At 40.7% G+C, this 72,089-nt stretch overlaps 3 protein-coding genes and 1 non-coding gene across 5 annotated transcripts; all 4 read right to left on the bottom strand.

Moving 5' to 3' along the window:
- Nucleotides 1-6,080: 6,080 nt before the first annotated feature.
- Nucleotides 6,081-7,798, bottom strand: LOC131223260 (EG45-like domain containing protein). Its single transcript, XM_058218604.1, has 3 exons — nt 7,636-7,798; nt 7,207-7,510; nt 6,081-6,476 (listed from the first exon to the last, which is right to left on the bottom strand). Exons 1-3 carry the CDS (start codon nt 7,742-7,744, stop codon nt 6,470-6,472), a joined length of 420 nt encoding a protein of 139 aa, XP_058074587.1. The 5' UTR covers nt 7,745-7,798; the 3' UTR covers nt 6,081-6,469.
- A 5,442-nt stretch (nt 7,799-13,240) lies between these two features.
- LOC131223259 (pentatricopeptide repeat-containing protein At1g09900-like) lies at nt 13,241-16,105 on the bottom strand. 2 transcript variants are annotated; one of them, XR_009160357.1, is made up of 2 exons: nt 13,696-16,105; nt 13,241-13,579 (listed from the first exon to the last, which is right to left on the bottom strand). XR_009160357.1 is itself a non-coding variant. In XM_058218603.1 (2 exons), the coding sequence occupies exons 1-2, from the start codon at nt 15,951-15,953 to the stop codon at nt 14,025-14,027; spliced, it is 1,479 nt and encodes a 492-aa protein (XP_058074586.1). In that variant the 5' UTR covers nt 15,954-16,103; the 3' UTR covers nt 13,241-14,024. The 2 variants fall into 2 exon arrangements, 1 of the variants encoding a protein (XP_058074586.1); XM_058218603.1 differs by having other exon boundaries at nt 13,241-15,438; nt 15,889-16,103.
- Nucleotides 16,106-18,427: 2,322 nt separating this feature from the next.
- LOC131223258 (uncharacterized) lies at nt 18,428-43,182 on the bottom strand. The gene is made up of 6 exons (XM_058218602.1): nt 43,022-43,182; nt 35,098-35,256; nt 33,919-34,086; nt 33,219-33,373; nt 19,575-19,744; nt 18,428-18,692 (listed from the first exon to the last, which is right to left on the bottom strand). Exons 1-6 carry the CDS (start codon nt 43,113-43,115, stop codon nt 18,638-18,640), a joined length of 801 nt encoding a protein of 266 aa, XP_058074585.1. The 5' UTR covers nt 43,116-43,182; the 3' UTR covers nt 18,428-18,637.
- Nucleotides 31,784-31,908, bottom strand: LOC131224578 (small nucleolar RNA Z247). The gene has a single exon (XR_009161051.1). It is a non-coding gene; the product is annotated as a small nucleolar RNA Z247 (small nucleolar RNA).
- Nucleotides 43,183-72,089: the final 28,907 nt, after the last annotated feature.

The raw sequence follows: 72,089 nt of genomic DNA, 5'->3' as shown, positions 1-72,089 counted from the left end.
ATCTAAGGACACCAGAATATCTCATGGATTACGAGTTGCCTTACGGGGTGGATCCATGAGATATTTTCCAGACACCAGGATATCTCATAGATCACGAGTTGCCTTATGGGATGAATCCATGAGATATTTTCCAGGCACGCCATCTACTCTAACAAATACCATTATTGCAAAATGATTATATGGTATTTTGACCATCTAATCCTAAGTTTGGATTCAAATTCTTCTTTTCGGGAAATCATTGTATTAAGTGAAACTTCTGTTTGATGGACTGTGCAATTATAACCAATGGATCAGATTTCACAACTCTAGTCACCTATATGCATATGCAACCCGATTGTTACGAGTAAAGGGCACATATAGATGGACAGTGTGAACAAAACATATTTTTCATTTTGGGCTTATAGATGATAGTGAATTTTAAAATCCACCATATGTCCCGACATATCTCCTCTTAGGATTGGATGAGACACTTGAATTAATTCAATCATTCCCATCTTTTCGAAATGCGGATAGAGTTTATATTGGACCAAATCCATACCACCTAATCCGACATGCCAAATAGGCCGGTGGAAAGTTTCTTTGCCACGTGAGAGGACATTTCAGTCAAGATATTGAACGTGCATGCATCCAAATTAACAAAAAGCCTTCAACAATAGTCTAAAATCTACCATTCAAATGAGAAAGGCATCATTCACCCACATGAGGGGTTTCAGGCTACTTAATTTATTCAAATTCTTTAATGTTATCTTATCGTAATTTAAGCAGGTTGTCCCATCGGATGGCGTATAATAATTAAAATTTAAAAAAAAAAGAAGGAAAACTTTGATACTCCGGCAATGCGTGATGGATGATACGCCAGCGCTGACGTGTAATGCATGCATCATGTAAGGAATATTTTATGGATCGCAGATTAGATGCATGGTAAACCAACACTTACTTAATCATATAACTATCATATTGGTGGACATCTACTGGATGGTTGAACCAATGTGATTTTAGGATTGTCAGTTAGTATTGAGGGCCCCACAATTTAAGCAATAACATCACAACCAGAGTATCAAATAACTCTCCTAGAAAAGGTTTGATGATCCGGTCCAACTTTTAAAACATTGGTTTTACTTGGTGTTTTAAAACTCGGACTAATATGGTCAAATTAAATTTATTTATTTTTGAAAATTAGTAAGAAAGAAAAATGACTCTCTTAAAAGCACACGGACACTCAAAGCCAACCATCCATCGATTGACCACATAATTGTCACATATTATTGACGTAAAAGACTTTCGATAGCTACAGGGAGCGACCAAAAAGATCTTAATGAGACTCAAAGACTCAAAGAATAAATGAAGCTGCTTGGCGGGCGGGGCATTTTTAGTCAAACCTTCGGCCTGAACTTTAATATATAGAATCCAAAAATATTACAAATAAATAAAAGATAAAACTCTAAAAAAAGAAAAAAAAAAAGTAAAAAGTAAAAACAAAGAAAGAAAGATAAGGAATAAAAAAAAAAAAAAAAAAAACAAAGGAAAAGAAAGAGAGAAAAAAAGAAGGCCCAGGACTCCAGCTAGGAATGGAGCTGGTTGGACTAGATTTGGACATAAGAAGGAAATGTGTCACCTATAAACCCCTCTTGAGAGACTACACCACCTGGCCTAGCTGATCCAATTGTTTCGATCAAGTATCTATCTGGGTTGGACAAGATCCGAATGATTGGCAAGATTTACAATACATTGGTTTAGTTGCTTATACCATAGTTTAAAAACCCAAAAACTCGACTTGATCAATGTTCATTCAGGTTGGGTCCACTCAAAGGCTCATTGACCCAACTCAACTCGGTAGTTAGTATCAATAAACTAAAAATAGTAAGACTAGGAAGTAATATTTAAATCAATTATCTTAGTATGTCTTATAAACGAAAAACCAAGCAACAGCTGATTGCATAGCTCTACAATTGGGCGTATTGCACCATTAGCAGAGGTCATGGGCTTAAAAGGACCCTTGACAAGGAAAGTGACTCATTCAGAGTCACACCGAGTTGCATTGAGTTGACTGAGTTAGTTGGTCGATTTGATGAGTCTTCTTAAGTCAGGGCCAAGGTACTCTAAGATTCAAGTTTACCATTGAATCAGCTCGAAATCTTGGCGATTTGAGTTGACTCAGCCGAGTTTAGGGACTAGCCAGTAAGTTTTAGGGGTCGTTTGGATGTTTGCAATTTTTTTAGTCGTAAACACATTACACCTGAAAAGAATTTTAAGTGTAATTAGCTTATATGCTATTCCACTTCGCTTTTAAGTGATAATCTATTTACAAGTAAATAGATTATATGTTTGGCTAGCTTGTAAAGTATTTACAATGAATAAAATAGTTTTTCATACTTTAGAGCTTAGGCAGAGCCGTCCAAAATTTGTAAATCATATAAAAAGACTTGATTATTTTAGGGTTTTAAGAGAGAATTAAAGCATGCACACACTAAATTGATTGAATGTCCTCCATCCATCACAGTAGCCCCCAAATGTAATATAGTAGTTTCCAATAATGGACGTCCCATTGTTCCTTCCTGTGGTCTATTTGATAATGGATGGCTGTTTTTTAGAGCCAGAGGAGAGCATCAAGGGAAATATATATTGGATAGATTGGATGTGCCATACACATTATGGTGGGCCCCACATATCATGAGTGTATATCAACCATTGTGTTCTAACATGTATAATACCTTTTTAGTTGTAAAGACTTTAACCGTAGCATGGAACATAGCTTTTTACCCAATTTCAAATTACAGCTAAAAGCTATGATATGTTTACAGCCAATGAAGCCTTTACAAGTAAATATGTACATCCAAATAACTCATGTAATTAGATTACCTGTAATCCCTTTATAACTCAGGACTTTTCAGGCATCCAAACAACCCCCTAGAAGTCGAACTGGTTATCTACCATCTGGACTAGTTAGAACAGAACCGCCCACAGGAATGGGTCAAGCCCCGAGTTTTAAATGCTTTGACAATGGTAGCTCACAAGATAATGTCTAGGTGGGTCTAACCACTGTGACATGGACACTATTAATTAAATCTTCAACGATTTGAATAGGTTTTGACAGACATGGTTTGGTTGGAAATGGTACATTTTTCATGGCTTTTAATGAGTTCATCAAACCTACCATTGAATTTTGATATTGTTCTAGCCCACTTGCAAACACCAGAGGAAAACACATTGATTTCAACGGCTGGATTTCTATGATGATTTACCACCATTTTGAAGATCGCGAGGACTCATCTCCTTATATATGGCACTCATTTGAAGTCATTCAGGCCATCAAGTTATGGGCCCCTTGTGGATAAAAAATCATCATCTAACCTCATCCCAACTAAGTGGGTAGGCTAGATGAATCTTTTTCTGCTATTCTACTCTATTAATGGCCATTGTGGATGAAATTGAACTTACTAAGAAATCCTAACCTTCCAATTGGTGCTGATAGAATGGATGGTCAAAAGTTGAATAGCATTCAAAGAGCAAATCAGATGGGTTTGGACAGTATGGATTGACGTAAAACCATGCCACGTGTACGGTTCAAGAGTCACCACCATTTTCAAGATGGTGGTGAGCTATTACAGGAGTCTTGGATTGATGAGAACCGGAGATATCTCTGTGCCGGGGGCTGTGTGGGGCAATAATGATATCCGTGACAAATCTACTCCGTCCATCTGTTTTGAAAGAGCACAGTAGAACAGGATTCTACAAATTAGGAAGATCCAAAATTCATGTGGGCCATAACACACAAAACATTGGGGATTGAATGCGTGGTGGTGATAGCAGTTTCTTATCAGGATGATATTTGTTCATACAGTTTCTCTGAGTGGTAATAATTCTATGAACGGTTTGGATGGCATATAAACATCATGGTCAGCTCCAGGAAAGTTTCAACAGTGGAAGTTGCTGTTCCCACTGTTTTATTGTTGTGGGCCACCTAAGTTTTGGATATGCCTGAGTTTTAGAATAATATTCTATCGTGGTCTTTCCAAACATATGGACAGAGTGGATTTACCAAGGACATCTCTTTTGACCGCAGACAGCCCCTTGCCCTCGAGCTACAGTAATGTTTTGTTTGACTAGCATAAGGGGACAAGGGAGACGGTCCCCAGATTCTTCGGTTCCCGAGGAGGGCAGATCCGTGACTATGGAGCCGAGCAAGATGGATGTACTTTATATCCACGCCGTCCACTCGTTTTTCCATCTCATTTAGTGCATATGCCAAAAAATGAAGCACCTCCAAATCTCAGGTGGACCACACTACAGGAAACAGTGGTGATTGAAGGCCTACCATTAAAAACTTTCTAGGGCCCTTATTAATGTTTATTTTCCATCCAACCTGTTGATAAATCCACACAGACCTGGATGAAGGGAAAACATAAATATCAACTTGATCCAAAAACTTTTGTGGCCCCCAGAAGTTCTTAATGGTGGAAGTTCAATAATCACTCCTTCCCATGGTGTGGTCCATATGAGATTTGTATCTGCTTTATTTTTGAGTTCATGTACTAAAATAAGCTAGAAAAATGGATGAACGGCATGGATATAAAATATATAGATCCAAGTGGGCTCCACATTCATAGATCCGGGATCCACCGGATCTGCGTCCATTCAAGAGAGAGGAACGACACCATCGCATCGTCACCATGGGAACATATGAGGGTGGTGCACATCTTTTTTACTCTTGCCTGTCACACGTGGCACCACCGCACAAGTGTGCATCATCCAAGCCGTTCTTCAAGTGGACCCGACCCTGATAGTCTAGAAAATCTGACCCATCTGATCATCAGATCCGGCCGATTGATCATCAGATGGGCCTAACATGGTGTAAATTTGGACCGTCGGTCAATTTCTCATAGCCGTCGATTTATTTTGTACAGGAATGGCTCCACCTGCTAATCAACCAGGCCAATTTTGTAAATAAAGCATCTACTCAGTGGGGTCCATCTGATGATCCGTTTGGATCCTTCACACGTGGGGCCGCACATACAATTTCACATGCATTCTTGTCACGTGCAACCAACAATAACAGCCAAACATCGCCATAGAAAATACTTCTCTAATAAAGTATTCCACATTCTAGAAGAAATTGAATTCAAAGATATATCTCAACGAGGAAAAATCTTCCCATACAACATTATACAAAAACTTTCACATGCAACGCTTTATCTACTGCCAACTTGTCACCTGTATAGAACATCCGATCCGTTGAAAAGGGGAGCCACACCATGGAGATAATCCGGATCGAAAATCAGAATAGTCCATTCATCAGGCAGACCACACCGTCTTAAGAAAGAAATCAATGGACAGCCGATGATCTGACCCTTCAACATCTTGTTCGGGATGATCAATCGGGAATGATCCAGTTCCGATTTGGAGCCTTTAATTATATTATTAATATTAGAATATAATAAATGTGCCATTAATCAAATAAGCTACTCCGTTGACTTAGAAAAGTCGCAAGTGATTTGATAAGATAGATTCACCCATCTCAGGGACGTGGATTGGGTACTACCCCCACCAGGTCGTAGCTAGATACAGATGAACCGTATAAATATTTGTGGGGCCCACCATGATGCATATGTTTTATATAAGCTTTTAATTATTTTGAAAAGAAATGAAGGCTCAATTAAGCTACGCTATGAAAATTAAGAACCTTTTCGATAACACCCAGATCCATGGCTCAAGTGGTAGATTGAGTAGAAGATACCTGGTTTTCACTGAGGTCTTGGCATCGATTCTCTAAAAGGGGTGGAAGATACCTGATTTCAACACTGAGGTCTTGGTATCAATTAACTGGTGCGGGTGGCTAACAGTGATTTGTGATCCGACAGTGGGTGTACTAGCAAGCTAACAGGGAAAAAATAAAAACTCTCCGAAAGCACATAAGTTTTCCATCGTACTCACCTTTGAAGTGTACTGCCAAGCTAAACCAAAAAATAAAAATAAAAAAATAAAACTGGCAATTAGCATTAGAAAATTTTCAATGATAGGAGTTCAATCCCCACTACTTACTATGGTGTGGTCCACTTTGAGTCTTGAAATAATCTATCAAAATGAATGGATAATATGGATAAAACATATACATTACAATGACCCCCACATATCCCCTAGAATGATGGTCCGTCTCTAGCTAGGTCCTGGTGGGGGCACTTCCAATTCTATCGTGTTCTTGATCCGAGGTACTCAAATGATGATAATGGGTCATTATCTTATAATCATAGAATCTACTTGATCATTAGATTATAAATTCATTCTATACGGGTCAAATAATGGTCACTCAAGCTTCAAGTGATCTTGATGGTGTGGACCACCTTTTGGACGGTTCCTATGTTATATACAATTAACATATTCGCAGAAAAGAAAGCTTGGGTTGTGAAAGTTTATTTATTGAAATGAAAAAAATCAAACAGTAGTACATCTTCCAACCAAATCCAAATAAAAGTCAAGCCCTGCAAAAGGATAGATAACATTTTGAGTATTACAAGGCAAATAAATTTAGAGAGAAAATCTAAACCGTAAATGTCTTTACCAAAGGGAGATATAAGAAATTATCTGGCTCATCCAGAATAAGCCCCTTTCTCCACATTCAATCTGGACCATTCATCAAGTTGGCTTGGATGATCCATTGATCCCACCGGTTGGTTTCAAGGCAGAAAATAAAACAGGCTAATGGGGGACATCCAGTATTGAGAAATGCAGAAAAGCAACGGCTACGATTGTCTGGAAGGTGGTTTTTGAATCATGGATCAACCATGATAGATCTCAGTAGATGGACGGTCCATGATTGATATATCCCCTACCATGTGTACTGTGGAGAGAGGGCCTTACTTGGTTCCATGGCAGGCCCTACTGTATATGCATCTCTACCAAAGGAAACAATGAAATCACCATATACATATAGAGGGGGAATGCTAATAAAACATGACTTATTGCTGGTGAGTTCCAATAGGGAAAAGGGCGACATGTGCATGATCTGGACCACCCATCTGGGGGGCCCCACAATCTGATGGCCATGCTAAAAAACTCAAGGGTGGGGATGTCCACTGCTGGATCTTATACACGTCTGCAACACTTCCTTGCAAGAACTCCCATACAACAAGTAATGTGCAATTGGCTATTCCTCTTCCTTTCATTTCTTTCCAAGAAAGCTAAGAAGAAGAAGGAAGAAGAGAAGATTACTGTTGAAATTCGATGTTGATCTCTGTAGGAGACCCGTTCGCGATCATCCCAAATGCATTGACAGACAGTACCATTGTTGTCCCAGACACCGAAGGGCGCGAACCCGAAGTAGCCGCTCGATCGACGATCCTGACCTGAATTGTCTGGCCCACAACACAAGCATTCCTTGGTGTGGCTGCACTAAGGCACCTTACTAAGTATTGCCTCCCACAAGACGCTCCATTGTCCCATATCCCTTCGCTTGCCGCTGCGAACAGATTGTTCGCCGGGAACTGACTCGCGTCGTTACCATAGCAAGCTGTAGCTGTAGCACAAATGAAAGGAAATACAAAAGAAAAACAGAAGGAAAAAATGGAAACAGATGAGAAGTAAGATGATATTGATGATTGTCTTTCTTTAATTTCTGTTTTTGTTTAATGTCTTACTTACGTAGGTAGGGAGGCTTGTAGAATGCAGCAGTGCCTACGTCTGCATGGGAGTTATGGAGGAGAGCTATGAAAAAGGAGAGCCATGAGAAGAGATGTTGAAGTTTGAACATGGCTTGTGGCCTTCTGCAATGAGAAGGAACGAAATTCTCTTTTTATTTAAGCGGTTCAAAACGGCGTGACTGAGTACGTTCTTTTTTTGGCTGAATGGTCAACAGGTAGACAGGCTCTGTTTTCTAATCAATGTATATTGGGGGAATACCAAGAACAAAGAGTCAAAAGTACTGAATCTAGATTCATATAGATGCCACGTGAAATCAGGAAAATGCGTATAATGGACCCCAAGATTCCATTAATGGAGCATGGGCCCCAAAAAGAATTAAAAAAAAAAAAAACAGGAGCCTTAATCCACTAGCAATGTGGATGGGTCGGGGCTGATCTCAGCCACAGATCATGACTATGGGTCTGCCATGTCCTGAAAATTGGCACTTGAGTACGGAGACTCTGATCTCGAGTTCCCGGGTGTGAATTTAGTGAAAATGTACATAGGCAAATTCTCATGTGCCCACGTAGTCTGGTTAACATTCACATATGATCAAAATTAGAGTAGCTTTAAAATCAACAATATGAAAAGTTAAACAGAGGTAACTAAACTCAAAAATATATGGCTAATATTTAAAATGTACATTTCTGAAAGTGGTGCTGCCCAAATGAAGATTATACAAGCCACAATATATATATCCAAAACAATTAAAGTGTAAAGTTTTTAGTTTTTGCCCAATTCTCCAAAACATAACGGTGATGGTGCAAGCCAATATAAGCCTATCCATCTGAGATCTCAAAGTACTTGCATCGATAATATTGCCTGGTTGGTGTTTTAAAATACCGTCATAGGTGAAAATGAGTAGCTAACTCAGTGGTTTCATTAGTTTTAAGTTACATATGTTATTGATTTAATCATCGCAGGTAATGATAAACAAGAAATCAAACACTTCACAAATACTCTTGTTAAATGCACGAATGAGATTATGAAATAATACATGTGTCTCACAATCCAACACTTTCTCACAAGCGACTTTAACACATATTTTACAAATGCCAACACTCCCTCATCACACGACTCCGACGCCAAATTGCAACATCCTATTATATTGCAATGCGATTGATGTGTATGATTAGTCGAGTAACTATTAATTTTAGTTCATACTATAGATAACGAAGCTAGGACACAACCATTATATCACGAGTCTCTAACTAGATTACAAAGCTTGATGCGGTCGTAGCAGCTCCTCACCCAAAGGAAGTGTGGAGTGGTCAGCAGGTAGACTACTCGAAATTACCTGTGTTTGGTTGTGATACTTACTCTCATGTACCGTCAGTTGAGAGAGATAAGCTGGACTAAAGGGCTAAAAAGTACGTCTTTGTCGGCTATAGTGGTTGTATGAAAGGATAAAGGCTCTATGACCGGTTCACACAGAAAATTATCCTTAATCGTAACATCAAATTGGACGAATTATCCTTGTTCCGTAAGGATGAACATAAGGAAGCATAAAAGTTGGTTATGAACATTCAATTAAACATAGATGAGACACAGGATGATACTGAGACGCAGACATATGTACAAGAGCAGGTGGAGCAGCCACCTGTGAAAAGAAATTCACCAAGACATCGCAGGTTACCGGCGGGATACATGGATGACTCAAATGTCGCATTTTTCCTCATTGCGGATGAGGAGCCGTCTACTCTTCAGGAGGCTGTTGATGAGCTCGATGTCAAAAAGTGAAAAACATCGATGGATGATGAGATGAACTCATTGTACAAGAACGTAATGTGGGAGCTGGTGGAGCTTCATGTCGGCTGAAAAAGCGATCGGGTGAAAGTGAATCTTTAAAAAAAAATATGATAGGTACAAGACAAGGTTGGTAGTAAAGGGACATGCTCAAAGAGAAAGTGTCGATTTCGCTGAGATATTCGCACATGTGGCAAAGCAAGTGTCTATTAGATTCGTGTTGGCGTTGGTTGCCCAATACGATCTAAAGCTAGAGCAAATAGATGTGAAGACTTCCCTCCTGGATGGGGAATTGGAATAACAGATTTACATGAAACAACCAAAAGGTTTTGAAACACATTGGGCAGATAACAGAGTTTGTAGGTTAAAGAGGTCGTTGTTTGGCCTGAAATAATCACTTAGGCAGTGGTATAAGAAATTTGATTATTTCATGGCGAGTCAAAAATTTACCTGGAGTGAGTATGATCATTGTGTCTATTACAAGACATTAAGTGATGAAAAATTCATTATATTGATATTGTATATTGATGACATGTTTATCGACAGTCATAACATATCTGAAATCAACATATTGAAGACTCAGTTATCAGGGACATTTAATATGAAAGATCCGGGGCTACAAAGAGGGTTCTCAGCTTTGACATATACAGAGATAAGAATAAGAGAATGCTATGCTTATCTTAGGCGGAATACATTGAGAAGGTATTGATAAAGTATGGGATGGACAAGGCAAAGCCGATCAATGTTTACCACGCGGCTCATTTTAAGCTTCCTTCTGAAAATGTCCTAAAATAGATGAACAAAAGTAAGTTATATCTCGTGTGCCTTATTCGAGTGCAGTTGATAACTTGATGTATACCATGGTCTGTACAAGATCGAATATTTCACATGCAGTGGGTGTTGTTAGCAGATATATGTCTAACCCCGACAAGCAACACTGGAAGCATTAAAATAGCTACTTCGATACATTTGATGTATGCAAGACTGTTTTATCAGTTAAGAAATCAGGGGACAAGTTAGTAGGCTATATGGATTTTGATTACATGGGCAATGTGAATAATAGAATGTTGACTTTTAGTTGCTCGTTTGTGCTAGCGGGTTGAGCGATCAGTTAAATGTTGAAGCTTTAGTTTGTGGTAGCTCTTTCCACAACTGAAGCTGTGTATATGATGGTGACAGAAATATTCAAAAAGGTGTTTAGTTGACGGGGATTGACCTAGGTTAAAAAAAATAGTCTCCACTATCAGGGAGTCAACTTGGTGTCAATGTGTCTTTGCTCTTAACCCGCATGGAAGTGTGATTTGCCATGGATACATGATCCGGGTTAGGACATTTGAAAACTTACATTGGTTGAATCGAGATCAAGTTACTACTCTGGAAGCCCATTGGCCCAGACCGGATGATCATAATAATCAAGACTTAATGCTGCATGATTAATCTTTAAACTTAATGATGCGTAAAGGTCGTAATCTAGACTAGTCAACTTTGGTTCTTTCTACGAGGCTACCACATGACTATTGAAAGTAGATGTAGTTGGGTACTTCTATCAGGAACTATTAATTCTTGCACAAGTCAACAAGGGATTCATGGGGTTTTTACCTAGGGACTAATATATAGCTAGATCTATTATACCAGAGACTCATCAAGTGGTTTTTCCGCTAGGCCTAACACTTAAGATGTTTTAATAAGTTTTTAAAGATTTTTAACCATTGAAGTTTTGTTTTAATCATTAAAATTATTTAGATCACACTCGATGATAATCTAATGGCCTGGATTTTACGATTCACTATTTCATTAGCATGGGATATACATCGTTAATAGATGAATAATGGAATGATTAGATCATGAGTATATGCATGAATAAGATAAATCGACGGACTAAAGAAGATCATATGGTGGCAGAGCACCATGCTAATTACACGCACCCCCACACACACCCACGCACCCACACCGTAGTGGGATTTCACCACCTATGGGCATCGAACCCAAGACCTTGTGTTGAAACTCAGAGTCTACCACTGAGGTAAATGCTAGATGCACATCTAAAACCCTAACTCCTCTACAAACATGATCCTATCCCATACGAGAGGTATGATAGAGAGAGCCCCAAACATCTCCGTGTGAAGAGGAAAAAGAAAAGACTATTAACATAGAAGTGGGAGAATAATCTCCACCCCACTCTCCTTCTCTTTTCTTTTTCATCCTATGCATGTGTGATCACGTGTGGCCCACTTATGCGGATGGTGTGCATCGACCTTGGCGCCAACTAAAGGTATCAATGTGGACGATGTCAACTCTATGCACTATGATGAATAGGTGAGAGACCTAGGTTGGAGGAACAACATTAGATCATAATTCTCTACAAAATGGCTATTTTTTATTTATTATTATTTTTTTTAAATATGGTTATGATATAAACCATTCAAGTTTAGATTTTACTGTACATTCCGCTAAGACCCACTTTGATGGACGGTTTTGGATTTTAGATCACAAAAAGAAAGTTTGATTCTCATCAGAGTAGTGTCAGGGGATCCCATATGATGATCATCATTGATGCATGAATTGGATAGATCATAGCCCTCTAAATGATGATCACACAACAAATTTCAGCTCGATCGGATTCCTAGATTAGAAGATCCAGCCCAATCAAGTTCCCACGTTCAACATTGATCAGATATCATAGTTATATGGACACGATCTAAGGATGATCAAAGTGGTATTCGCATGTTGTGAATATCTTTTATTGCTTTGATGTTTAATGGTGATGGATTATATGGACGGTGATGATAGTTTTTCATGTTATTGATGATTCTCATTGAAAAATCTGAGATGGGCCGTTGTTCATGAATGTTTTAATGTTATAATCATTCTATGTACTTTAGATCTCAATTGTCCTTTGGATGGCCTGGATTGACCAAGATGTCGATGTCATGGTGAGATTTACCGTTCCATGAGATCCATGGACATATATTCATAGAGCGAAGGGAAAAGGCAACAACGGAGGCTTTTTGGCATGGGGAATCTAATGGACGAAAAGTATCGTGCTCACGTGGCCCAAGGTGGGGCCCCCGTACGGTCCACCCAAAAAAGGACATTCCATAATTGATCAAGACCATTCGATGATGTGTTGTGCATGTTTGTTATCTAAACCGCGACCATAAGATGTGAGGCCCACCCTGGGGAGTGGGGTATTTATAGGCCTCCACATGTGCGAACCCTTGATCTTGGTGTCATGGAGCCCGCTTTCCATCTAATTCCAATCATCTAACTTGTCTTGTCAAAATTGTCATTGTGCAAGTGCGCGCGACCCCTATGCTTGTTTGCACGGTCCCGCATAACCAACATGGCTTGCGCAGGCCTGTGCAATCACTTATGAATTCCATCATTTTCTTCATCTTCTTCTGATCCTTCTGCCTTTAATTCCTCTTACCATTTTATTCTTTGATCCTTTATTTTATGCCTCAACAAAGAGTTTTAGCCCGACTGTACCATCGGACACGTTAGGAGAGGATAGAGTGGCTATACTCTCGTCAAACTCTTTTAAGTGTAGATACGAATTTTCAGATTCCAGCCCATGAAATTTTAAGAGTTGGATCACCCCGGACTTAATATCCATCTGTCCCGTATTTTCTGAAAAAATCATGCATGAGGGTGTACGCTTGATGTGGTTCGGCTCTCATGGTGACTGGACAACCTCAATCAGTATGTAGGGCCCCTGTATTGGGTCAAAACGGGACCTGCACACGTGATGTATCACATTAGTAACTTATGGAGGTCTAGGCCTAATCACAGCCCTCCATTAGAAATTTTGATTCGTTCATCTCGTCTCTCATCGAGACAATTAAAATGAATGGTCATTCATCCAGAACAGAGTTCGGAGTACAAAGATATTACACGATCAAGATCATCGCACCATACAAAGTCCAGGCTTTCCATAGTCAGTCACATACACTAGACAATGTTCGCCATAACAGTGAGCTTAAATCCATAAAAAGTCCCTCTTTAAGTCCTCGGAAATGCTCCCATCAACCACTTGTGTCTGGAGCAGATGGGCATTGGAACTACATTTGGTAGGCGTCTATTTTATCACCTTTCCATCTCCAACTCAACAGGTATCCCACCAGTTAATAGCACATGCCGTCTTCCTCAAACCGGGAAACTAGCAAACAGGCCAGGATCAGTTATCCAAAATTCTAAAACACCCAATGAGATGCTGAAAGAATTTCACATAAGGTGGTGGAAAAAGAAGTGTATAAATTCAATAGCCAAACTCACCTAGTTTCATTCATAATGCCAACCGTAAACCGTAAGTGCTTTTGCCAATTGAAAATAATCACCAAATAAACCCTGTGATCAAACCACAAGTAGAAATGCCCCAAACAGAAACATCAATGTATCAGAAACAGTTTAGAATTCCATGAAGTATAATTACTTATTGATAGAGTCTTTAGATGATTTTTTGACCAGTACAGCTTTAGCAAAATAAATTACCATTGGTTGAGGTGGAGTTTCTTCTCTAGCTGATGCCGAAACAAAACAATGTCTGCTCTGCAGTGTTATACGTCGCGCTACAAATTGTTACAAATTCAAGTCCAACAGAAATGTCATCTATTATCTGTAATTGGATGGAATTTCAAATATCTGCACTTCAAATCTGCAATCAAACCCCCCTTTCCCATCTTGTAAAGATCCTTCACTACTCTCATGTAAACAGGGAAGTTGGGCTTGAGTCCCTTCTCAATCATCTCCACAAGGATCTCTCTCGCTTCGACTACCCTCCCTGACTTCTGAAAAAGGCTCGCCAGCAAGGTGTAATTCATATTGCTTGAGTGCTTATCCTTGCCACACATTTCAACAACATATTTATGAGCATCCTGGATCTGCCCGGACCAAAAGTAGCCCTTAATGAAGGCTGAATGTGTTGTGATCCGAGGTTCAAGTCCTTCAGACATCATCTGATAGAGGAACTCGATTGCAGCATCCATCCTCCCGAGCCTACATGCATGAAATGCAATAACTTCAAAGGTTACAGAATCTGGAAGGTAACCCAAATTTTCCATTATTTCAAGCAATTCACAAGCTTCAGCAATCTTTTCTTTCTTGCACAGACTACCAAGCAAGTAATTATAGGATTTTGTATTCGGGTCGCACCCAAATCTCTTCATTTCATCGAACAGATCCCGGGCTTCTTGAAAATCACCACTCCGACACTTTGCTGCAATCAGGACATGGTAATAAGATCTCTTTCTTGCTGTCTCCTCCATCACAAAAATGGCAAGATTGAAGGAATTCAGAGCACAGAGCGTCTTAATCAAAGCATAGATTCCAGAATTATGACAAGACCCTTTGACCCTATTCAATATCTCCACGATTCTTTCAACAGAATTCCCAATTCGAACCTGATCATAACTAAACACCTTCAGGAACCCAAATGCCTTTTCTGTTAGACAATGCCGCTTCAATGACAGCTCCGTTAGAAGAACAAGCATCGATTCATAGTCTTCCAAAAGGCCAGTATTATTAATAACCTGATTGTAAATCTCCGAATTTGGGTTAAAATCTGAGCAGTTTTTCTGAACCCAGTTAAAGAAACACAGGGCTGAAACACCACGATCATTCAATAAATTAAGAATCTTGCTGACAGAAGTAACAGAAAGCCTTGGATTCATCTGATTCAGCTTCAGTTCCATATCATCTCCTCCTCTTTCAACCAACGCGATAATTTCCATAAATTCGTCTGAATTCACTTTCGGCAAGTGAGAATTATGGTTTTGCCTAGGGTTGCTTCTGCTGATACGAGAACTAGCATTCGGGTTTGTACTGGAAGAATAAGAGAATGAGAACGACGGATAATGAAAGCGAAGGGAATGAGGCAAATTAGGCATATTCCTGGGGTTCCAACTCGCGAAATGGGAATTAGGGTTACGTTTTCTACTAGAAATTACAGAACTTAGGCTTTCCAGAAACCACGATGAAGAAAGCAATGCCGAACGGACCGAAAATGGTCGAAAGGGGTTTCTGCCAACAACAACAAAATCAAGATTAGGGCTTCTGTTAACAATAAAAGAATTAGGGTTAGGTATTCTGTCAAGGACAAAAGGACTAGGAATCGGGTTCCCCTTACAAATGACAGAAGCTAGGGTCCCAGGAGACGACGGTGGAAGGTATATCGTGGAACTAAGGTTAGGGTTTCTGCTAGTAATGAAAGAATTAAGGTGAGGGTTTCTGCTAGTAACGAGAGGATCGGGTTCCGTATTTCTGTTAGCGACGAGAGGGTCGGGTTCCGTATTTCTGTTAGCGACGAGAGAATTGGGGTTAGGATTTCTGTCAACAACGATGAGAGAATTAGGGTTAGGGTTTGGAGGAGGGCTAGGGTTTTGGAAGGGTTTTAGGATTTGAAGGGAAGTAAATGGAAGTGAATGAAATGGGGAGAAATTACGGTTTGGAAGAGAAGAGGAGAAGATGTACCTGTTATTTATAAGGAGAGAGATGGGTTTTCCATTAGAGAAGATGGTCTGAGATTTCAATCCCATGCCTTACATCCCCATCAAACAAAGGAAGGGATTTTCAAATGAGGGAGAGAGAAAGGAGGGACGCCGATTGCTTCCACACCCGCCCTGGATAGGAACGGCCAAGGGCACTGTAGGGCTGTGATGTATGGGTTTTAACTTTTATGATATCTACACCATCCAAGCCCAAAAATGAGGTGGATTCAAGGCTGGGTGGTGCCCAATCCGCGTTCAGATTGTTGTCACGTGTAGAATTATAGGTGGGCCATCTTGGATGAGGCTGCCTTGCAAAGCTGAGAAGTAATAGGGTTGGGATGTGATGTGGGTAGGGATGGCCTACTGTGACCGTCCATCTATTGATCCGTTGTGTATGGACATGCCACAGAGCAACAGCCGCAATGATATCGGTTGATCTTAGCCATTGCTCAATGTCGACTGTTCTTTGCAATTTAGTGTCCATTTGTAGGGCACTGGTTGTATGGCTAAGATCGGATGATTGGTGTGGTTTTTGAACATTGGAATATCGAAGCGAGGCCCAGTAGTGGGGTGGACATGATCCCCAGTCCTCCGTATGCGAGAAATAGGGCTATCAATGGGCCGGGCCCAGTCTGGACTGTGGGCTGCATAGGCCATGATGGGCCAAAACAACAAGCCATAATGAATATGCACGGCTGGAGGTTGACACACGTGCCAAATTGGGAATTATGGCACATTTGGAAGATCAAAGGCATGGCTTGGTCCATAAATCTGGCCAACCCACTCATCATGTGTGCCCGTAAAGAAAAAAATAGACGGTTGTTAAGAAAACCACCACCTTGTACGGCCAAGGTACATGAATGGCCCAGATGATGAGCGGAGAACGAAGATTTTGGGAACACTGCGTTCATGTCAAGTCCGACACAATACATGGCTGGAAAGCTCTCAAAGCGTGCTGATTCAAACTCAAAAAAAAATAAAAATAAAATAAAATAAAAAATAAAAAATTTGTTGATACTTGATAACCAGGAGAAAACCTCAGAAAATAGGATACTTTTTGGGTGCGTTTGGTTGCACCATATATCATGAAAAAGCATACATTTAACACCTTTGCCTCATTGCATTTCTTTCCCACTCGCGTTGCATCACATCAGCCTCATCCAGAATAACACTCGCTTGGAGAACTCATTTGTTTTCTTTCATTCCCAAAAAACGACCTTACTCGAGGACGCGGATTGGATCCTGACAGGTTGAGCAGCGAGTCCGCTACTGAAGTGACGTCACCAAGTTCTGTGGGCCCCACTATGATGTATGTGTTGAATCCACACCGTCCATATATTTTGAGATATCATTTTAGGACATTAGCCAAAGACTGAGGTAGATAAAAATCTGTAGTAGACCCCACCACAGAAAACAATGGGGAGAGTGATTCCTACCGTTAAAACTGTCCTAAGGCCCACCACAATGTTTATTTGAAATCCAACCTGTTCAGAAGTTAAAAAAGACATGAAAGAAAGGAAAACACAAATATCAGCTTGATCTAAAACTTTTGTGGCCTTTAGAAGTTTTTAATGGTGGATCTTATGAACAAGTTGGATGACAAATAAACATCACTGCGGGCCTTAGAAAATTTTCAATGGTTGAAATCAATAGTTCCACTTTTTCCAGTGGTATGGCCCACTTAAGCATTGTATATGCATCAATTTTGGGTTGAACCCATAAAATGATCTGGAAAAACGAATGGACGGCGTGGATAAACCACATGCATTCGCGGTGGGCCCAACCGAGTTTACTCAGTACGATAAGAGCGTACTGAGTAACTCAGTACACAATCCGATTTCTGTATCCACACCGTCCATATATTTTGAGATATCATTTTAGGGCATTAGCCAAAGACTGAGGTAGATAAAAATCTGTAGTAGAACCCACCACAGAAAACAATGGGGAGAGTGATTCCTACCGTTAAAACTATCCTAAGGCCCACCATAATGTTTATTTGAAATCCAACCTGTTCAAAAGTTAAAAAACACATGAAAGAAAGGAAAACACAAATATCAGCTTGATCTAAAACTTTTGTGGCCTTTAGAAGTTTTTAACGACCCCATGGCGTGTTACAGTTGCCACCATTAGGTTTGTGTAATGGCCTTTACAGCATACCTTGCTGCAATCCAACAATGAACATCCATTTGTTTATCCTTCTGATGTTAAAACCAGCAGAAATTTATGATTTTTGAAGCTGATTCTTCTACTCAATTGTTGGCATCTACCACAGCTTCGAATCGGATGTTTCCTGACACCCAGATCCATAGCTCAACTGGCAGACTGAGTGGAGATACCTCGTTTCAACAGTTGAGGTCTTGGTATCGATCCCCAGCGGGGGTGGCTAACATGGAGTGTGTGTACACACATGGGTGTGTACTAACACGCTAACCCAAAAAGAAAAAAATAAATAAAAATCCGATGTTTCCCTGAAGTTCCCTGTAGTGTCTGATTTTTCCACAAATTCATCAAGCACCACAAGATTCTAACATGAACAAGAAATCAATAACACATACAAATAGATACAAGCAGGCTGAGGTTGTCTGCTACAAAGTTCAGAGCAATACCAGTGTAGAAGTTGTCTTTTGACATTATATGATACAAAGAATGTGTGTCCAAGTACAAACATATCTCAAACATGAAATGGAACCAAAAGAATCAAGCTCTCTCATACCCCAAGAATCAAGCTCATCTTACGAATATCCTTCTAGCATGATATATACAAAGCCGCTTTGGGTTGAGTTTCTCCTGTTGGCAATGATGACAATCACACTGTTAGGATCTTTGGCCATCTACAAATTGATGGTAGCACTTACACAAGCAGTTAACTGCTGCAGATGGTTGCCAAAGTTCAAAGGTGGCAGCTGCCCAGGATTCAAGATGCCACACACGTAGGGTGCGTTTGGATGCTAAACTGAACAGAATTGCAATTCATGCAACAAATTAAGTGGAAATGAGCACATGGAGGGCACATGGTTGCAAATGCAGTTTGGGGTTAGTCCCTCTCGTAACTCTCTGCTTTGGTTGTTTGGTCTTTCTATGAATTGAACTATTTCACAATTCAATTTGAAGGAGCATAAGCTTTCAAAAAAAATAAAAGACTGCATCCAATCACAACCCTGGAGTTGGCACCTTGCCTGACCATGCATAGGTCCCCTCTGGGCAGTCGAGTAGGTTGCCCAAGGGCACATTTGGGTGCGCATGGTTCCCAAATGCTTGCGGCGTCAACAAGAGGTTGAAATGAGAACTACTGAAATTTGTGCAAAAAATGGGCCCACAGTAGATTCTGTTTTTTGGGCTTCCCCATACAACATGTGCATTAAGGGTATTTGGGAAGCCCTGCAAACCAAAGTTTGGCTGTACATCCAATGTGAGGCGTTAGAGTTTTTCTTCTTCTTCTTCTTCTTCTTCCGGTGAATCGCGATGCTCTCATGTAGGAGACAAGATGGTCTTATTTTCCCATATGCAAATGGTAAAAGAATAATTGAGAAGAAAATAGGAATATAGCAATTCTCAGTGTTATGGCCCGCCGAAGCACATGAAAGGCTATACAGTCATTTGCTCACATTTGTTCCTTTCAGTGGACAACAAAGAGGCATGAAAAATATAAATATTTAGGGTAGGACTTACCTCTTGTAAAAAGTGTAACCTGCGAATGCAAGACCGCCGATTGCTACGACCCCAAGAAGAACAAGCAAAGTAACCCACCAAGCAGACATTCTACCATGTTTGCTTGCGTTTGGATTACTATAGTTGAAATCTTCACAGCTTCTCAAATTACAGGGTTCTTGACTGGTAGGCTGCCACACGAGCAGGTAGGACCATAATAACTCAAAGAATGAAAAGTGCCTTGTGTTTTTTAAGCATAGAGATGGGGGAAAAAAAATTTCCATAGCAGTGAATGCAGGTACCAAAAATAGCACTAGTTTGATGAAACATATTCTATTAATCATGTGAAATCCAAAGAATTTCAGATGAATGCAAAATTTTGCAGAAAAATAGCATATAAATTCAGGAAGAGAGGGTATTCATGCAAAATAGGTTATTGATACAACTTTCAGGACGTGTTTAGATGCACAAGTGAATTGCATTGCAAAATTCAACTCAATCAAGAGGAAATTGTCCGAGAATCCAAAACGACAAAGTAAACCTTTGAACTGCAATTACATTTTTGTCGAGTCCAACATGAAAGTAACATAACCACTTTGATGTAGGACAATTAACCACTTGCTCTAAAAGCTCTAACTGATAGAGAGTATGGCAAATTAATCCCTTTATCTCATAGCCTAGGCCCCAAATCCATGGGTTAGGTCCTTAGCCGAACCCTCTTCGTGGGCCCCCAAATCCATGGGTTCCGCCTCACACGGGCCCCGCGGACCACCCACCCCAAGTGTGCCCCTGCATCCCACAAGTCACCCCACTCAAGCCCGATGTGAAAATGCTCCCGCATTAATCACCCCTGGTGAGGAGTCTCGAACACAAGACCTCCTGCTCTGATACCAATTTGATGCAGGATAATTAACCACTTGCTCTAAAAGTGGTTAATTGTCCTGCATCACGCATCATTTCAGGAATTATAAAAGCCAACAAAACAGCTTACAGTTTGGATTCCTGGACTTCTGTTTGGTTCTTCTTATGCTGCTTGATGCTGATTATGATACTCATATTATTCAAAATCAGAGCATTTCACTCAGGTAAGAAGACAAGGGATACTCTTCCCCAAGCTTGAAACTCCATAGTTACTTGTGTTTTGAACTCCAGACTTGCCTATAATTTTTTTTACTAAAATTTAAAATAAAAAGTACGTGTTTCAATGGTAGCTCAATGGTATACGGGGCATGTTTCAACACTGAGGTCTCGGGTTTGAGCCCAACTCACCTAGAGTGAATGGTACCAACAAGGCCAACTTATGAATATTGTTGACAGATTATCTTAACATGATTTTTAAATAAGGTTATCTTTATCACCAGTCTCGACCAATGAAAAAGATGACAATTTTCATAAGTTTCTGATCATTATCATCATAGCCTTGCCCCAGCTACTTGGGGTCAGCTTTAAAAATAAAAACTAAAATTGCCAATTATTTCTAGGCTATATCTTTGGTAAATGAATAATAATAATAATAACTTTTACATCCCTTTTCATCAACTCAATCCAAGTCCTTTTAAGCTCTTCATTTCATCTTTCTAATGATAGAGATTGAATTGTTTGGAATTCTGGCTTCATAACCAAATCCGAGAGGTATATTGCATATATATACACTTAGGATATTGTAGGTTACAAGAAGGAAATAACAACCTAATAACAACCCTAACAAAAATTTGATTTAGATTTAAAATACAAAAGAGAGACTTTAGTTCAGGTTTGTTAAGGTTGTTGGAGAAGATCAAGGGATTTGATTGTCTTTATCAGTGATCTCAGTCAAAGTTACGGATGTTTTCTGATTAACATCCCCCCACAAACTGGAGGGGAGGAGACACACCTGCAGCTTGTCTCCAAGAAGACAAAACCGAGTTGAACTTAAACCCTTGGTGAACACATCAACAAGCTAGTCTTATGTGGAAAAGAATTGAAGGGAAATGTCCTTGTTAGCACCCTTCTCCCGAATGAAATGAAAATCCACCTCAATGTGCTTAGTTTTGGCGTGAAAAACAGGATTGGAAACCAAGGCTTAAGCACCAATGTTATCACACCAGAGAATAGGAGGAGCAGCAAGTGGAATGCAAAGAGCCTGCAAGAGCATCCGTATCCAATACAACTCAGCAGTGGCAAAGGCAAGAGCTCGGTATTCAGCTTCAGTACTGGACCAAGCTACTAAAGGTTATTTCTTAGCTGACCAAGACATTAAGCATGAGCTAAGGAAAATACCATAGCCTGTAGTCGATCGACGATCATCAGGACTCCCTGCCCAGTTAGAATCACAAAAGGCCTGAAGAGACAGAGGACCTTTTATGTACCATAAACCATGATGAATAGTCCCCTTAAGATATCTTAGTACTCTTTTGGCTGCAGACCAATGAGAGGAAGTGGGACAATGCATAAATTGGCAGAGTTGGTTGACAGAGAATGAGATGTCTGGATGGGTGAGGGTGCAGTATTGCAATGCCCCAACCGTTTGCCTATATTCTGTCACTTGACCGGCAGTAAGTGGCTCACCACTAGTAAGAGACAGCCGAAGTCCTGATGAACATGGTGAGGGAAAAGGTTTAGCTCCTGCCATTTTAGTGCGATGGAGAAGATCATTAATATATTTAGTCTGCCTCAAGTGTAAACCAGAAGAGTCCCTATAAGCTTGAATGCCAAGAAAGAAATGCAAATCACCAAGGTTCTTCATCTTAAACTGAAGTTGGAGCTGACTGATGAAGGAAGAAATCATGACCTGATGTGTCCCGGTCACTAAGATGTCATCAACATAAATGAGAAAGAACAAATGAACATCATCGTTGTGATAAACAAACAAAGAGGAATCCACAGTGGATGAGGTAAAACCAAACTCCAAGAGTGACTGGGATAGCTTCATAAACCAGGCCCGAGGAGCCTGTTTCAAGCCATAAAGCGATTTCTTAAGTCTGCAGACATAATCAGGAAATTCTAAGTTAACAAAACCTCTAGGTTGTTCCATATATACTTCCTCCTGTAACACTCCATGTAAGAAAGCATTAGAAACATCCAGTTGAGTGATAGTCCAGTCAAATTGAATGGCAAGAGTAAGAACAATCCGAATGGTTGCAGGCTTGATGACTGGACTAAAAGTCACAGTATAGTTTATGTCACTCTCTTGTTGATAGCCAATAGCTACCAGCCTTGCCTTAAATCGATCAACCTCACCCATTGAGGTTTGTTTCACCTTGTAAACCCACTTGTTATCAATAACAGTATGGTCAACAGGTCTAGGACAGAGAGCCCAGGTTTTATTGGCCATCAAAGCATCATACTTCTCTTGCATGGCATGACACCAAGCCGGATCAAGAGATGCTTGTTTGTAAGAACTAGGTTCAAGAGGTAACCATAGTACTGGTTAGAGCAATAGGTGGGTGTTTAGTGGAGTGGAAGGAGGTGAAATTAGGGAACTCAAGGGTTCTCAGGGTGCCTGTTTGGGATCTAGTAGTCATAGGATGCAATTTTGGAGGTTGAGTATTTATAGGAGGCGAGGAAGGTATGCTGGGTGCAAGGGTAGCTGAAATCGACAAAGGAATAGATTAAGATGGAGGGTCAGAAGTGGATATATTGGTAGGAGGAGAATTTGATTCGGTAGAGGAAGGTGTTTCAGTGAATGTAGGAGAAGGATTAGGATGAGAAAAAATAGGAGGAGAATGAGATAAATCAAAATTTGAAATAAAAGGAATGGGAGGAGATGTACCTATCGAGGAAGTATTGTTGTTGGAGGTAGAGATGGACTGCACTTCTTTAGATGCAGGAAACTTAGATTCATTAAACACAACATGCTGAGACACATATATCCAGTAAGAAGAAGGATCAAGACACCTGTACCCTTTTTTATTGGAGCTGTAACCTAGGAAAATACACCTCTTAGTTCTAAATATCAGTTTGTTAGAGGAGTAAGGCCGTAGGAGAGGATAACATGCACAGCCAAAAGATCACAAGGCTGAATAATCAAGATCTGTACCAAACAGCTTAGAATAAGGAGTTTGATTATCAAGAATAGCTGTAGGTAGCCGATTAATGAGAAAAATGGCTGTAAGAAAAGCATCAACCCAATTAAGTAGTAGATAAGTGAGATTAAGCCAACAAAGATAACCCCATTTCTATGACGTGTCTATGTTTTCTCTCGGCCATTCCATTCTATTGAGGTGTGTGTGGACAGGTGACTCTATGATGGATCCCTTGTTTTGAAGGAACAATTGAAAGTATTTGGACATGTATTCCCCACCTCCATCAGTTTGAAGTTGCTTAATTTTGCAGGACAATTAATTCTCAATTAGCAGTTTAAATTTATCAAAGCAAACATACAAATGTGATTTGTTATGAATAAGATAAAGCCAAGAATAACGAGAAAAATCATCAATAAATATAACATAATAACGACAACCACCAAGAGATTAGGTGGAACAAGACCACACATCAAAATGAATAAGCTCAAGAGGAGAGCTAGAAGTTTGCATAGAATTAGAGAAAGGAAGTTGTTTACTTTTGCCAAATTGGCAAGGTTCACAAACATCAGAATTATTTAAAGAACCAACAAAGGGAAGAGAGTGTTTGTTCAACAAAAACGATACAACTGAATTGGAAGCATGCCCTAATCTAGAATGCCAAACTAAAACAGGTGCTTCAACTCCTACAATGGCTGCCATAGCAAGCGGCTTATTGAGATCTAAATTCTGCAACTTGAGAGGATAGAGTCCACTACTACTCCTGCCTTCCAGCAATGTCTGCCCCGTGTGATTGTCCTCAACAAAATAGTGAGTTCCAGTGAGTATGAAGAAGCAATGGTTATCTAGACAGAATTGATTGATGGAAAGTAAATTTGCACAAGCTTGAGGACAATGAAGAATACGATCTAGTTTAAGTTTGGAAGTAGGAGTGTGGAAAGTGGTAGAAGCAGTGTTATGGATACTCAAACCTTGTCCATTACCAACAACAACATTCTCTTGACCAGTGTAAGGTTGATGGAGTGTCATCTGCTCAAGATTGGTCATATGTGCTGATTAGCTCCACTGTCAGCAAACCACGTCTCTTCACCTTCATGTGTGGCATTAGAGTGTGCAACCATTGCAGCTAGTTGAGCTGGAAGATGTCGGCCTTGGTAAGTATAGTCCATGCGGTGGAAGCAGTCAAGAGCTCTATGATTAGACTTGCCACAGATCTGACAGGGTGATCTGGGGGTGTTGAATGGTTGTTGCTGCTACTGATTGGGTTTTGGAAACTAATAAGGTTGCTGGTTGGACTGTTTAGGAGTTAGAGAGTGGTAAGGTGTTTGCAATGAGGGTTGGTTTAATTTTCCAGGATATTTGGGCTTGCGGTTAAATGTTTGAGTGAAGTTTTGGTGCTGCGAATTTTGGTTGGAGCGTGGAGGAAAGTTGTTCAGCTAGGAATTTTGATGCTGAGGTTTTCGGGCAAAGAAGGCAAAGTTATTGGTGTCAGGTGAAATGGTTTTGAGTTGGTGCTCAAGTAAGTGTACATTGGATAGTAATTTAGCTTGAAAATCTTCAAAAGGAATAAATGATCTAAAATTCTAACAGTAATCATCATAACTGAGAAAATCATAAAGGAAACATGCAATGGAGCTGGCCATCACTACAACCATGGATTATGGAATTCAATTACTACTTAGGTTGGATTCGGCGAGGGATGAGACCTCCCGATCTTGCATGGTCACAGATCAATGAAGATCATTAGTCCGAAGAACCAAGAAGTTTCTCGGATTAGGGATTTGAGAATTTGGAGATTTAGGGTTTAGATCGGTTCTCAAGATTTTGATGGAAGAAGGATTAGTTAAAACTGGAAAATAAAAGGAAGAAAATTATTACCTTGAAGAAGTTGGAGGGGCACAAGAAAAAATTAGAAGAAGAAGATCAAGGGGAGAGAAGAAGCACTATTAGAGAGAAGAGAGGAAGGAGGCAACCAAAGGGTTTGCTTTTCATTAATCAATTGTTGAAATTCGAGTTTAAGGCTTTACCCCACTTAAATAAGCAAATAAAGATATAAAATTATTAAAATACCCCTAGAATAAGCAAATAAAGACATAAAATTACTAAAAGACTCCTAACTAAGTCAAAAACGCGCAAATAACATAAGTACGGGAAAGTTTGGGTGCTCGGTCTTCTTTCTCCAATCTTCCTTCACATGTGTCTTCCCTGAGTGGGGTCTTCTATATGTCCAATCATATGTGAAAGGTCTTCAGCTCCTCAATAGTCGCCTATCCATAAGGACGGCACTTGTAGTTGGCGCTTTCTCATTGGTACACCTTGAATGCGCTTGTGTCCGCAGCAATTCCCCTCGGGTGAGAAAAACTCGACTCCGACGAGTTGAAACTTTTGTAGCGCTCGAGTAAATCGGGATCAATACCCTGCAATGCGTCGCCCGACAGCCACGTAGATTCAGACGATGGTTTGTTCTTCCACTTGACAAGATACCTTTGGAAACCCCCATCTCTCGTGGATACCATCTCGTCATCCAAGATTTCCTCAATTGCTTCTTTATGGGTAATGGGTGGAGGAGGGGGTGGAAGGGGTTGGGTAGTAAACTCAGAAAAAGGCCATGAAAGGGACGATGTATCAACAATGGGAGTATGGGCACGGACTAGATCTTCCACATTAAAAGTTGGATTAATGCTCATTTTAGGTGGAAGGTCAACCCGATACGCGTTGGACCCAACCTTTTGTAATATCTTGAATGGTCCAGCACTATGCGCTTGTAATTTCCTTGCAGATCCTTGAGAGAATCGCTCTGGCCTTATTCGCACCATTACAGTCTCCTTCTTGAAATTCTTGCACTCCACGATGAGAATCAGCTGAAACTTTATAATCATCATTGCTTTTATTTAACCGTTGTCTAATATGTGTATGCAAATCATGAATATAGCGTGCGAATGCATTGGCTGACTCAGAAGACCTTTGGGTAACAGACATAGGTAAGAGATCTATGGGCATTCTAGGTTTATAACCACTTACAATTTCAAAAGGACTCAACCCTGTAGATCTATTAACTGACCCATTATAAAAGCAAGTTCAGCAGTTGGTAAAATTAGGTCCCAAGTCTTAACATGTTCACCCACTAGACAACGTAGAAGATTTCCAAGGCTACGGTTTACCACTTCAGTTTGACCATCTGTTTGTGGGTGGTAAGCAGTAGAAAATTGCAAACGAGTTCTCATAATGTGCCACAGTGTCTTCCAAAAATAGCTAGTAAATCGAACATCACGATCAGACACTATGGTTTTAGGTAACCCATGGAGACGCACCACACCATCAAAAAAGATATGAGCAACATGAGATGCATCTGAAGTCTTCGAACATGGGAGGAAATGAGCCATTTTAGAAAAACGGTCCACAACGACAAAAACGGAATCGTGCTTTTTTTAGTCTTGGGAAGCCCGAGCACGAAGTCCATACTAATGTCCTGCCATGGAGCATGTGGCACTGGCAATGGCGTGTACAGCCCAGTATTTTGCTTTCTTTGCTTTGCCAACTGACATGTTCGACACTGCCCTAGAACATTTGGCTACGTCTCGCTTGAGGCTTGGCCAATAGAAACGATCTTTCACGAGGGCAATAGTCTTATCCCTCCTGAATGAAGCTCCCAGATGAGGAATTCACGAAGGGACATACGAGGAATACAAAGTCTGTCTCCCTTGAAAAGAAAGCCATCTTTAAGAACATATTCACCCATAATATGCTGGTCACTAGAGAGCGACGCGTAAATACCCCCAAAATCAGGACATGTGGGGTATTCATCTTTCAGTTGCTCAAATCCGACTACCTCTACACTCAAGGAGTTGAGCAACGCCACTCTCCTACTAAGGGCATCCGCTGGTTTGTTTTCAACCCCGACCTTGTGTTTCAAAACAAACGAATATTCTTGAAGAAACGCTACCCACTTAGCATGCCTTGGGTTGAGTTTCTTTTGAGAATGCAAATATCTCAAAGCCTCATGATCAGAAAATAAAACAAATTCTTGCGGTAGGAGGTAGTGTCACCAATGTCTCAGGGATTGCACTACCGCATAAAATTCTTTGTCGTAAGTAAAGTATTTTTGTTTTGCCTCATTCAGTTTCTCACTGAAATAGGCCACTGGGTGTCCTTCTTGACTCAACACTCCACTTATACCGACACCAGACGCATCGCATGCTACTACAAAGACTTTAGAAAAGTCAGGTAGACGCATGACAGGAGCTTCCACCATCTTGCCCTTAATTTCTTTAAAAGCCTTGACGGCGGCTTTAGACCACACGAACTCTCCCTTTTTAATGCACTCGGTAATGGGAGCCATGATCGTGCTAAAACCCCTAATGAACCGACGATAAAAAGTTGCTAGGCCGTGAAAACTTCGCACCTCATGAATGTTCCTTAGTTCTGGCCACTCAACTATGGCCCCGACTTTTTCAGGCTCTACGCGCATCCCTTCAGATGACACTATAAATCCTAAGAACACAACTTGGCTAGACATAAATGCACATTTCTTAAGATTAGCGTACAACTTTTCCTTCCTAAGGACACTACAGACCTTCTTTAAATGTTCAAGTTGTGATTCCTTAGTGGTACTATAAATAAGAATATCGTCAAAGTACACCACTAGGAATTTTTCCATGAACGGGCTCAAAGCTTGTGTCATCACCCGCATGAAAATACTGGGTGCATTAGTCAAGCCGAAGGGCATAACCAACCACTCATACAACCCATCTTTCGTCTTAAACGCCGTCTTCCACTCATCTCCTGGGCGTATACGGATTTGGTGATATCCACTCTTAAGGTCTATCTTAGAGAATATAGTGGACCTGTCCAACATGTCAAGCATATCATCAAGTCTAGGTATAGGGAACCTATACTTGACAGTAATTTTGTTTATGGCACGACTGTCCACACACATGCGCCACGTGCCGTCTCTCTTTGGCGTCAACAATGCAGGTACGGCACACGGGCTCATACTCTCTTGGATGAAACCCTTTTGCAGAAGCTCATCAACTTGCTTCTTCAACTCTGCATGCGCTGCAGGGTTCATCCTGTAGTGAGGAAGGTTCGGTAAAGTAGACCCTGAGACAAGATCAATGGCATGCTGTATGTCCCTCATAGGTGGCAACTCATTCCGTAAGTCTTCAGGAAATACATCACTGTATTCCTTCAGGACCGAGGTCACCTCACGGGGCAACTCTGATGGAACCTCAGGTGTAATTTCTCTAGCCACAAGGGCATACACCATAGAATCCTCTTTAGCCTCTTTTTCAAACTCTTGCGCTGATTATATGTAAAGACTTATGTTTGGATTTCTCCATTTCTCTAGGCTCACTTGCCTTCTCATCCTTCTTCTTCCCTAGTGTATTCTCAGGTGGCATGGGATTAAGTTTGATCTTTTTACCATTATACATAAAAGTACATGCATTCGAATGGCCAAAGATCGTGACATCATTATCGAATAGCCATGGTCTACCTAGGATAACATGTCCCACATCCATAGGTAAAACATCACACCACAGGGACTCTTTGTATGACCCAAACTCGATGGGGACTAGACATTGCTGGGTGATAGGTAGGGATGTCTTGTCAACCCAAGAAACTTTATACGGGTCTGGATGAGGTGTGGATTTCAGTTTTAAGCGATCTAAGGTGCTAGTGGAAATCACATTCTGACAACTTCTACTGTCCACATCACCTTACAATTCTTTTTACCACACTTGGCAATAGTGTAGAAGATTGCTTCGACGCCAGTCAGCACTACTTTTAGACTGAGCTAACACACGCCTGACTACTGCAAGCGTTGCTTCTCCATCCACTTCTTCTTCATCAGTAAGTCCTCCTTCAGGGTGATACTCTTCAACTTCATAATCACCCTGGTCATCTCCACCCTCGTGGGACTCGCCTATAACTACGGCTCTCCCACGGCTCTTCGTAGGACACTGATTAGACATGTGGCCAAGGTTGCCACACTCATAACACCTCACTTGGCTTATGTTACTAGGACCGGCACCAAGAACCCCTTTGCCCTTGTCCTCCCTAGGCTTAGGCGGAATGGTCGCCTGTGTCCTAGGTTGATTACCAATATTAGGTCTAGTTCCTTGGGAACTAGATCTAGCACTGGAGTTTCGGGACTCAAAACGACGAACGACAGGAGCCTTCAGATATTGCTCTAACTCTTGCACGACTTGATATGCTTCATCTAAGTCCGTTAAGGGCCGAGTAATAAGCTCGCGCTGAAGATCCGCACAAAGGCCCGTCTTAAAACGCGAGAGCGTTACTAGAGGGTCTTTTCGAATATCACATCACATCACATACTCTTCAAATTTAGCGATGTAGTCAGCGGCAGGCATTGACCCTTGGCGTAAGGATTGTCATTGATCAAGGAGCTTCTGACGGTATGAGAGAGGAAGGTACTTCTCCTTCAACTTCTCTTTCATCTCATACCAATGTGTGATAGGGGCTCTACCAACTCTCTCTATCCTACGCTCGGTGTTGGCCCAGAAGAGCTTGGCTTGACCTACAAGCTTCATCTTAGCAAACCGCATTTGACGGATTTCTGACATGCTAAACCACTCAAAGTAGTGGTCCACGTCAGCAACCTAGTCAAGGAATGCCTTGGGATCCAAGCGCCCATCAAAACTCAGGACCTCAACTCTCATACTTTTCATCACACGCTCATCTGGATCATAGCGGTCTTGATAACCACATGTGGCTCGTGCCTCTCGCACCACACCACGACCGTTACCACGATCTCTATCCTCACTACCACCACGTGTGGCAGCGCGTTCTTCCATGATTCCTTCCACTTGGGAGTGCGCATCTTCCCCTACAGCGGGGTTTTCCTTTTGGGACGCCTCTAGTTGCTCCACCTTAGTCATGGTAGTGGTAATTTGGTTCTTAAGGCGGGCAAACTCACGCCTTTGACCCGCTTCTAGGGCGGTTATCTTTTGTATCAATTGAGCAAGTTGCTCAGATAACTGCTCGTTATTCATGATAGGTTGAAGTCCGAAACCTCTACCTCTTCTCGTGGGCATACAATGAAGACTTGAACCAAACTTTACCTAACTAGACTACTAGGTGTTATGACTTTCAAGATGAATGCGATGAATGCAAAACTACTATGAACTGACACAATTAAGTTGAAACAGGAAACAACTCAAATCTGGAAATTTTCCAGATTAGGAACTTTCTAAAATTGAAAACTTTCTAAACCTGAAACTTTCCTAAGTTAAACCTAAAAATCAAAACCCTAATTTGATAACTTGATCTAAACAAAAACCATGCAAGCCTAGGCTTTGATACCCAATTTGATGTAGGACAGCCCTAATTATGATGCATGCTCATGGAGATAATTAAACAGCGGAAATAAAAGGAATAAATGATCTAAAATTCTAACAGTAATCATCATAACTGAGAAAATCATAAAGGAAACATGCAATGGAGCCGGCCATCACTACAACCATGGATTATGGAATTCAATTACTACTTAGATTGGATCCGGCGAGGGATGAGACCTCCCGATCTTGCATGGTCACACCCAATCGATCAATGAAGATCACTAGTCCGAAGAACCAAGAAGTTTCTCGGATTAGGGATTTGAGAATTTGGAAATTTAGGGTTTAGATCGGTTCTCAAGATTTTGATCGAAGAAGGATTAGCCAAAACTGGAAAATAAAAGGAAGAAAATTATTACCTTGAAGAAGTTGGAGGAGCACAAGAAGACATTAGAAGAAGAAGATCAAGGGGAGAGAAGAAGCACCATTAGAGAGAATAGAGGAAGGAGGCAACCAAAGGGTTTGCTTTTCATTAATCAATAGTTGAAATTCGAGTTTAGGGCTTTACCCCACTTAAATAAGCAAATAAAGACATAAAATTACTAAAAATACGCCTAGAATAAGCAAATAAAGACATAAAATTACTAAAAGACCCCTAACTAAGTCAAAAACGCGCAAATAACATAAGTACGGGAAAGTTTGGGTGCTCGGTCTTCTTTCTCCAATCTTCCTTCACATGTGTCTTCCCTGAGTGGGGTCTTCTATATGTCCAATCACATGTGAAAGGTCTTCAGCTCCTCAATAGTCGCCTATTCATAAGGACAGCACTTGTGGTTGGCGCTTTCTTCGTTGGTACACCTTGAATGCGCTTGTGTCCGCATCAGAAATGGTTTTGAGTTGGTGCTCAAGTAAGTGTTCATTGGATAGCAGTTCAGCTTGAAAATCTTCAAAAGAGATAGTTCTATCTCGGGAAGCAATAGAAAGAGATGTGATAAAAGGAAGAAAAGAAGGATTCAAACCAGAGACGATATAATTAATCAGATCATCATCATCAATGTGTTTCCTGGCTGCACCAAGTTCTGCCACAATCTCCTTTGCATTATCTAGATAGGTAGAGCAGTTTCTAGAGCCTTGAGATAGAGACTAAAGTTTTCTCTTCAAATGGCCAATCCGGATTGAGAGGCAAACTTGTTGGATAAGGTAGTCCAAGCAGCATTTGCAGAAGTGGTGCCATAAACCGAGGGTGCCACCTTATGAGAAAGAGTGGCATTAATCCAACCAAGAACAAACTGATCCTTTTTGTGCCATAAAAGAAAAGCTGAATTGAGATTAGAGGTCTGTCTTCCCTGATCATCTAAGAGGAACTTATCTGGGCATGGTTCTGAACCATCCAAAATGCCCATCAAATCATTACTTTTGAGTACAGGAACAATTTGTGATAACCATATGAGATAATTCTCCCCATCAAGCTTACCCGAAATAAGTTGACTAAGGTTAAGAGCAACAAAAGCAACAACATGAGAGTTTGAAGAAGAGGAAGCCAAGAGGATAGGATAGGAGAAAATATATGAATCAGACGTGAGTCAAGGGCTCTGATATGATGACAAAGATTGAATTGTTTGGAATTCTGGCTTCATAACCAAATCCGAGAGGTATATTGCATATATATACACTTAGGATATTGTAGGTTACAAGAGGGAAATAACAACCTAATAACAACCCTAACAAACATTTGATTTGAAATTTAAAATACAAAAGAGAGACTGTAGATCAGGTTTGTTAAGGTTGTTGGAGAAGATCAAGGGATTTGATTGTCTTTATCAGTGATCTCAGTCAAAGTTACGGATGTTTTCTACTTAACATCTAACAGGCCCTACAAGACTAACCAAAGTGCTCCTCCTTACCAAGACTGTCTCACAGTCTCTAGTTTTTATAGTGGCTGAACCATTTCAATTAGCTCTCTATCATGTTCTCTCCCATTGGGTCTACTCCTAGGCAGATTTCAATGACCTCCCTGTTCTATATGCACCAATCTTCTGATGCCACATCTTAACATCCTCACCTCTGCAAAGATCACCCTACACGTGTTGCCTCCTAACTGTCCAAACTCTACCCAGTCAAATAACTGTCTATAAAAGTTTTCCTTACGTTTCATTGATATGCAGCAATCACACAGCACTCCAAGGGCACATCTCAACTTCATCCACCCAGCTCTAATTCTATTTAAAACATCCTCATCAATCTCTCCGTTCTACCGAATTTTCATAGTTTTCAATGTGCAGCACTTTTAGAATGAATGAAGGGAATAGGAGTGGTACCATGGAAATCCTACTCATGCAAAAATAGTTTGGTTATCATGTTTGGCTTACCATTTCTTCATTTGAACACCTACTATCATCTACTGGGTACTGTGCAGTTGATCCACCTTCAATACTTCCAAAACAACCCACATCCCGATACCGAACTCCACCATCGCAAGGGGATGAACACTTCATCCATGGCCCAGCAATCCATTTGAAAACTTCTGCAAACCAGAGAAGCATTATAATTTCATTCTTTTGAAGTATTGATAATCATTTGTTAACAAAATTAGATTCTTGAATAAGAGCATTGTCTACAAAGGAACACTTCTGGCAGAGCTCATCATGGACACACCAATGTGCTGCATATGTGAGACAGGCTGCTTATCAGGCAGTCCCCAAGGTTAATGTCTCCTAGCCCAGAAATCAGATTGGACCATTTATCAGGTGGGATACAAGTTGATGCTGAATGAGGACCATTCCTCATCCTTTTGCATGGGTTATTGTTTAATACATGTATGATGTACTTGAAGAGTAGGTCAGCCTTATTTTTTGGGGTAGGTCAAACACTATCAGGCCCACCTGATGTACATCCTGGATCTCACATGCATGCATCACATTTGTAAATGTGGGAATCTATCCTTTGCTTTACAGATCAGAACTTACAAGTAGAATCCTCTTGTCTATTGGTGAATTCTCTCATGACCAATATTTGACTACAGTCATTGCCCTATAAGGCACAGTAAGTTGTGATGAACAAGAAACATACCTTTTGGTTTTAACTGCACAGCTAGCTCTGCACCAGTTTTACAGTAACCGAGTTTGGTGTTCTTGTCAGTGAGGTAAGGATCGGAGCAGTCCGTGCAACATATGTACTCCTCACCATAGTCTACCTTGTTCTTGCATTTCCAACACCTGTCTGTTATCTTTGGGCTCTCTGCTCAAGCAAAAGCACAAAGAAAGGTAAAATAATTGCAAAATGGGATAATCTCACAGACAGACGGATCACTTAAATCCAAAAAAAAAAAAGCGTACAAGACCCTACTGATATTGCAATATTTCCACTTTCCATTGTGTCAACCCATCTATGATACCTGATATGGGTATGGATACGGATACACATATAGATAGGTTGTGGATACAGAAAGATGGATGTGACTCAACAGTTCCCAAAATCTTCGATACAGATATCGGTATGTCGTGCTTCCAACATAGGGGAACTTAGCTACCTTACATACTATAAGTGTTGATGGAAGGGAACAACTAAAGGAAAACAAAAGCCTTGGAGGAGGACCAATCAAAAGACTTACGAGCTCAGGTCCACTTGATTAACTTTGCCTTCCTAAACAAATTTCAGGACCTCCAACACTACCTTGAAAGCACCTATTATCCATTGCTTCTTTTTGGTTTGATCTGGTCTGGTATTCTACAATCCGCTGGAGTTAGTTGGGTCATGCCTGGTTTGGTTGAAGGCCTGTTCCAAGGGGAGAGTTCTGTTCTTAGTGATTGTAATTGGGTTGCTTTGTTCATCAAGGATTGGGTTCCCCAAGGGTGTGTGTATTTTTGGGGTTTGTTTTCCGGTGGACTTGTATTTCAGGGAGTTGGCTCCCTGAGGTGGGTGCAGGTTTTGTTTCTCTTCTTGTTTGTTTTTCTGTTTTCTCTTTTGTTTCTGCTTTCATTTGGCCTTTTGCCTTAATAAATTGCTTCATCTTAAAAAAGGAAGGAAAAAAAAAGGAAAGATCACCAAGATTAACCTTTTGGATGCTATTTTACTGGGGATAGAGCATAAAACAGCAATTAAAAAGTCCTATAGCAGCAGCCTTTGGGCTATTAAAACATCTATACTCCCTAATGTACCACCATTCAGCTAATAACTGTGGTCACCTTATACATCTTTATTGTAGAAGCAGAAGATTTTATCCATAAAAAAGTAGAAGATTTTACTGACCTGGTTTACAGCAATGGAAATGGGTGTAGAAAGGAAGGCACGATGGATATTTTGACTCGGGACAGAGCCCATTGCAATCATCTGACTGGTCAATGATGACATGACCCGCGCCACATCCTCCAATCCATTTGTTTTGACAGGACTCGGTCCAATAGCATCCTACAATTAAAAGATGCACCGTCGAGTCAAATATACGATCCAACAATTTATCAAGATGACAGAGAAAAAATAATGACACTTACAACAGCAATTAATACATATACTTTGGGACATCTGTTTGCGAAAATGTTCTGAAAGAATCAACTGAACCCCTGCCCCCAAACATACTACCTTTGGATACTAGTTAAAACAGTAATCTAGGCTGCCGTTGGCTTGTGGCTATTTCAGGAGCAAAGAAAAATAATTTGTGATTTTGGAACATCCTACTCCAAGGGCTGTTTGGATAGTTGAAAAAGAAGAGAGGAAAAAAAAAAGTTGTAAAGATTATCCAATGATGATTTACAAGATTTCCATTAGCACTAATAAAACATGGATTCCCATGGATCCCATTTTGGAGTCTTGTTCGGATAATAGGTGGAAATCTCATAAAGCTCTCGCATAGTTACCTCGTATCTTGTGCATGAGAACTTCACTATCAGGTACATCATCCATTTTCCTTTTTTTTCCTCTTCTTTTCACAAAAATTGGAGAAAGGAAATCTTTTATGTAGTGCTAGAAAGAAAGAGCTCTTTCGTATTGACACGAGCACCATACGTGCTTATGGGGATCTTTTATTATTTTATTGGTAATGAAAATCTTATTCGAAAAGAAATTCCTGAAGGCCAATGCATAGCTAGTGCATTACAGAATAAAACTGATCAAGAAAGGGGGGCTGCTCCACAGGGTGGGAGAGCAAGGACCCCATGATTCTGCCTAATAAGAGCTAACAAGGAGTTTAACTCTAAAAATGATATCGGAAATTGGTGGACATTTGCCATCAAAAGTTTGGTTGTTCCCTTCCTTCCATAGCCCCACACAACAGCAAAAAAAAAAAAAAAAAAACCCAAATCTTTTGTGCTTCTCATGAGGATGACGAATTCTCCATAGTTCAAACAACTGCTAGATGGTAGTAGGCATAGACGACCAAATTGAATTGCCACCAAGGTATCCCATGTCGGTATCAATTAGCGTAACGGTGCCCTCCGATACCGATACGGATATGGGGACGTAACGGCCCGTAACGGTGCAATTTTATTTTTATTTTTTACCAAAAAAATATAAAAAAAATATGGATTAAATCCGTAATATTCTAAACATTCCAAATATGCATTCATTTATAAATTGGAACATGTTTATGGTGGTGTAACAGTCCACTCTTTGGTGAGAAGTTGTATCGGACTGTCTAATGAATTTATGAACCAGATAACCTGAATTTGACTACAAAATTTATATATTTAATTTTCTAAATATCTAATTTATATACTTAACAATTTAATATCCTTTCACCCAATAGTTCTTTAAAAATATGAAATTAGATTCAGGTAGATGGCGTTGCCAATTTGAGGCTGACTTGGAGGACCAATCCATGCCCCAAATCAGCCTCAAATTTATGCAATTTATTGGCATTATCCCACTTATGAATTGGTGGACATTTATTGGATAGTGAATCATGAAAAAAATCAAAAGGCCCTATTTTAAAAAATAAGCGTCCAGAAATTAACAATTAAAACTATTTAAACAATTTGATTTTGGTATTGTGAGTTAGCAACTATAGTCCATAATTTAATTGGTAAATTTTAAGTTAATACATGTCTCATGTACAATTTTTTAAGGGCCCGAATTAGGCGGGACTCTAATTGTGAAGTGTGGCACACGACTGTCAAAGTTTTTTGGGCCCCACCCGTGATGAATGTGTTATATCCACACCGTCCATCCATTTTGCTAAATAATTTTAGGGCATGAGCCCAAAAATGAGGCAGATCCAAAGCTCAGGTGGACCGCACCATAAGAAACAACAATAATTAAATGTCCACCATTAAAAATTTATTGGGGGCTACAAAAGTTTTAGATCAAGCTGACATGTGTGTTTTCCCTTCATCCACGTCAGTGTGACCCAATTAACAAGTTAGATGGTAAATAAACATTACAGTGGACCCTAAGAAATTTTTAATGGTGAGCATTCTATAACCACTGTTTCCTATGGTGTGGTCCACCTGAGATTTGGATCTTACTAATTTTTTGGATCATGACCTAAAATGATGTGGCAAAATGGATGGACGGCATGGATAAAATACATACATCATGGTGGGGCCCACGCGGCATGTGGCCCTTTTATTAACTCGTGCGATAAAAGCGTGCTGTGTAACTTGTACGCGGTCCGATTTCTTTTTCGGATACCAAATGAAAAAGAAGAGAGAGAGAGAGAGAGAGAGAGAGAGAGAGAGGGAAACCGAAAAGAAAAAGAGGGAAAGAAGAGAGAGAGACAGAGAGAAGAAGAAGAAGAAGAAGAAGGCCCGCAGCCGCAGCAGTCCGAGAAGAAGAACGTAACAACCGTTACGGGTCCATAACGGCCGTTATGGCCCATAACCGTTGCGCGTTTTGACCCCGTATCGCGTAACGGTGTCGGCCGTTACCGTTACATATTGGCCGATACAGTCGTATCGTAACGGATACGAGACACCCTGATTGCCACAAGACCCATCCCCAAAGAGAATAATGCAAACTGACAACAAATTAGGAAATGGTTGACTAATTCAGCACACCACGAGCATAAATAGCACCATTCACGGTAATTATTTTTCTCATGGCCAGAGCCAAACAAAGCGTTAATGATTTGCTAAAATGGAAATATCATTCTTGGATAACTAAAAGGTCTTCTCGGAAACTAGATTCATTAAAAAGTGAATAAAACGTAAAAATCTATTCTTATTACTCTTGTATACCCTTCTAAGCCAAACAAAAATATCATAATCTAACCCCTGACATCAACTGTTGATCCTACCCAAAATTTGAACTTTTAATCCTAACTGCCAATCATTTCATATTCGAACTTCTAATCCTAACTGCAGATCATTTCTATTGCCTTACCTAACACTAAAAAGATGCTCAAACTCATGACTAATCCTGTCACAGAATTTTAGGCCACAATTTGAGTGCCAAAGTGTTGGAACTTGCAAAACTCAAAAGTGATAATCATTGATCTTAAAAGATCTCCAAAATGAGCAATGGATCACTCAAATGGATATTGGACCTCCCAGATGTTGTCCTTAAAAATTTTACATGAAAATTTTATTTCTTCTTCATCTTTTGTCTGACAAAGAAAGAGGTGAACAATACTTACTTGGGGAGATAAGGCAAAGAGGAGAGCAGCAACATTGAAACCCCAATGATCAATAGTGACATCCAGGTCTCAAACGGACGTAATCATCGCTGCCGCTGCCGCCGTCGTCGTCGTCATCATCATCATCTAAGCCTTATCCCAACTAATTGGGGTCGACAACATGAATCCTCTTCCACCATTTCACTCTATCAAGGGCCATAACTTCAAATAGACCATAGGTCATCAAGTCTTTTCTTACAACCTCCTCTACCCATGTCCTTTTGAACCTTCCTTCAGACATAATACATCTCTCCCAATTACTTGAAAGTTGAAACAAAGATTGCTCAAACTCAATTGCATCTCTACCACTAATGCTTACTTGAAACAAAGATAATTTGATTCATCATTGTCATCATCATATCATTGTCTAGTTGTCTCGGCTCTTTGGGGTTAGGTAAATATGAATAAATTATATCTTTTTTCTGCAATGAACACCATCACCCAGTTATGTCTATACAGCTAATGCTTAGCCACTCAATCACAAAGGGGAAAGAAGAAAATGAAGATGGAGATCGGCATTGTCCACTGAAACTATGGGCTTGAATCCACACATGTCCTTATTGCCGGTTCAAATTCCGATGGTTCTACAGCTACCATTTTACTTAAGATGCCAAACTTCGATACTCAACAGTTATCTTTCAAAAATAGCATGAGCTGTGAAATCCACCATTGGTGCAAGTAAAATGCACCCATAATTCAGCAAGTTCTTCAACAAAAATTCAAGTTTTACCCATATAGATTAAATCCAAGTCCCACCTTTTTCTTAAAAGAGGAAATCTGGTTCCTCTTTGCAAAAATTATCTCAAATGACCCCAATCATCTTTTCCCATCAATATAATCTCTCCACCTTAAATCTAATAACCCATGTAGAAACACATTTCCAGTTGGCCCCATAGAATTGAATCCATGAAAATGGTAAGGGCCTGTTTGGTAGACACTTAGAAAATGAGTTCAGCTCATTTGAAAGATGACGATTTTATTAATCAAGCGGGGCGTAGGTGGCCCCACAAAGAATGCATAAAGAACACAACTACAAAAAACCCAAAAGCTACAAGGACACCCAAGAATCAGAAGAGAGTCTTTCAAAGAAATAGAATTCAAAGCCCAGCTCATAATTTCCAATTTAGCTCTCCTAGAAACTTCCGAAACTGTGCCGATCCTATTGCAAAAGCATTGGTTGTTCCTTTCACCCCTCAAAGCCCATATAACGATCATTTGAGTTAATAGCTAATCTATATTAGAGATTTTTAAAGGCATTAAAAACAATCTAGATAATCAACAAGTCATATGAACTGTGATCTCTAATAAACAATTACTATGGAATAAAATGTAATTAACCCATTTTAAGTGGCCCCATTTGGTTTCCACATAAAAATGAGTTCATCTCATGTTAGTTAATATATAAAATAAAAATAAAAAATTGAAAGGTAGTTACTATCAATTATGTATTAGAGAACGTAGCATTGTTGGTTATATTTTTAATACCCACCAAAAAAGGATCTCTAATACATAATTATAATAAAATAAAATGAGATGAACTCATTTTTATGTAGCAACCAAACACACTGTAAGGATCCCAACATAAATCACTTAAATGGTCCATCCATTCGCTGAATATTCAGAATAATTATATGATCCTCTGCCCAAGAATGTGTATGATATCCTCAGACAGTGAGCTTTTACAAGTGGGGCCCAATTTCAGTGATCCATTTCCATGGTTGGTTCGGTCCAAGCTAGTCCAACCATGGTCTGACACATGAAGTTGACCTGGACAGTGAGTTCTTCTCAAAATGGTTTTTTTTTAGCAACCCCGCCTATTCTGAGGGGCCGGAAGGGCCAGCATGACTGTTTGGCCTGTTCCAAGTTCTAAAACACCAATCCGGACCATTGATCTACTGGGACCTTTTGTACTGGGACCACACCCCGAAATTGATGCAAACCCGAAAATGAAAGCAAATAAATCAATAAGAAGAGAGAGATTGTGGAAAAGATCCAACAATCCTCTAGCCGTATGTTCACAAATGCAAGATTGTGAGCAAGCTCAACAGTCCTCTAGTCTAGAACTAGAGATCACTCCCCCCTCCCTTCAACAGCTAATTTAGAGAACAAGAAAATTTCATAAAGAGAATATTAATCAGCTTGTGTTATTTCATAGGACATAGGTCCTATTTATAATCAACCTTACAATCTGTAATAAAAGATATGAAATCTAAAAATCTATGAAATAGGAAAGCACCTTAGTAACAAGCATTCTATAATTAAGAAAATGCCTAAAATAAGATGATACTTGGATAAGAAAATATTTAAAATTATTCCCTGCCTAAAAATAAAGATATGAAAGAAGAGCAGATTTCCTAATTTAGAGATTTGCAAAAATAAAAATAAAAAATGGAAAGTGATGATGGCTAAAAAAAGGAAAGTGAGCATTTTCCTGTGCACACGTGCAGAGCGTGCTCGCGTGAGATGCGGGCCTTTTCTTCAAATCTTGATCAATCAGCACGTGTGGCCATTTGGTTGCATCAATTCCACCCGGCTTCGAAAACAACTCGTCCTCGAGTTTAAATTGGTAGTCATCATCTCCTGCGAAGATCCTCGTTTGTAGCGCATCTTTTTCAGCTTCGCTGGTAGTTGATGGTGGAGACCTACACGCTTAATGGGTAGCTGCTGCATAATATAGTGTTGAAACACGAACTATTTTTTCTTTTGTTTCTTGTTGGTCCTTCACGTTCTAGGTGTCGATTGTGACTTGTTCGTCATAGTCCGCTTTTGATTTGCATACCTTGATTGATGTTGAGATGGTACTATCATGTTGACCTCTATGGATTTTGCCACTATGATTGTAGCACTATCTATCTCTTTGACCATCGGATCGTCCACATATGCCAAACCTTCAGTCTCCTCAATTGGATCATCCATCAACTGATCTTTTGGTTTTACTTGAATTTCCTCCGATCTGACCATTGATCCATCAACCAATCCAAAGGAAGATTCCTTTTGAGTTGCCACACTATCCATAACCACATCATTCCTTGAATGCTAGATAAAACATATTGAAGCCCATAAAGCTTTTCCCGTTCAATCGAGGGTTCAAAGCAAGCTCTCATGGACTCCTTGAGTTCCTTGAATTCATTTGCAAAATTACAATATCTTCCTTGGATGCTTTAAGCTCCCTCTTGACCTCCTACAAGTTCTCCTTCTGCATCTTTTGAATATTTGTAGGCATCATTGACATTTCCATGCGATAGGATGCTTTTGGATAGCCAGCATGTACGGAAGGGTGTTGAAAGGAATCACCATAAGGCACATATGAAAATAGGTATAACTCAAGATGATATGAATGGCGATCTTGATCATCGAAGTAACTCAGATAAGAATAGCGCGATGGATATGAAAAGGCATTGGAGTCGGAATAGGGATAATTGCACGACACATGAGAACATCTTCCAATCCATGACATCTTCCTTTTTTTTTCTTTTCTTTTTTTTTTTCAGTTTCCCAAGAGTAGAACTTGCTCTGATACCAATTTGATGCAAACCCGAAAGGGAAAGCACATAAATCAATACGAAAAGAAAGAGAATGTGGAAAAGATCCAACAATCCTCTAGCCAAATGCTAAAGATCACAAATGCAAGACTCCTCCAGTCTAGAACTAGAGATCACTTTCCCCCTTCAACAGCTACCGTAGAGAATAAGAAAATTTCATAAAGAGAATATTAATCAGCTTGTGTTTTTTCATAGGACATAGCTCCTATTTATAATCAACCTTACAATCTATAATAAAAGATATGAAATCTAAAAATCTATGAAATAGGACAGCACCTAAGTAACAAGCATTCTATAATTAAGAAAATGCCTAAAAATAGAAGATACTTGATAAGAAAATATTTAAAATTATTCCCTGCCTAAAAATAAAGATATGAAAGAAAGAGCAGATTTCCTAATTTAGAGATTTGAAAAAAAAAAAAATTTTAAAAAAAATGGAAAGTGATGATGGCTAATAAAAAGGAAAGTGGGCATTTTCTTGTGCACACGTGCGGAGCGTGCACGCGTGAGATGCAGGCATTTTCTTCGAATTTTGATGAATCGGCACGTGCGGCCATTTGGTTGCATCAGAAACTCTTCCAGATCGGAAGATCCTAACCATCTAATCACCGTTTAATGAGAACAACAATGGCAGTCTCCTATCAACCATCAATCTGAAAGCCACCAATCGAAGGCCTATGATTGTCCCAACGTCAAGATCTTCAGGGTACTCCTTATCCATAATGGGGCATATCAAACCAACGGGCTGGATCACAGAACCGTGACCAGACATGCAAAAACAGAAATTCAAAGCGGTTGCATGTGAAATGCAGATAATTTTTATTTACAGAAAAAAAAAAAAGAAAAAAAAAAAAAAAACAACAACAACAGAATACATGCGAAGAATAATTAGAAACAAAAAAGAGAATGAATTTTTGAATTTGAAAATGGGAATTAAAAAATAAATAAAAAGAAACAGAAATAAAATGCTAGTGAGAGTGAAATGAAGGAGTTGAATGGAAATACTGGGGTTTGAGAGGGGTACCGTGGGAAGGAAGATTGAATGAGAATGCGTGATAGAGAAGAGAGAAGGGTAGAAGAAGAAGAAGTAGCTGCTGCCGACGACCCCTTTTCTCCATCTCTCTCCCTCTTCTGTATAACTTCTCTCTCGAAGCAGCGATCAAAGGGTAGATCGGGAAATCTCTCTCTCAAAAGGGTGCGATGTAAGGAAACGGATTGGCTACTCCCCCTCCCAATAGCCCGCTTGCTGATGGTCGGTGCTCTGTGGGCCCCACCATGGTGTATGTGTTTCATCCAATCCGTTCATCCATTTTTACAGATTATTTTAGTTCTTGATCACAATTTTATATGCATATATATATACATATATATATATATATATCTCAGGTAGACCACACAACAGGAAAACAATCAACAATAGTGATTGGATATCCACCGTTAAAATCCTCCTAAGGCCCACTGTACTGTTTATTTGACATCCAATCTGTTAATTAGGTCATCCAGACCTAGATGAAAGGAAATATATATATATATATATATATATATCAGCTTGATCCAAAACTTTTATGGTCCCAAAAAGTTGTTAATGGTCTACGTTCATTTAACACTGTTTCCTGTAATGTGGTCCATTTGAGATTGAGATACATCTAAATTTTGATCTCATACCATAAAATGATCTAAAAAAATAGATGGACGGCATGAATGAAACACATACATCATGGTGGGGCCACAGAGAACCGACCACTAGCCATTGGCCGGTGGCAGGGAAATAGCCAATCCGTTTTCCTTTTTGGACGCCACGCCAGCAGAAGGTGGTAACGGAGCAGATTGGGTGCGGCCCCAGGCCCACCCAACACGGTGTGGCCCTGACTCTGGAGCCCAACTTGATGTGTTTTTAGTATATCCACACCGTCCAACCGTTTTCCCAGATCACTATAGTAATTGAGACACAAATTGAAGAAGATCCAAATTTCATATGGACTGTAATGAAGGAAACAGTGCTGACTGACCATTATAAACTTCTCATGAGCCACAAAAGTTTTAGATCAAGCTGATATTTATTTTTTTACCTTCATCCAGGTCTCTGTGAACTTAGTAACAGATTGGATGGAAAACAAACGTTACAGTGGGTCATAAGAACTGGTATGAGTTCAATCACCACTATTTTCCTTAATGCGTTTACCTGACATTTGGATGTAACCGTCAGGGTTGGGTAAGGCCGGGCTGCCACGTAGTCCGAAAATAGGATATTGAGTAAACTATATTGCACCACAGTAAATGTATTTACTTTTCCCACGCAGTCCATCCGTCCGTTTGCTTATTTTAGGCGTGATCCAAAAATGAAAGAAAGCCGAAGGGTACCATACACAGAAAATACTGGGAATGATGATTTACACCGTTGAAACCTTGGTAGGCACCAGCATGATATTTATTTGCCATTTCATAAGATCAACAAAACATGGATGAAAGGAAAACACAAATATATGCTTGATCCAAAACTTCCGTGCCCCTAAGAAATTTTCAACAGTGAATATTTCACACTGTTTTCTATGGTGTGGTCTATTTGAACTTTGGATATGCTTTATTTTTTGCATCAATTCTTAAAATTATCTAATAAAATAGATGAACAGTGTGTATAAAATATATAAATTAGGGTGGATTCCAAGGAGTTTACTCAGTGGACAAACCATTTCCCTAATCTCTGGGGCGTGGGGAGAAGGGACGCAGATTAGGTAACACTAGGGCTGAAAGTCCAGCGGGTTGAGTTGGGTTAGTGCTTTTAACCCTAACTCGACCCAAGGTTCTTATACCTCAACCCTAACCCAACTTCGGGTTGAGAATTTTCAACTCAAGCTCAACTCAAGCGGGCTCGGTCAGGTTGATGGGGTTGGTTGGGTATATACGTACTAATATTTTTATTATTACATTAGTTTATTATATTTTAATATATGACTTATTTTTTGTATCTATGATTTTATTAATTATATATATGTGATTATTTGCTGTAAAAAAATTTATTTTTTCTTTTTTTTTAAAAAGCTAAAATATAAGATAACTACTCCTTTAAAAGTCCCATGGCATATTTGTGGGAGAGAGAAATTTGGCATATCTTGTTAGCTTGAGTCATTAGAAATGACATGGACAAATGAGACCCGACATTATTAGTGTGCCTTCAATCCAAACGATCCACATTCAATTATAATTTATAACTTATATATTGATCGGGTTCAGGTTGGGTTAGGCAACCTGAACCCAACTCAAGTTTTATCGGGTTGGTGTTTGTATATCCCAAGCTTGAGATCAGACCTGAAACATCTTGCCCGAGCCCAACCCAGTGTCGGGTCGATCACAGGTCGATCGGGTTGAACTCGCCTAACTTTTAACCCCAGGTAACACCTGGGCATGGATTCGGTGGACCCAACTAGGTGCATGGGACCCTGACTGTGGGGCCCACATTAATATATGTGGCTACATCCATGTCACACATCTCTATTAAAAACCCATAAAATGAAGTAGATCTAAATATGATATGAACCACAGTATAAGAAACAATAGTAATTGACTATTAAAAACTTAATTCTGAGTCACAAAAGCTTTCGATGAAGATAATATTTCTATAGTATCTTCATACAGGGCCTTTTAACCTTATCAGCAGGTTGGATGCCAAATAAAGATTCCGGTTGACTCCAAGAAGTTTTTAATGGTGGGGATTAAATCATGACTGTTTCTTGTAGTGTGGTCCATTTAAGATTTGGGCATGCTTTAAATTTACCATTATGCCCTAAAATGGTCTTTTAAAATGGTTGGACGGTGTGGATTTAAGGCACATACATCACTATTAACCCCACATTCAAGGTCCGAACCACTTCGGTTGATCCGAGGTTTCACCCAAACAGCTCCGCCGGTTCATAGCTAGGGACGGACAGGGCTCTGACGGTCCACCGTGGTGTATAGTTTTTATCCACACCGTCCATCCATTTTTTCCATATCATTTTAGCTTTAAATGTAAAAAATAAGGCAGTTCCAATGCGCAAGTGGACCACACAGTAGGATTAAACATCTACCGTCAAAAAAATTTTGAAGGTCACAGAAGTTCTGGATCAGGCTGATATTCGTGTCTTCCCTTTGTCAAGGTCCATGTGACCTTATGAAATGGTTGGATGGCAATTAACCATCACAGTGGGCCCTAGTAAGGTCTCAAATAGTGTGTCATTATCACCTCTCTTCTTGTGGTGTTGTCTACTTGAGCCTTGGATCTACCTAATTTTTTTAGATGCTGTACTAAAATATATGAAAAAAAATGGATGAACGGTACGGATAAAACCCATACATCACTGTGGCCCCTCAAAGCCCTTGTCCGTTCCTAGCCAGAGACAGGCGGTTGGTGCCCAATCCTCGTTCGATGATTACGTATTTACGTGCAGCAGCTGCCTCACCCAACACCATGCGGCATTCAAAACTCGGGTGCACCATTGTACAGGAAATAGACCTGATCCAAACCTCAGGTGGGCCAGAGCGAGCGAATTTAGAGCCTTTAGTGTAAACGTCTTTTAGATCAAGCTGATTTGATTTTTGTTATGTACGGTGCACATGACGTGACACAACTGATGGAAGGAACAGATTTCAGCCGGTCCCACATAGCTGGGGGTGTTTCATCAGCATTTTACAGAGGACTCCAGTACTACGGCGAGCGGATTAGTGCGGCCCGGCCTTACCCAACATGGTGCTACCCTGACCATGGGACACACCTTGATGTCTGTGTAACATATCCATGATGTTCATCTGTTTTTCCGTATCATTTTATGGTATATACCAAAAGTGAAGCAGAAAAAAATCTCAGGTGGGGAAAAGTGGTGATTGAATGCCCACCGTTAAAAATTTCTTAGGGCCTACCCATCCAGCCTGTTGACATTGTCGCACGGACGTGGATGAATGAAAAAAAAAACAAATATCAGCTTGATCTAATACTTTGTGGCCCATACGAAGTTTTTAATGGTCAATCACCACAGTTTCTTGTATTGTGGTTCATATGAGATTTAGATCTGCATTAACTTTTGTCTTATACTCTAAAATAATCCGGAAAAATAAATGAACGGATACATCAAGGTGGAGCCATGGTCAAGACCGCATCGTGTTATATGAGGCCGAGGCTCATCTAAGGGTAGAGGTGTACACGAGTTGATCCGAGTTAAGCTTTGCCTAGCTCGGTTCGACTTGGCTAGCAAGATACCCTAGCTCGAACTTGTTATATTTTGTTTTAAAATAATATTAAAATTTGAATTTTCAAATTTTTGGTGATTTCCCTTCACATTTGAAAAGCTTTGGTACTTTTGTGTTGTGGGTTTTATCCCACATCGAATTTGAAAAGATAAACTATCTTGTATGTAAGATAGTCTTTTTGCCTAGGGCTTAAGCCCCTTTCAGGGGGCATGTGATTTGGTCCTGTGGGGGAGCTATGCCAATAGCTCTAATCTATGCCATTAACCACACACGCGCGCGCGCGCCGAGCCGAGCCAAGTCCGAGTGCGCGTGCGCGACGCGACGGGACGGGCTGGGCTGGGCGTGGGTGCGGGTACGGTGTGTGTGTATTCGTGTGGGTGTGTGTATGGGTACTCACAGGACTGTATGTGCGGGAGTGTACTCGCACTTGTGCTTTTTCGTTTTAAACCAGAGAGATGCGTCCCTTCCGGTTGGTCGCCTCAGTTAGGTTTAAACCCAAGGGTGCTTATGCACCACTTTGGAGTCTATATAAAGACTACCGATTCCACAATTTTAATATACGAAATTATTATCTCTCTTATAAAACTCTTTCTGATACAATTTTAAGAATTTTACTGAGTTCATCACTGAGTCAACTCAGTACTTTCGGATTAAACTGCAAGTGGTTCGAGCCCGTGTACAGTGAGTGCACCGCTGGGACGGGGTCATAGTCGTTGTATCCTGGAGGTCGATTGCTCTGGAAACCTTTTGCACTTGGGACGCTGTCTAAGGGGAGCAAATTCGATTTCAAACCGAGTGACTCAGTCACGCCTCGACTCAATTCAATAAGTTCTTCTTTCTCAAAATTTATTTTTCTTTTTTGGTTCTCGATTTTTAATAGTCTATTTAATACAACCAAATATTCCAACAATTCGGCTCGGTTATTGAGCCTGAATTGGCAACTCAGCTCGACTTGGTCAATAACTCGATCCAATTCAAGCCAAGTTCGAGTTCGAGTTTCGAGTTGAGTTCAAGTTCTAGTTTGAGTTATATATTGAGTTTGATTCAAATTTGAATTTCAAGCAACTGAATCAGAGCAATTGGAGTTTGCAGGAGAGTAAGAAGGCCGCGCGGTCGGACGCTATAAGGTGTATGTTGGAAAGAGGGCAGTCGCCTGGTCAGGTGGGTCCACTGGACAGACAAGCAGGGCTGCAGGGGTGAGACGAGCAGGGTTCGCCGGACAGGTAGACAAGCGAATAGGGTTGCAGGGGCAACCGGGCAGGGCAGGGTCCGCCGGATAGGCGAGCAAGGTTAACCAGACGGGCGAGCAAGGTTAACCAAACAGGCAAGCAGAGATGGGCAACAATGGCTGAGAGAGAGAGAGAGAGAGAGAGAGAGCTTAGGCGTGCGTTGGCTAAGAGAGGGAGTGAGCGAGCTTGGGTCGGGTGGTGTGGGTTTGGGTTGAGAAAGGGGCTTAGGGTTTAGGAGCTAAATATCGAGTTGATCTTGGGCCAGCTAGCTCAGTTCGTACACGGCTCTACCTAAGGCGCTCCCTCATGGTGGTGTAGCCATGGGATACAACACCCGCAATATGGGGGGCCAACCCCTTTCGTCTGTGTCCACTCCGTCCGTCCATCAGAGTGAGCCCCGTCATGTTCACCGTACATCTAGGCCTATCCAAAACTTAGCTGGGCCACACCACCGGGAACAATGTAAAATCACTCGTGAAACGTTTATGCTCGTTGTGATCCCACCAAAGTTTTGAACATGTCTGATTTTTGTCCTTTCGTACTGGTGACGTGGACCTGATGAATGGGCTGGATGGCAGATGCACCGCGGCAGGCCCCGCGTGGCATCTGAAAAGTTTCCATCGCGTCTCCCCATCTCATGGGAGCGGGTTATGTGAGAGCCCGGATCCACCGAGGTGGGTGGGCCCCCTGACTATTAGGCCCACTATAATGTATGTGACTACATCTACACCGTCCATCCATATTGAAAGCTCATCATAGGACATGATTATATATATATATATATATATATATATATATATATATATATATATATATATAAGCAGATCCAAATCTCAGATGGACCATAATACAGGAAACAGTGGTAATCAACTGCTAAAAACTTCCCATGCATCACAAAAGTTTTGAATCAAGCTGATATTTGTGTGGTCTCTTCGTCCAGATCTTTGTGACATTATCAACAGGTTGGATGGAAAATAAACATTCTGATGGCTCCCCTGAAATATTTAATGGTGGGGATTCAATTACTATTGTTTCCTGTGGTATGGTCCACATAAGATTTGGATCTGCTTCATTTTGAGGATCACGCCATAAAATGAGCTTTCAGAATGGTTGGACGGTGTGGATTTAACTCACATACATGTCTATGAGCCCCATAGTCAGGGACCCACCCACCTTAGTCGATCCGGTTCTCATCTAATCCGCTCCCCCATCTAATTGTTTCCTGCGGTGCGGCCCACTTGAGTTTGTGGATTGGGCCGCATTTCGCAGCAGGAAGTAATATCAACGGGTGCACCTGATGGACGGAGTGGATTTCATACACACACAACACCGTGGACCCCACCTAGATGTTCTTGAGTACTCGGATCCTCTACTGGATGGGCTTCATATGCCCATAGAACAATGTGATTTTGCGTTTGGCTCATTTAACCCACAGCGCACGTTAGAAGTGCGTCCCACCTAATATCTGTACACAAGGCACACGTGTGCCGTTCAAGAACTGGGCCACTGTTCAGTTGAATAACACTTCGAACGGGGAAGGAAAGCGATCCAGACCATCGGTAGGATGGGCCCACCGATTGGTGGACCGTGCCTCAAAAACTGTCCACTTTTAAAGAATCTATCTAGTCTGGGGCTGTAGACTGCATAAACCTGATGGACAGAAGTTCTCATTAATCTGGATCATTGAGAATGGTTAGTGGGCCACAGCAGGCCCATAATGTATAGATATACAAAGAACAAAGGGGAAAGAAAAATAATAATAATAAGAAGTAGAAATCCCACCAACCTGATGATCTAGCAGGTCACATTGAAATTTAAAATAGATGGTTAGCATGAAAAAGGCCAATGGCTTTTCCATATGGAGAACTCTAGTAATTGGACGGCTAGGATTGTCTAATTGGCTTAATAGAAACTAGGGTAGGCCAGGCTTGCACCAAAACCAATGGAAGGGATTGGATTCAGCTTGCATCTTTGAATGGACTAGATTAGACTGAAATTTTTTCATCAGATAGTAATGGTAAAGTCAATCTTGTACTTTACCAACTCTAACAAGCTTCTTTGAAGACAAGTCTTGGAAAAACATAGAAAGTGATTAAAAAATCTAGTGATACAATTTTAATTTTTATTGAATGGACATTAAAATTTAGAATATAAAGAACATCACGTGAAATTAAATTTAGAGATAAAGAAACCGAGCCAATATCTCATAACTTTGCATTATGTATTTCACATATTTCATTAGATTGTAAATGTGCATGCAATGTAGGTGTTGCCGAACCATCCCGATTTTTGTGCCATGTTACATGCATGTTAGGGCATACCTAATAAACAAAATTATCTCTTATACCATGTTTATTTCAAGAGCCATGCTTGGATAGACAGCTCATCATGGTCCGTCCAGGCTGCAGCTGTTTTCTTGCTGCCTTCACTTGTTAGACCCTGTATAAATATTATTAGCTTGATTAGCCATGAACAAATTTACCCTTCTTATATTGTCCTTAAAAATGATTTTTAAGGTGCAAGAATCAAACGTTTAGAATAGGTTATGGAGGACTACATGAGAAAGGGCTTCCCTAAGAAATCAACACAATTTGATAAGCAGGTGATCCACAATCATAGATACCATAAGCTGTAGAAAAGGTTGTGGAGGACTTAATGGACAACTAGGATTAAAAATTTTGATTTATGACAAAAACGGCCTAAATGCCCACTATAATTTATAATATCTGATGGCGATAACTTTTGATAGTATAATATGTTGTCGAAAACCTATGCATTATGACAGCAGGCTAAGTGGGTTTGTCCAGATGGATTTTTCAGGAAAAGGGCATTTCAAGAGTTTAAAATGAGCATTTTAGGATTTTAAGAGGGTGTTTGGGTTATAAGTTACTTTACCTAGGCTATTTAGGCTTAAGTAGCTTATCTTGGTTTATATTCCTTCCACGGATCAGTATGTTTGGTAAATAATATATTGATCCCGTAAGTGCTTCTCTCCCAAGTTTGTTTGGTCTATTCTGAATATATCCACTACATCATATGGGCCAATCTTTGATATATATCATTATGTTGCAGCCCACCGTAGCCTCATCTTCAACGTGAACAGTCTATCATTGGGGCCTACTTTCAATATGGACCATCCACCTTGCGAGGTCTACCTTCGATGTCGGCTATCCATTTGTGGGGCTCACATTTGATATTAACAATCCATCATGCAAGGCCCAACTTTGAAGTGGGTGGTCCATTATGCAGGGCCCGCCTTAGGATGTGGTCATTCATCAGGGGTGACCTTCAATGTGAACTGTCTTCATGTGGGGCTCACCTTGATATGGGTCATCTATCATGTGGGGCTCACTATCAATGTTATTATCCATTTTGTGTGTGTGTGTGTGTCCGGGGGGGGGGGGGGGGGTGGGGAATGTGGGCCATACATGATGAGGGGACCACTTTAGACCATTCATCATTTATATCAACGGATGTTTCAAATGTAGATATGTAATGTGACGAAGTGTCACGAGGCATAAGCAGATCAGATCCCATCCATTCATCCATATGGACTTTGTGGTGGGACCTAACCATTCATTAGGCATGCCCAATCATGTGCCCTAGTCCAAAAGATCAAGCTGGTCCACTGCCCACATCAATGCAGACGTGTGGGCCACTCAATGAGAGTACTAACTTTATTTTGAGCCGTTGATTTGGTGGTCCATATGTAGATAGGTTGTAGCTAGCGCCCATTGGTGTGTTTAATTTGGCCCTTCGTTCTTGACTGTTGCTATGTTTTTGCTAAAACCGTGCCACTTGTTCGATTACGGTCCTCACTAGTTCGGACGCGTAGGGCGCGGATTGGACACTGACAAGGTCAGTAGCCAAATCGCCTCTGAAGTGGCGTCACCAAGCTCTGTGGACCTCACAATGATGCGTGTACTGTATCCATGCCGTCCAACCATTTTTAGAGAACGTTTTATGATATTACAAAGAGAATGAGATAGATCTAAAGTTCAAGTGGACCCTACCATAGAAAATAGTGGGGACAGTGACATCCACCGTTCAATACTTCTTAGGGATCACATTAGTTTCCGATGAAGCTGATATTTATGTTTTCACTTCATCTATCTCTATGTTAACTTATGAATAGGATGGATCTCAAAAATACATCACTGTAGGCCCTATAAATATTTCAATGGTGGGTGTGATGGCTCCCACGGTTTTCTATGGTAGGTCCACTTGAAATTTAGATCTATCTCATTTTCTTTGCAATGCCATAAAACGATCTCTACAGTTGGTTGGATGGGATGAATACAACACATGCATCAGGGTGGGTCCACAGAGCTTGGTGACGTTACTTCAGCAGTGGTATGGCTACTGACCTTGTCAGTATCAAGCGGATTAGCTACTGACAGGTTATGTAACAAGACTCACTACTGAAGTGACATCACCAAGTTTTGTGGGCCTCACCATGATGTATGGTTTGTATCTGCACCGTTCATCCATTTGGAGAGATCAAATTAGGGCATGATCCAAAGAATGAGTCCGATCCAAAGTTTGAGTGGACCCACCACAGAAAACAGTGCGGAGAGTGAAGCCCACCATTAAAAAGTTCTAAGGGCTACAAAAGTTTTCGATCAACCTAATATTTTTGTTTTACCTTCTTTCATGTCTGCGTTAACATACGAACAATTTGGATCTCAAATAAACATTATGGCGGACCAACAGTGGCGTCACTCTCTCCTTTGTTTTCTATGGTGGGGTCCACTCTAGCCTTGGCTCTGCCTCATTCTTTAGATCATGCCCTAAAATGATCTCTCCAAATGTATGGACGGTGTGGATATAATACATACATCTGGTGGGTCCCACATAACTTGGTGACGTCAGACTCACTAATCATATTGCCTTTATTTTGGGGACATGACACATCCTCAAAATGGCTCTTTAGATAACTAATCCTACTGAGTTCAAATGTCACAATTTTCATGGATGGGATAATCTTGTATGCTTCACAAGGGAGTTGATATCTGCGTTGATCAGATCATTTGTGGGCCCTTTTGATGCCTACCATCATTGTTAGGCAATAGTCAGTCCACTAGATCATCTACACATGCAATCATGTGTTCATTCATCATATGAATGATTTTAATCTCATGAACTTATAAGGAGTTCATGACCCGAGAATATATTCCTTATTAACTTGTTAACTTGCATTCAAAAAGCTATTTATTTGGTAGTATCTTGCGAGGATACCACCCAATAAGTAACCTTTTAACTTATGTTGAGTTAATAAGTTAAAAAGTGGGTTTTTTTATTTTTATTTTTAGAACTCAAACTAGGGCCACTGTGAGCGTTCATCAAGTGACTGACGGTTGGATGTGCTATGTTGAGAAATACATCTAATGATGTTTTTGAAAAATCCACCCCGTCAACCATTTTATTCATATCATTTTAAAAGTGGGCCTAAATATGAGGTAGATCCAACACTCAAGTGGGCCACACATCTTGCAATAGCGGTATTGAATACCCGCTGTTGAAATCACACCCATTGTCATGTGGCCTATCATGATATTTACGAGAAATGCACTACAAGTCCATTGATTTTTCTCACTCATTTTAATTAGTGTATCAAAATATAACCAAGATCCAAAACTCAAGTGGGCCAGACAGCTTGAAAAAGAGTTATTAAATCCTCACCTTAGAACAGTGGAGCTCAAAAAATTGAAGTATCCCACCATAATGCCTTTCAAAAATTGTTGAGGGTCAAATATCGCATATTATTCCCCATTTATATTTTGGTTTTATGAACATAATAATGCTTAATGATCTTTTTTACTTATGTTTGTATCGCGATGTGAATTTAAGAGCTTGGATTAAAAATGGTGCTAAAAGCATGGATTTGATGCTTAAGAATCATCAAGGCAATGGATGGATCTTAGGAGACGAAGATTGAATAATTCACATGCCAAAGATCCAAAAAACCAAGTGAGGAATGAAAAGAATTAAAGATTTGAAGTGCAGAAAAGAAATCCTAGAATCGTCCTGAAAAAGCGTATTCTGACACTTTGGGATATTTTGTTAAATTGCGCAGAATTAAATCTATGTTGAAAAATTGTGCAGAGCGAAGTCTATTTTAGCAAACTGCGTAAATTTGAGGCGGTTTTCAGATTTTTCAAATCAGTTTGAAGGAGGGAATTCCCCACTTATAAATAAGGCTTCTCAGGGCATTCTTAGGCATCATTCAAGAGCAAGATTTAAGATTTTTAGAGAGTTTTCAATTTTATTAAAGTTTTATATTTTTTTTCTTTTAGATCTTTTTTATTTGCATTTATTTCTTTCTTATTACTTTTTTATTTTGCAATTTAATTATGTTTTTCTAGTTCCCTCTAGCATAAGTTAGAAGGGAAACACATTGGTTTAATGATTTCATAAATTATGATGATGATTGTTTTTAATGATAAGATGAATGATGTATGCATGTTATCAATTATCTAGGTTTAAGTTTTTTATCCTCATGTGAGATCCATACGTTTCCATCATATGAGATCCATATTGATGGATAGGCTTAACATGGATTAGTTAGATTTTTCAGATGGGAGATGTTCTCAACCTGCTACATTTCTTTAATTCATCATCTAATGTATATTGAATACTTAAAATTATTGGCGCTTGAGAATATATATCAATGATGTTAATTCATGATTCTCTAATCTTTTATATCTTTTATTAAAATATTTAAATTTTTTTATTTTCCAATTAGGCTGACCATAGTGCTCAGATCCTAGTTGTTTTATCAAAGTCATCATGACTTAAGGAACTTTAACTTATGTGTGGAACTTTGAAACTTGGGTGTTGTTTTCAAATTAATTGAATTCCATACATTCAAAACCTTTAAAATCATTTTATTTATTTAATTTTCATTACTTAGTTAATTTTGCATTTGATTTTCTCATTCTCATAAATCATTTCCCTGTGGGATCGACCCTGTATTCACGGGATATTACTTACTTGGAGGCAGGCAATAAAAAATCTACTCTATCCACTATTTTCATTGGCTCATTTTAGGCCGTGGGCCCAAAATATGAGGCAGATCTAACACTCAAGTGGGTCACATTACTTGGTAGTTGTTGACGCTGGAATTTGGATAACCCTCGTTGGACCTCCAAGTACCTGCACATAAAGACAACAAAGGAGACCCTGGCTGTAGCAGGGGGACCCTTTGATGCCCAACCGATCCGGGTCCAGTAAAGTTAAGGGTTTATTGGTGCGTACATTTCATTATAGATGAGGCCTCTATTTATAGACCAAGAGTTGATTACGTAGAGAGAAACACTTCCTAAAACATAGGCATGCGTTTAATAGCCATTTCTCAATCGTTTTGCTAGATCCTCAGTGGCGATAAAATTAAGTGGTCAAGCTCTGAAAACATTTAAGGCTGGTGGTCGAGGTCGACCATCAGAGCTGACTTCAGGAATTAAACCTATGGTTGTTATGACGATGACCTTCTCAAGCTGGGCACTTTATAGGCTGTGGTCGGTTCTTCTTTCAATATATCTTCGACCTCCTGTCGAATTCTTGGGTCGTGGCTAAATATCTAAGCAGTAGAGACGAGCTGCTTTCATTTAGGACCTTAATGGTGTCTCAAAGGTGCCAATGATGATTGTCCTCTTCATTTTATCGTACGATGTAAAGACTCCCTTGTGAGTTTTGAACCGAATAGCCCCGCATACGGAATCAAGGCTTGGATGATCCTCAGAGGATCTCAGTAGGAGCTCGGAAATGAATGAGATTGTGGGTGAGCTTGGTGCTCGTCCTCTTTCGAAGGAAGCGGAGGTACTTATCTCCTAGTGGATGAGGCCATCAGGCAGATAGATCTCCTAGTGGTGGATTATTGCTACTATTTGGCCGTTGAGGAGCTCCCCGGTCATGGTCGACGTCAACCAACCACGGGACATGCAAAGATATTTGAGCCGACCTCATCTCTCCGATCAGTTCATTTTTACCCATAACAGTAGCCCTCCTACTTTCAAGCTGACTATGTAAGCTCAAGAAGTAAGTTGATATAACGAGGTCAGATTTTGTGATATTTTGTGCATGAGAGGCCGAGCTAAGTTGCCATTATTGCGGGGAAGTGAGGTAGGCGCGGAGATCGAGGAGGATTTACAATGATGGTACGGCGTGCTCGAGATGGCGTGCGCTGGCAAGGTGCCTTTTCGATTTTTGACCCATGGGGCGTGGACAAGTGGCGTTGCTTTGGAAGTCGGGTTGTTCATTCAATAAGAAGTCACCACGTAGCAAGACTTGCATGAGGTGGCATCTCTTCGACTGCAGTATTTAATGTAGGCATTAATTGTCTGTAGCCGAGGTGCTTATAAAAAGGGAGAAACCCTAGCAATTCTGGCTATTTGCTCCTGCAGCTCCTTCCAGACTTCTCGGACTTGTCGATTTCCGGTAAGTTGGAAATCTCTCCTCCGGCAAGCTTTGTTTCCTCAGATTTTCTTCATTTTTTCCTTCTAATTTCATTTCTTCTATTCTGCTTTTGTTTTTCGGCTACTTTCCGGTCAGATACATCGGGCGAATGAGATGAGCCCATGGCTTTCCAAGGTGATTCCGGGCCTGAAAGCTAGGGCTCCCCTATGATCCACTGTCTCCAATTCCGGTGCAGCGCGATGGCGAGACCATGTTTGCCCTGACAGAGAGGAAAATGGACTAATCCTTTATGGAGCGGCCTGCAGATGATGAAGTCGAATCCACCTCGGCAGAAAGGGTGATAGCTTAATATTCCGCACAGCAGCCCATAGAGATAGGCTCGTTCGGGTTGATGCTTAGAGAGTCTAACCTGGTTCATATCGGGTTGGAGTACTTCCTAACTTCATGGTGCTCCGAGCTCTTGAACTTGGCAAGATTCAAGGAGACCCTCGCGAGGGCGAGGTGGTCGTATATCTGGTCGCTTTGCAGTGTGGCCACAGATTCCCCTTTCACCACATCGTTAGGGAGGTCACATCTCGTTTGAGGTTAGTCCCTGGTCGAATAATTCTGGACGCCTAGAGGGCTCTGTTGGGGGCTTTAATTATATGGTTTTAGCTTGGCAATACTGAGCCGACCGCCAATGAGTCCCTCCAACTCTACAAGACAAAGTCCAACCCAAAGCATACGGGTTGATATTACTTCTCAGCCTGGCCAAGCAAGGATCATGCCCTTATTATAGATAACCCGTCCTCCAACAAAAATTGGAAGGACAAGTGGTTTTAGACATCTGGAGATGGGGAAGCTCCGGCGGCTTCTAGGCCATGACCTCGGGTCTTCACCTTTTTTGCCAACACAGGTTGGATATACCTGAATTGCAAACCTTGTAGTTTCATTTTCATTTTGTATTATCTTCCACTGACTATAGTAGTTTTTTTACAGTTCTGCCCAAGATAACTGAGTCAGACCGTAATCGGATCGCCCACATGAGGTTGGTGGACGCTTCTAAGAGATGTTGGAAGCAGTTGAGCACTCCGGAACTCCTTCACCAATTCAGTCTTGCTCCATTCATCTCAGGAGGTAAACATACTGACTTTTTCTGAACTCACATGGCTTTCCTTTTCACTTCTTATCTGTATTAATTTTCCATCAATGGCTTAAAACAACAATTTAGGAGTAGCTTTAAAACATGACCTCACATATTTGGGCATTCTCCCGATATCATTGTTTGAGTGCGCCTTTGGAGAGCATCCCCAGTGCACATACCAAAGTGATACACGTTGATGGGGCAATCCTAGCCATCTGATTAACAGCATGGATGATGAATGGATAATCCAAATGGATTACGAAGTTCTCATCAACCCAATCATGTGGTCCACGTTTAATTGCTCGTGCTGAAGACTCAATTTAATTAGGTTAATTACAACCATGCAAACATTGGCTAGGAAAATTGATGGTCCGTATAGATTAACATGGAAAAAATACGATAACTGATCTCGGCCGTCCATCATGTTAGGTCTACCTTTAGTTGTTACCTTTCATTAGTCGGTTTCACATGGCAATTAGAGACATGTAAGGCAGGCAAAATGGACTTTATAATGAAAGAAAGATAAAACAAAGATGGGATGAGTGACCTCTGGACCATTCATCCTTTTGGGTCTACCTTTAGCTGCCTGTACCTTTCAAGAATCAATTTCACTTGACAATTTGAGGCGTGATGCCAGAGAAGTAGACATTTCAATGGCTTAAAATGGACAAAAAGCCACAATAACATCCATCATGTGGGTCTATCTTTGATTGCCCAATCTTTCCACGGATGACATTGACGGAACGATCCTAACCATTTGAAAGCATGAACGGTATTGCATGAACATCCACGCCCCACCATCATTGTATAATACCTACTTTACTAAATACAGATCCTAGTTAAAAATAGGATATTACAGCCAAACACACACACACACACACAAATATAAAAATAAATATATATATATATCTATATATATATAAATATATATATATATATATATATATATATATATATAGGAAAATGGTTCTATGCGGTATACCTCATAGGAAGTGGGCCCCACCGTGATGCTTGTCAAACATCAACACCATGCATTTGATGGGTCCCCTTTAAATTATGGGATATCCCAAAAATCATCCGTATTAGGACCTCAGGTGAGTCATACCATCTAAAATCATGTAAAGACATGCCTAAAACATATAAAATCACTTGGTGGGACCCACCTAAAATTTGGATGCGTCTGAAACTTGGTATGACCCCTCATCCAACTGGGACACACATAATGGATGGGCTGGATTTGTGAACCAGATCTACGTGGGCCCAACAAATGATTATGAATGTTTTAATGGGAGAGTAACCCCTCTCAACTTTTGTACGTGGTGTGGCCCACAAAAGTCATTGATTGACTTGATTTTTAAGTCCAAAGCCGACCATAGAATGGTGCATCTGACTGATGGGGTAGATGTTCGACACACATGCATCACGGTGGGGCCCACACAGCTTGACCTCATGGGAAGTTTGGGTGAGGTATAGTCCAATTTCATCGTTGGTGATCCACCAGCCCACCTGTTGTTGGAATCACATGCAGAAGGCAGGCACTAATGAATATTATTTACTGGACACTGCCAATCTACAGTTATTTCCACTATTTGGACGGTTTGGATTGAGCGGCTTTCACTCACTTTTTTTTTTTTTTTTTGTGTGTGATCAAGAACACTTTAAAATCTTTGTGGTCAAGAACATCTTAAACCCTCTGACTATGAGTTTTTTGTGATGAAGATCATTTTAAACTGTTTGGCCGTGAATTTTGGTTATCCTACTTTCACGTGATTCGATGTTTCACGTGTATATGCCAAACGTACGGAGGAGAACTTCCCAGACCTTCGTATGGTCCAGTTAGGTTGTTGGTGGCCCACCAGCCCACCCGTTCTCAGAGTCACATGCCGCAGGCAGGCAGAAAAAAGCTTGCCAATGAGTATGATTTGACGAATTTTGAATGGTACCCTATTTCTATGGTTTGGATGGAGAATCTTTCACTTACTGTCTTCTTTTTTTTTTTCTTTTTTTAACGATCAAGATCATTTAAAACCGTTTGGTCCTGATTTTAAACTCTTTGGCCGTGAATTCTGGGCATGCTACTTAATTAAAAAGTTTTTTAAAAATAGATTTAAAAAATCTTGAAAAATAACTTTTTATTTTTATCAATCACTTAATTGTATTTAGTTTAATCCCCGTTGAAAAGTTGTTAAGAAAATTAAATTTTTATATTAAAACCCTTGCTAAAATAATAGTATGTCACGGGAGCAACTTTGTCTGGCTGTTGTATACGGCTTGAGGGTAGATTTTCTGGGTGCTAGTTCTGCACCAATGACATCAGAAAATGAAGTTTTATTTGACTGTTGAAATCATATTTTGAATGTCCGAGTGCACCGATGACAGCAGAAGATGAACCACCAATGACAGCAGAAAATGAAATTTTATTGGCTGTCCGAAATCATATTCTGGTTGCGATGACTAATGAAAACTATGACAATATTATCTAGATTTAAAATATGTAATTAAAGCCATCTTGTTGAGAATAATTAAAAGGGCCAAGAAAACCAAAAATCTTGATCACAAAAGAAAAAATATCCATGTGATGAAAGAAATAAGAAAAATGCTATGAAGAAATGTAGATTACACAAAAATGATAAAAAAAAGTAGGAGATGCGGCAATCATTTCCATGAGAAATCAGCCTTGATTTTTTATTTTTTATTTTAAAAACCAATAGTCTGGATCACAAAAGGAAAAATATCCATGTGATGAAAGAAATAAGAAAAATGCTACGAAGAAATGTAGATTACACAAAAATGATTAAAAAAAAGAGAGTAAGAGATGCGGTGGTCATTTCCATGAGAATTCAGCCTTGATTTTTTATTTTTTATTTTTTAAAAAAATTCTAGCCCATGCATCTAATGATTGCAGTAGATTTCACATACACATCATGGCCAACTGTGCACGACCATCACCTAATGAGGTTTGGGCGAATAGTCTTCACCGTAGGTTTACTCTCTCTATGTGAGAGTTCGATCAATCCTATCTTCATATCAAGGAATCCTATCTTCATATCAAGTGGACCACACCATATAAAACAATGCTCTAGCCTTAATGAAGAGACACCAATGTGGCTCATGTAATTAGTAGCTATTATAAAGTTTTTCAAAAGATGATGCTCATAATAAGAGAGCTTATTATATAGGTGTTGCAAAATGAACAAATCCCAACAATAGGTTTGCCGTTACATCCAGCCAAAAGTTTAGAAGTTATTTTCTATTTGGACCTTACTCTAGAGCTCATAGTTACCACAAAAAGCAGTCTTGTGCCCTCTGCAATGTGTATCTAAGACCGTAAGACACTCTGTGATCATTAGATACGGAATCCTATATTAGATCTAGAATGAAAAAATCAAATTGACCCATGATTCAGGTGGGGCTACAAACCAAGGGAGATGGTTAGGAGAGGGACATCGTCCACCCTTGATTTTTACTTGGCTCACCAAGATTATTATATTGAATCCACTCCAACCTTTAGATATTACATTACAACTTATACTTAGGTTCCAAAAAGTAGGCCCATCACAGGTGGGCCACACCAAGAGAAACAATTTGTATGGTGAGCTTTTCCTTATACAACGTTCTAATTGTGTGGTTCACATAAATCATGGATGTGGCTGATTTTTGGGCTCAGGGCCTAAAACGTGGCGACATGCCTGATGGTTAGGGTGGATTTCACATGAACACTATAGTGGGGCTCACCCAAGTCACCACCAATTTTCAAAGTTAAAATAATTCGAGAAATTTACAACTGTACGACCCATTTATGGCCCATTAACATTTCTAAGTCCACTTCTTTTTACCTCGCGAGAATAATCCCCATGCGTACGGACGACTTGCCAAAGGTCGAAAATGCCCCTGCTTTTAGAAATGTGATTTCCGAAAGCTGGGGGCTTCCTATGGCTACGGATTATAATTGTAGCCATAACCGTAGCCCTTGCTTTTTTGATATGTCCTTTAATATAGATCGAAGGTATTTCGATATGTACTTCGATATGTATCGAAGGTCTTTCGAAATGATCGAAAAAGGTCCAGAACTGTCCAGCAAGTTTGCCTAAAAAATCTTGCAATTTTTGATACATATCGAATACTCTTCGATATGTATTGAAGGTATTTACCTATAGCTACGGATTATAACCATAGTGCTCTGTGCCAATGTATGCAAATTATTTATTTTTTTACATGGAGAACTTTATTCTACCTACAATTTTCTCTAATACATATTTATATAAATAGGTATATATAAGCATATAAGAAAATTTTTCTCTCTTTTTTTCATTTCTTTCTTTATTCATTTAACAAAAATATCTTCTAAACCAAAATTAGTTACTTGACGTACCCTATATGATTTTGGGGTAGGAGAAGCTACTTTAGTCAACCAATTAGTTATTTTCTAAGGTTCCACCAGGTCGATGGTCGAAAATCTATTTCATTCACTTCGCGGTCAATTTCAATCAGTTCGCGGTCAATTTCATTTATTTCATTTACTTCGCGATCAATTCCATGCATTTCACGGTCAATCTCGACAATTCCCCTTCACTTCACGGTCAATTCCATGCATTTCACAGTCAATTCCCTTCATTTCACGGTCAATTCCATGCATTTCACGATCAACCCCGGCTCTTCCCCTTCACTTCACGGTCAATTCCATGCATTTTAGGGTCAATTCCCTTTACTTCACGGTCAATTCAATGTATTTCATGGTAAATTCCATGCATTTCACAGTCAATCCCGGTGATTTCCCTTCACTTCACAGTCAATTCCCTTTACTTCACGGTCAATTCCATGCATTTCACGGTCAATTCCCTTCATTTCACGGTCAATTCTGGCGATTCCCCTTCACTTCACGGTCAATTACATGCATTTCACGGTCAATTCTCTTTACTTCACAGTTAATTCAATGCATTTCACGGTCAATTCCCTTTACTTCACGGTCGGTCATTTCAATGCATTTCATGGACAATTTGCTTCACTTCACGGTCATTCCATGCATTTCATGGTCAATTCCCTTCACTTCACGGTCAATTCCATGCATTTCACGGTCAATTCAATTCATCTTACGATCAATTCCATGCATTTCACGGTCAATTCACTTCACTTCACAGTCATTCCATCCATTTCATGGTCAATTCCCTTCATTTCATGGTCAATTCCATACATTTCACGGTCAATTCCGGCGATTTCCCTTCACTTTATGGTCAATTCCATGCATTTCGCGGTCAATTCAATGCATTTCACGGTCAATTCCCTTCATTTCACGGTCAATTTCGGTGATTCCCCTTCACTTCACGGTCAATTCCATGCATTTCGCGGTCAATTCCCTTTACTTCACGGTCAATTCAATGCATTTCAAAGTCAATTCCCTTCACTTCACGGTCATTTCCATGCATTTCACGGTCAATTCCAGCAATTCCTCTTCACTTCACGGTCAATTCCATGCATTTCACAGTCAATTCTCTTCACTTCATGGTCAATTCCATGCATTTCACTCCATTCACTCCCTTACACTCAAATACACGTCCGAACTCATCTCTGCCATTCCTATGGAGATTTAATGAAGAAAATGGGTGAAAAGAAGGAATAGGGATGGCATAGATGAGTTTAGACGTGTATTTGAGTGTAAGGGAGTGAATGAAGTGAAATTAAAAATGCACCGGCATTTGTGACCTGTGCAAAGCTGCATGGAATTGACCATGAAATACAGGGAATTGACTGTGAAATGAAGGGAATTGACTGTGAAATGCATGGAATTGATTGTGAAGTGAAGGGAATTGACTGTGAAATGCATGGAATTGACTGTGAAGTGAAGGGAATTGACCGTGAAATGGATGGAATGATCGTGAAGTGAAGCGAATTGACCGTGAAATGTATTGAATTGACCATGAAGTAAATGGAATTGACCATGAAATGCATTGAATTGACCGTGAAGTAAAGGGAATTGACCATGAAATACATGGAATTGACCGTGAAGTGAAGGAGAATCATCGGGATTGACCGTGAAATGAAGGGAATTGGCCATGAAATGCATTGAATTGATCGTGAAGTAAAGGGAATTGACCGTGAAATGCATGGAATTGATCATGAAGTGAAGGGGAATCGCCAGAATTGACCGTGAAATGCATGGAATTGATCGTGAAATAAAGGGAATTGACTATGAAATGCATTAAATTGACTGTGAAGTAAAGGGAATTGACCGTAAAATACATGGAATTGACCGTGAAGTGAAGGGGAATTGCTGGAATTGACTGTGAAATGCATGGAATTGACCGTGAAATGAAGGGGACCGTGAAATGCATTGAATTGACCGTGAAGTAAAGGGAATTGACCATGAAATGCATGGAATTGACCGTGAAATGCATTGAATTGACCGTGAAGTAAAGGGAATTGACCATAAAATGTATGAAATTGACCGTGAAGTAAAGGGGAATCGTTGGAATTGACCGTGAAATGCATGGAATTGACCGTGAAATGTAGGGGAATCATTGGAATTGACTGTGAAATGCATGGAATTGACTATGAAATGAAGGGAATTGACCGTGAAATGCATTGAATTGATCGTGAAGTAAAGGGTATTGACCGTGAAATGCATGGAATTGACCATGAAGTGAAGGGGAATCGTCGGAATTGACCGTGAAATGAAAGGAATTGACTATGAAATGTATTGAATTGACCGTGAAGTGAAGGGAATTGACCATGAAATGTATGGAATTGACCGTGAAGTGAAGGGGAATCCCCGGAATTGATTGTGAAATGCATGGAATTGACCGTGAAATGAAGGGAATTGACCATGAAGTAAAGAGTATTGACCGTGAAATGCATGGAATTGACCGTGAAGTGAAGGAGAATCGTCGGAATTGACTGTGAAATAAAAGGAATTGATTGTGAAATGCATTGAATTGACCATGAAGTAAAGGAGAATCGTCGGAATTGACCGTGAAATGCACGGTATTGACCATGAAGTAAAGGGAATTGACCGTGAAATGCATGGAATTGACCGTGAAATGCATGGAATTGACCATGAAGTGAAGGGAAATTGCCGGGATTTATCATGAAAAGCATGGAATTGATCGCGAATTGATTGAAATTGATCGCGAAGTGAATGAAATGGATTTTCGACCATCGACCTGATGGAATCTTGAAAAATAAATAGATTGGTTGGCTAAAGTAGCTTCTCCTACCCCAAAATCCTATATGGTATGCCAAGTAACTAATTTTGGTGTAAAAGATATTCTTGTTAAATGAATAAAGATAGAAATGAAGAAAAAGACAGAATTTTTTATATATGTTTATATATACATATTTATATAAATATGTATTAGAGAAAAATGTAGGTAAAATAAAGTTCTCCATGTAAAAATAAATAAATAAATATTGTACAGACTACAACGGACTACAGTTATGGCTACGGTTATAATCCGTAGCCATAAGAAAATACCTTTGATACATTCGAAGTATCGAAAATTGCAGGATTTTTGAGGCAAACTCGCTGGACAGATCTGGACCTTTTTCGATCATATTGAAAGACCTTCAACACATATTGAAGTACATATTTTAAGACTTTCGATACATATCAAAGGACATATCAAAAAAGCAGGTTACGGATATAGCTACGGTTATAATCCGTAGCTATAAAACTCTGTAGCCATAACTTCCTTTTTTTTAATATTATTTTTTTGCTGTTGTAATCCCCACTGCTTTTTGTGGGTCCTATTATGAGGTATGTGTTATATCCAAACCGTCCATCTATTTGGCGAGCTCGTATTAAGGCTTGAGACAAAAAATAAGATAGATCTAGCTATCAAGTGGACCACACTGTAAAAGTCAGTGGAGGATTGAATGTCTACCATTGAAACCCTTTTAGGTGTCACAGAAGTTTTGGATCATTATGAAATTTGTTTTCCCTCTTCATCCCGGTCTTTGTGACCTTATGAATAGATTGGATGGAAAATAAATGTTATGGTGGGCCATAGAAAATTTTTAATGGTGAAAATCAATTTCCCCGCTGCTCTTTGTGGTGTGGTCCAGTTAATCTTTGGATATGATTCTCTTTTTTTTTTTTTTTGATAATGCTCCGAAATGATCTCAAAATATGGATGAACGTTGTGGATATAAAAAATACATAACTGTGGGGCACATGTAACTTTGATCTCTTTTGAACCGTTAGTACAACTCGGAATTCAAGGAGCGTCAGCGCTCGTCTTCGAGCACCACCGATCCGCTTGAAGAAAAAAGTAGGGTCATTTTCGACCTTTGGCAAGCCGTCCGTACATCTAGGGCTTGTTCTTGGTAGGTAAAAAGAAGTGCGCCCCAAAGGGTAAATGAGCCATCTATGGGTCGTACAGTTGTAAATTTCTCGAATAACTCAAATTTGCAACTTCTAAGCTGCTCGGACGTCCAACCTACCGGACTTAACAGAGTTGCTAACATGCAGGCATAGATGAATTATTTTAATTTTAAAATATTCTCTCAAAATCACAAAAAAGTCCAAGATCTTGAAAATCTCATTGCGGAACCAATGTCAGATTTTGAAAATGCCGATGATATTTGTAAAGCCGCGACTATGGACGAAGGTAAACCCCAAAAACCACGTGATACCGATATTTGATTGAAAATGCAATGTTTGCATGAGTGCATGAAATTCACTCTAAGTTTTATGGTGCTTCTAGTTGCTTTGGAGTAATAAAGCCAAACTAAGTATAGATTGAATAATCTATTCGTTAGAATTTTGCATGGTAGTCCATTAAATGTGTTCTAAACTTAATAGAGGGTTTAGATCGATTGATCGATTCGACTGTCCAAATGATTTAATGCAATTAGGAACTCTGCATCTCTCATTATTCATTGCATACTTAATAAATAGGTTTCAAGTCAGAATGGTGAGGATTGCCTTGTGCAAAATCAGCCCCATCTCTAAAAATGAAGTAGATCCAAATCTCAGGCAGACCGCACCACAAGAAGCAATGGTGATTGATCATTAAAAGCTTCCGTGGGATACAAGTTTTCCCTTCCTTTATTCAGTTGTGTGACCTTGTCAATGGGTTGGATGGCAAATAAACATTTGTCATCTAGGAAGTTTTTAATGGTAGGTGTTTAATAACCTGTGGTTTACTTGAGATTTAGATATGTTTTATTTTTGCACTCATGCCCTTAAATGAGCTGGAAAAATGGATGCACAGAGCAGATACATAACACATACATCAAGGTGGGCCCACAGATGCGTGACCGAACGCAGTAACATATGGACAGAATTGGCTCCCATCTCAATGGCATGTGAAGGGGTGGGTCTCAGGAGGTGGCTCCAATATGCTGTGTTTTCAAAATTTACTCCGATCATTAGGTGCGTCATCTATTTTTAGGCCTATGATTCAAAAATCAGCCTCATCCGTGACTCAGGTGGACCACAATATTCAAAATAATATATAGGATGATGACCACCCTCTAAACTATTTCCTTGGGTGTGACCTATGTGAATCATGAATTGTCTTGATTAGTGGGTCCTAGCCCTAAATGATTTTGTGACATCTAATGGTTGAAGTGGATCTCTTATAATCATCATGGTGGGCCATGAAAAACAATAAGAGTAGACATTTCTTTATCAACTCTTTCCTTCGATGTGGCCCATATGAATCATGGTAAGCTAGATTTTTTTAGCCTTAGGCTTAACAAGATATTATACATCTAATGGTCAGAATAAATTTCACCTAATATCACAGTAGGGTTAAGTGTGTATCTTCACAATTATTTGAAATCCCTTCAAATAATTGTGAGGAAAGCCATTGCCAATTTTTGGCCAGGCCCACTGTAAGGTGCAGGTGAAATCTACCCTGATCATGAGAAGTGAAATCCAACATTGGGTCCATGGCAAAAAAAAACTCGCCGCTGCTTTCTATTGGGGGGGTCCACTTGAGCATTAGATTAACCTGATTTTTTGGCCCGTGCTCTAAAATAATCTCGATAAATGGGTGGACAGTGTGGATATAGCCCATACATCATGGTGGGACCTACAACAACTTGCTAACATTGAGTGAAATTGGCATGAGACCCAATGCAATTCTATTTAATGTAATTCCAAGCTTTTCCATTCTTCCAAAACAGGGAGTGGAATTGGCACACGACCGGATGAATCCTATCCCACCCAATCCCTTCTAATCCCACCACCCAAACAAACCCTCAAGTTAAGTTGTGATTTAGATGGGCCCACCAAAGAAAACAATAGAGAGACACGCACTATTGATTTTTTACAAGCTTACCATGATATTATGTGAAATCAACTCAAACCATTAGATTTCACAGAACATTTAGACCTAGACTCAAAATTTAGAAAAATCCCTTCATTTAGGTGGGCCACACTAAGGAAATCAGTTTTGTTGATGCAAATGTCTGGTTCGTCCTCCTAGACCCTTGTATGCCTGCACAGAAAGGGGACAAAGGAGACCCTGGCTCGAGCAGGGGACCCTCCGATGCCAAAGTCAGGCCTGGACTCGGGGTCTAAATGTATTGAAAGGTTTTTGGAAGGAATTTTTTCGTACCTCTCAAGGTGTCAGGGATCCTTCTTTTATAGCTGCTGGGGCCTTAGTCGCGCAAGGATTTTCCTCATGATATTGAGCGCGGGATCTTCTCCTGGTATCACGGAGATAGGATCGTGCCCATCTTGAGCCTTCATCCGATCCCGTGAGCTTCGGGGTCGGAGATCTTATCCCAAGATATCCGGGATGAGGCCCGACCTAGCGACGGTCGATCTGGCAAGGTGGTCCGCCCGACGCATGCCCGGAACGCTGATGAGTCGTCCGAACCGACTCAACCTTTGTCTCGGTTTAGCGAATCATGCCTCGGATTTGACACATCCTTCGGTGACCCGAGGCATTAAGTCCGAGTCTTCGGACTTGTATTTTTTGCCCCCAACAGTAAGCCCCCCCTACTCCGTGTGTTTCATATGACACCTAGGAGTAGCGAGTTTTGAGTCGGTTCATAACACAGTCCGAGACAGCAGGTGATCATTTAATGCGTTCCATGCCGCCTCTGACGAGAGGCGGTTCGGTTCCTGACATCTCATGCGCCGTCAACCGTCAAGTCGCTCATCCCGCCAATGAGGGTTGGACACGTAGCAAGGACATTATTACCGTCAGTCGACGAGCGCCACGTGTCGAGTGGGGGAATCGATGCAGGCGTCGAATCATTTCCTCATTAATTACTCCCGCCGTATGGCAACCTTATAAATTGGTGGGGGTCCCGCATTTTGAACTTTTATTGTCATTCCTACTTTTCATTCCCTTTGGAGCCATTTCAGTCTTTCATCTTCTTCCTTTCCTCTCTCTTAACCGTCAGCGCTTCCTTCCGCCATTTCCGTTTTCCTTTCTCCCTCCGGTGAGTTTCTCCTTCCTCTTTATTAGATAATAATGGCGGATAGGGGTTCTCGAAGTCCCCAGGGGGGAGCTTCCGGAGACGAAGGCGAAGCGCAACGTTTTTGGAATGTTGCGGAATCGCCTTCCTTACTGACAGAGATAGATGCCAACGCTGCGTTTCTATCTGAGAGAGCCACAGAAGCTCCGGCGGAGCGCCCTGCTTCCGTCGTTCCTTCTCGGGGCGGGTCGTCTCTATTAACCCGCCCGGGAAGGCCTAACTTGCCAAGGGACATGGAGGAAGATGAGGAGGAAGAAGATGAAATTTTAATCGCCGAAGGAACCCCTGATCCTGCTCCTGTTGGTGAATCAGCGCAGGCCGAGTCTGAAGAAGAAGGATCGGGGGAAGATTTAAGTGGTCCGGTTCCCTCAGTCTTGACTGAGACGGACTTGGACAGAATCCGAGTCGGGTATCATATTCCCGAGTCGGTCATCACCTATCTCCCCCGTCCGAATGACTTGCCGGATCACCCTCCGGGTAGCGATTTACCAAGTGTCGATGCAATGCGGCTTGCGTCTACCCCTTCAGACCATCGTCCGGAGAGTTTTGTCTCGCATACAGATTGCCCCGGGACAGATAGTCCCGAATGGGTGGAGGAACTTACTCGAATGTGCGGTGTTGTGGGCTGAGATGGAACAGCCACCGCTTACAGTCGACGAATTTCTCCACCTGTATCAAGTGCGAGTAAATTCGAACTATCCCGGCTTCTACATCTTCGCTGCTTGGCGAGGCGGAGGCGGTTCCCTGATAACCGACCCTCCCACTTCCAACAAACACTGGAGAGAGCGTTGGTTTTGGGCATGTGGTCGCTGGGAAACGGATGAGTCCGGGTCCTGCGAGGCTCGTGTCCCTCGGGCGTTCCAAAGAGCAGGTGACTTGGGTCTTCTCTCCCACTCGCCCCCCTCCTCTTTTTTTTATTTTTATTTTTGTAATATTCTGAGTCTGACGAGCCTGTGTTTGGCAGATATTCCGAAGAAGCGGCCGAAGCTCGGCACCAGTGCCTCGGCTCGGATCAAAGAGTTGAGGTCGTTGGATTCGAGGAACAGGTCTTGGAAGGTGCTTCTACAGCCGGAGCGCCTTCATCTTGCAGGTCTGGACTCGGAAGTTACAGGTAATTGAGAATGAATCTTCTGGATTTTCCGAATTTCCCCCGACTTACTTCGCCATAACTTATTCTCTGTTTTTTTTTTTTTTTTTTTTTTTTTTTTTTTTTTACAGATCTGCCCGAAGCTCGTCCCAACCTCAGGATTGTCCTCGAACCGGAGATGACTGGAGCTCGTCCTGCCCTTAGGCCAGTCACGAAGTCAAGGCTCCTCCGCGGCGTTCTTCTTTCGAGCCTCGCCGCCGAAGAGGCAAAGGGTGCTGCGGAAGGAGAAAGAGCGAGAGCTCTTTCGCCCCTTCCGCTGCCGTGATTCCCGACCCGACGAAAGGGCGAAGAGACGGCGATTGCCCGCGAGCCCAGCGGCACTGACTCGCAAGACGCGTTGAGACGGATGTTCCGAGTCGGGAGGAAGAGACCGGGGCCGCGTCCTCCAGGGGGGAGGGAGAGACGAGGACCGCGTCCTCCCGAGGGGAGGAGACGAACCAGGAGGGGCCGTCAGTCCTGCAGCAAGTGGTGTCGGGGATGGTTCCTTGGGCCCTGGCCCACGGGTGTGAAAGAGAGTTCGTGAAACTCTACAACGCCCCGTCGTCGCAGACCGTCAGCCACGCTGCAAGGATGCTTTTTGAACTCGCTCCTTGCTTAATCAAGGCCAGCAAGGAGCTATCCTCAACTCATCGGCTGCAGGCTCTTCTGTCTGAGGCCGTAGGTCGACGCGAGGAGGCCGAGATCCGGGTCGGCGTCCTGACAGGCGAGGCGGCCCTTGCCCGGAAAGCTGCCGAAGACGCGAGGGCAGAGGCGGCTTCCTCCAGAAGAGCCCTGGACGAAGCAAAGGCAGAGGTCGCTCAGGCACTGGCTCTACTCTCCAAAGCTGAAGAAGAGAATCAGCGAGTTCTGGCAGTGCATGCTTCGTGCGCGGATGACTTAGCTCGGGCTAAGCTTGAGGCGGCGGAGCACATTCAACAGGCCATCGAGAAGACTCGGGAGGCCGAGAAGGCTAGGGACCAAGCCGTTCAAGCATTCCTCGAGTCGGCGGAGTTCGAGGATGAAAGGGACCGCTTGTTCCAAAGCGGATATCTGGAATGCGTCAAGGACATAAAGAAATCCTTCCCTGACCTTGACCTTTCAGAAATCGAGGGTGGAGCAGCCTCGGGATCCGAGAACCCGGACGCCGAGGCCGGTGCATGAGGACATTTACCGGGGCCCTTGGACATATATATATATATATATATATATATATATTTTTTTACTTTGATGTATTCGCTTGCTTTGTACTTACATATGTTTTGATGAATGAAAGAGAAATGCTTATCTTTACTTATTTGACTTGGCTTTATCCTTTCTTAGTTCAGAGTCTTTAATCGTTGAATATAGAACTAGGGATAGTAGACTTTGAGGTGTTCAGCGTTCCAAGGGTGAGGCAACGGCTGTCCGTTTAAGTCTTCCAGCTGATATGTTCCCGGTCTAATGGTGCCCGAGACGATGTAGGGTCCTTCCCAATTGGGTCCCAGTGTGCCCGACCCAAATTCCTTGGTGTTAGAAAACACTTTCCGAAGAACCATATCTCCCATTC

Source organism: Magnolia sinica, chromosome 13 (assembly GCF_029962835.1).
Source record: "Magnolia sinica isolate HGM2019 chromosome 13, MsV1, whole genome shotgun sequence".
NCBI lineage: Eukaryota > Viridiplantae > Streptophyta > Magnoliopsida > Magnoliales > Magnoliaceae > Magnolia > Magnolia sinica.
Note: the sequence above shows the minus strand (reverse complement) of the source record. Positions and strands in the feature narration are given on the sequence as shown.

Bases quoted from the DNA above. Each gene is read 5' to 3' on its own strand.
- LOC131223259 (XM_058218603.1), bottom strand. From the start codon at position 15,953: ATGGGATTGAAATCTCAGACCATCTTCTCTAATGGAAAACCCATCTCT. The intron at 15,439-15,888 runs GTACATCTTCTC...TGTTGTTGGCAG, and splicing joins TCTCTCCTTATAAATAACAG to AAACCCCTTTCGACCATTTT.
- LOC131223260 (XM_058218604.1), bottom strand. From the start codon at position 7,744: ATGTTCAAACTTCAACATCTCTTCTCATGGCTCTCCTTTTTCATAGCT. The intron at 7,511-7,635 runs GTAAGTAAGACA...TTTGTGCTACAG, and splicing joins CTACAAGCCTCCCTACCTAC to CTACAGCTTGCTATGGTAAC.
- LOC131223258 (XM_058218602.1), bottom strand. From the start codon at position 43,115: ATGGAGAAAAGGGGTCGTCGGCAGCAGCTACTTCTTCTTCTTCTACCC. The intron at 35,257-43,021 runs GTACCCCTCTCA...TTTTAATTGTAG, and splicing joins ATTCAATCTTCCTTCCCACG to GATGCTATTGGACCGAGTCC. The intron at 19,745-33,218 runs GTAAGCCAAACA...CTCGTGTGGCAG, and splicing joins GGTGTTCAAATGAAGAAATG to CCTACCAGTCAAGAACCCTG.